Here is a 72089-nt window from a genome sequence, read left to right as displayed (position 1 = left end):
CTGCAGGGAAGGAGAGAGGTCGGGGCTGGACAGAGGAGATTTGGGTGCCATCCATGGAGAAAGGTGGGGGTTGAAGCTCTGGGAGCACAAGGGCTGATTGTAGTGTTGGTGGGGATGGGAGAGTAGGGGACAAGGACGAAATGAAGGTGAAGAGGAGGAGGGGGAAGAGGAGGAGGAGGAAGACGAGGAGGAGGAGAAGGAGAAAAAGGAGGAGGGAGAGGAGAAGGAGGAAGAGGAGGAGGAGGAAGAGGAGGAGAAAAAGGAGGAGGAGGAGAAAGAGGAGGAAGAAAGGAGAAAGAGGAGTAGGAGGAGGAAGATTAGGAGGAGAACGAAGAGGAGGAGGAGAAAGAGGAGGAGAAAAAGGAGGAGGAGAAGGAGAAAGAGGAGGAAGAAAGGAGAAAGAGGAGTAGAGGGAGGAAGATGAGGAGGAGAACGAAGAGGAGGAGGAAGAAGAGGAGCCGTCATTGTCATTTTTTAATGACATTTAAGTGCTTACTATTTGCCAGGCACTGAACTAAGCACGAGGGTTGATATGAGTTAATCAGGTTGGATACAGTCCCTGTCCTCCCATGGGGCTCACAGTCTTAATCCCCATTTTACAGATGAGGGCACCGAGGCCCAGAGAAGTGAAGTGACTTGCCAAGGTCACACAGCAGACAAGTGGCAGAGCCAGGATTAGAACCCAGGTCCTTCTGACTCGCAGGCCCGGGCTCTAGCCACTAGGCAATGCTGCTTCCCATTCAGCATTTATTCCTCTTGGAAAGAGATCATTTCCTCACTTCGGGAACCACAATCCGCCCTCCACCCTCTAACCCATTATTCTCTCCAAGAGTTCTCCAGCTTTTTCACTTGGTCACAGGGGAAATTTCCTTCCCAATGAAATCAGCAGGAAACTCATGAAGAAGCTAACATTGCCCAAGACACAGATTCCGCCGCAAAAAATGTCACGTTGTGTGAAATGTTTAGGCTTGTTCTGTGTTACCATTTTAGTGGGGAACTGAAAACACACAAAAGGGATTTCTTGGCAGACTTAATAATAACAATAATTAATAATTTTGGTATTTGTTAAGCGCTTATTATGTGCCAAGCACTGTTCTAAGCGCTGGGGGAGATATAAGGTAATCAGGTTGTCCCACATGAGGTTCACAGTCTTAATTCCCATTTTCCAGATGAGGGAATTGAGGCACAGAGAGTGAAGTGACCTGCCCAAAGTCACACAGCTGACAAGTGGCAGAGCTGGAATTAGAACCCATGACCTCTGACTTCCAAGCCCGGGCTCTTTCCACTGAGCCACGCTGCTTCTCCAGTAGCAACAAGCAAAGAGAGACTCAGAGTTTCTTCTGTGAGCTTTGTACCCACCTACTTTGATAATTACAATAGTTGTAGTTTTTGTTGAGCACTTACTGTGTGCCAAGCCCTGTACTAAGCGCTGGGGTACATATAAGATCGTCAGGATCCACATGGGGCTCGCCGTCTAAATAGGAGGCAGAACAGGTATTGAATTCCCTTTTGCATACGAACAAAACTAAAGGCCCAGAGAAGTAATGTGACTTGCCCAGGTCACACAGCAGACAAGCAGAAGAGTTGGGATTAGAGTTCATTGTCCATGCATGAAACACAGGTTTTTGCTTTGAAAATGAGTGGGTTTTTTTTGAATGGTATTCATTAAGTGCTTACTATGTGCCAAGCATGGCAATAAGCATTGGAGTAGATACAAAATAATCATGAAGGAAAAAGCCCCTGTCCCGCATGAGACTTCACAGTCTAACTAGCAGGATCTAATCCCTATTTTACAGAAGCACAGAGAATAATAATAGTAATAATAATAATTGTGGCATTTGTTAAGTGCTTACTATGTGCGAGGCACTCTTCTAAGTGCTGGGTGGATTCAAAAAGTTAAGTGGAGAAGTTAAGTGACTTGCCCAAGTGTTCTCCTACTCAACTAGTCTGTAAACTCCTTGAGGACAGGGATCATGTCTGACAACTTTATTGTACTCTGCCAGGTGCTTCGTACAGTGCTCTGCACACAGTAAGCGTTCAATAAATATTGATTGATTCCCTATCATTTTATTTCTGGCCAGCTGATGGGATGAAGTTAAATTCTAGTGTGAGGGACGAGGGGAAAACCCTCCAATGCTTCCACTTTCCCCAAGGCAGTAAGCAGGACAGGCTTTCTATTTTTGGTGGGGGTCAGGAGGAGAAAGGAAAGATCCATTTTATGATTCTATTAAGCACTGATTATTTTCCTAACATAACGCAAAGTGCTGGGATAATCAGATAAGGGCCGGTCCCTTACTATGTGCCAAGCACTGAACTAAGCACTGGGATAAATGGGGCACAGAACCTGTCCCACACGGGGCTAACAGTCTGTGTAGGAGGGGGAACAAGTATTGAATCCTCATTTTACAGCTGAGGAAATGGAGGCACAGAGAAAGAAGCTAAATAATAATAATAATAATAATGATAATAATAATAATAATAATAATAATAATAATAATAATAATAATGGCATTTCTTAAGCACTATGTGCAAAGCACTGTTCTAAGTGCTGGGGGATACAAGGTGATCAGGTTGTCCCACGTGGGGCTCACAGTCTTAATCCCCATTTTCCAGATGAGGTCACTGAGGCCCAGGGAAGTGAAGTGACTTGCCCAAAGTCACACAGCTGACAAGTGGTGGAGCTGGAATTTGAACCCATGACTTCTGACTCCAAAGCCCGGGCTCTTTCCACTGAGCCACGCTGCTTCTCTAAATGACCCACCCAAGGTCACCAGGCAGGCAAGTGACAGAGCTGGGATTAGAACTCAGGTCCTCTGACTCCCAAGCCTGTGTTCTTTCCATTAGGCCGTGCTGCTTCTCTACGCCATGCTGGCGTCTCTCCCTTATGCTCCATCCGTCAGGTAGGTCAGCCCGCCATGGGGTCTTCCCCCAAATCCATCCTCTACCAGGACGATCTGTCCACCATAGGGTCTCCCCCTGGTCTGCTGGTGTCCGAGGCGGGGCTCCGCTCAGTCACTATCAAGCTGTGTGATGAGTTAGAGTTTAAAATCTCTCTCGTGTCTCACGAGGAGAGAACCCAAACCTTCCTAATCCCCAAATCCAGGCCGTCCAGATTTCATCCAAGAGGGAGGGAAAAAAGGAAAGAAAGGAGGAAGGCCCAGGACAGCCTCTTGGGTTGATTTAAAACATCGCTAGTGGATTCCCGACACACACGCATATGGAGTGGCTTTTTCTCCTTTTAAATCTTGGAGATGGGCCGGGTAAACCAGGAAGAGATTTCTTCCAGAGAAGACTAAAATTCATTATTTGAGAAGCAGCGTGGCTCAGTGGAAAGAGCCCGGGCTTTGGAGTCAGAGGTCATGGGTTCAAATCGCGGCTCTGCCAATTGTCAGCTGTGTAACTTGGGGCAAGTCACTTCACTTCTCTGTGCCTCATTTTCCTCATCTGTAAAATGAGGATTAATCAATCAATCAATCAATCGTATTTATTAAGCGCTTACTGTGTGCAGAGCACTGTACTAAGTGCTTGGGAAGGACAAGTTGGCAACATATGGAGATGGTCCCTACCCAACAGTGGGCTCACAGTCTAGAAGGGGGAGACAGAGAACAAAACCAAACATATTAACAAAATAAAATAAATAGAATAGATATGTACAAGTAAAATAAATAGAGTAATAAATATGTACAAACATATATACATATATACAGGTGTATATAATCTTGTGTATTAAGATAAGGTGTATCTTAATATACACAGATTAAGACTGTGAGCCCCACGTGGGACAACCTGATCACCTTGTAGCCTCCCCAGCTCTTAGTACAGTGCTTTGCACATAGTAAGCACTTAATAAATGCCATTATTATTATTATTATCTGAACCCCTTGATGATGGCCTGGCTCAGAGAGGTTGGGAGGTGAAAGAGGGGGTAGGGGGAGGGTGAGAGGGGTGCCAATATGTCCTGGGGGTTCTAGGAAGGGTCTAAGAATCAGGAGTCCAGGGTTCCAGGGAAGCAACATGGTCCTGTGGAAAGAACTCCAGCCTGGGAGTCAAAGGACCTGACTCCGAATCCCGGCTCTGCCACTTCTCTGCAGTGTGACCTTGGGGGACTCACCACTTCATTGGGCCTCAGTTTCCTCATCTGTAAAATGGGGATTAAGACTGTGAGCCCCATGTGGGACAGGGACCGTGTCCAACCTGATTACCTTGAATCAACCCCAGTGCTTAGTACAGTGCTTGCCCCGAAGTCAGTGCTTAACAAATATCACGATTATTATTATCATTGACTCAGAGAAGCAGCATGGCTTAGTGAAGAGGGCATGGATTTGGGAGTCAGAGGATGTGAGTTCTAATCCCGCTCCACCATCGTCTGCTGGGTGATCTTGGGCAAGCCACTTAACCTCTCTGTGCCTCAGTTACCTCATCTGGAAAATGGAGATTAAGACTGTGAGCCCCATGTGGGAAAACCTGATTACCTTGTATCTACCCCAGTGCTTAGAACAGTACTTGGCACATAGTAAGCGCTTAAGAAATACCATAATAATAATAATAATATTAGGTATCCAAAGGCTCAGAACATTGTACTGGGCACCTATTGTGTGCAGAGCCCTGTGCTGAGTGTCTATTGTGTGTAGACCACTGTATTGGATACCTAATGGGTGCAGAGCACTTTATTGGGCAGCTCCTGCTTACTGAACTCTGATCTGGGTGTCTACTAGGTGCTGCACTAAGCATTTTGGAGTGTGAATAGAAGACAGACGCCTCCCTCAGTGAGAGTCCAAACACGCTGGGGCTGCACGGTAAGCCCCGCAGAACATGGATTCATCACTCCCAGATGCTGAATTCCTGACGGATTTTACCTGACAGACGGAGGACCTGGGGAGATGCCAGTGTGGCGTAGAGAAGCAGCACGGCGCAGTGGATAGAGCACAGATCTGGGAGTTAGAAAGTCACAGGTTCTAATTCCGCCTCCATCACTTGTCTGCTGTGTGACCTTGGGCAAGTCACTTCGAGTTTTGGGCCTTAGTGATTGACCTCACCTGTAAAATGGGGATTGAGACTGTGACCTACTAATAATAATAATTTTGGTATTTGTTAAACGCTTACTAAGTGCCAAGCATTGTTCTAAGCTCTGGGGGAGATACAAGGTAATCGGGTTGTCCCACATGGGGCTCACAGTCTTAATCCCTATTTTCCAGATGAGGGAACTGAGGCATAGAGAAGTTAAGTGACTTGCCCAAAGTCACACAGCTGATAAGCTGATAAGTGGTGGAGCCAGGATTAGAACCCATGACCATGACCAGAGGGTGCCCGCCCCCAGCCGTGGCCTTCCTGCCTGGGCAGGGCAGAGAGGAGGGAGTGGGCCTCCCCCAGGTGCCAGGCAGCGGTGCCCGGCTGGGGCAGAGAGAGGAGTCGGTGCCATCAGAGCGCAAGGGGAAGGAAGTAGATTTTCCAGGCTGGCATCTCCGGAGTCTGCATTTACCAGCACCTATTCATTCATTCATTCAATCGTATTTATTGAGCACTTACTGTGTGCAGAGCACTGTACTAAGCGCTTGGGAAGTGCACTACAGTAAGTAAGTGCAGGACAGTGCTCTGCACACAGTAAGCGCTCAATAAATATGACTGAAAGATTGATTGGGAAGTACAAGTTGGTAACATACAGAGATGGCCCCTACCCAACAACGGGCTCACAGTCTAGAAAGGGGAGACAGACAACAAAACAAAACATGTGGACAGGTGTCAAGACATCAGGATAAATAGACTTAAAGCTAAATGCACATCATTAAGAAAATAAATAGAATAGTAAATATGTACAAGTAATATAAATAGACTAATAAATCTGTACTAATAAATCCGTGGGGAGGGGAAGGAGGTAGGGCGGGGGGATGGGAAGGAGGAGAGGAAAAAGGGGGCTCAGTCTGGGAAGGCCTCTTGGAGGAGGTGAGCTCTCAGTAGGGCTTGGAAGGGAGGAAGAGAGCTAGCTTGGTGGATGTGGGGAGGGAGGGCATTCCGGGCCACGGGGAGGATGTGGGCTGGGGGTCGACGGTGGGATGGGCGAGAACGAGGCCCAGTGAGGAGGTTAGCGGCGGCAGAGGAGCGGAGGGTGCAGGCTGGGCTGGAGAAGGAGAGAAGGGAGGTGAGGTAGGAGGGGGCGAGGGGATGGAGAGTGAGGAGTTTTTGCTTGATGCCCCTTGAGGACCAGGGATTGTCCCTGCTGACTCTAGCAGACTCTCAGGCCAGTGCTCTGCACATAGTTAGCGCTTGATAAATCCTACTGATTGATTAACCGATTAACCCGGAGAGCGAAGTCAGTAGACAAAAGCTTGTCGTGGGTGGGGGACGGGTCCACCAACTCTGTTGCAGTGCACTATCCCATGCGTTCAGTATAGCGCTTTTCACACAAAGTAAGCTCTCAATAAATGCGACTGATTGGATGGGGTTAGAATGGTCATAGCCTTCAAGCTGCCTCCATCAGTTCACCCAACAAGAATGGTCGTAAGAGTTGGGAAACCATCTTTTGAGGGGTAAGGCTGACTCCACTCAGTCTGAGAAGCAGCTGGGCCTAGTGGCTACAGCACGGGCCCGGGAAGCAGAAAGAATGGGGTTCTCATCCCGGCTCTGTCACTTGTCCACTGTGTGACCTTGGACGAGTCACCTCACTTCTCTGGGCCTCAGTTCTTTCATCTGGAAAACGGGGATTAATACTGTGATCCGCAGGTGGGACAGGAACTGTGTCCAACCCGACTTGCTGATATCCACCCAGTGCTTAGTACAGGGCCTGGCACATAGTAAGTGCTTAACAAATACCATGATTATGATGATGATGATGGCATTTATTAAGTGCTTACTATGTGCAAAGCACCGTTCTAAGCGCTGGAAAGGTTACAAGGTGATCAGATTGTCCCAAGGGGGGCTCACAGTCTTAATCCCCATTTTACAGATGAGGTCACTGAGGCCCAGAGAAGCTAAGTGACTTGCCCAAAGTCACCCAGATGACAATCGGCAGAGCCGGGATTTGAACCCACGACCTCTAACTCCAAAGCCCGGGCTCTTTCCACTGAGCCACGCTGTTTCACTATCCATCAAGAATGGTGGTAAGAGTTGGGAAACCATCTTGTGAGGGGGAAGGCTAGCTCCGCTCGGTTTGGATCTCACCTTGAGACATTCTCAGGGTCAGGAAGGGTTTACCCAGGGGAGGGGGTAAAGAAACATGAAAGCCAGGGGGGCCGAAAGCGGGGCAGAGAACCCACTTTCTGTGACTCGTCTCGAAGTCGAAAGGAATCTCTTTTCCCAGGCACATCGCCTGCTCTCTCAGCATTAATTATAGAACACGTCAAACTGGATTTCAGTCAAAGCTCCCGTGAGTCTCCTGAGTTTTCTTAATGACAGTAATTATAGGTCATAAAGGAGTCGTCTAAAATTAACATTTCTCTCATGCCTTGATAGGGAGCCGTAACTGGCTGTGCAGGACAGATGTTTTGATTAGTCAAATTTACACTTCCTTTTGGGTTTCAATGGCTGTCAAACTTCCCTCGACACGCGCGGGCTCCGGGAGGGGCTGCATTTTTCATCTTCCCACAGAGATAAAGGTGAGAGCAGGGGGAGGCTTGCCAAGAGGCCCAAAGATCAGTGTCTGTCTTGCTGGGCTGGAGCCAACGCCCCCGAGTCCGTTATTTCGGCTCGCAAGGTCCGCGGGATCGGTGACCGCAAGTTTGAAATGCAGAATTGAACGATATCTGGACACTTTGGGAGAAATGGGTGGTTCAGGGAGCAGCGTGGCCTAGTGGAAAAGACACACCTGGGAGTCACAGACCGAGACTGTAAACTTGTCCTCTAGACTGGAAGCTCGTTGTTGGCAGGGAATGTATCCGTTTATTCCTCTATGGTACACACCCAAGCGCTGCTCTGCACACAGCGAGCACTCAATAAATACGATCGAATGGACTCGATGAAGGAGCCTGGCGGTCCCAATCCCCCTCCGGTCAAGGCCGGGGACAACCGTCCTTTTACAACCTTAAAAGGACCTGGGTTCTAATTCTGGCCCTGCCACCTACTTGCTGTTTGACCTTGGGCAAGTCACTTCCCTTCCCCCTTCTCTCATCTGCCAAATGGCAATTCAATTCCTCTATGCCCTCCTACTTAGAATGTGAGCCCCACGTGGGACCTGATGATTTCTTATCTACCCCAGTGCTTAGTACAGAGTCTGGCACGCAGTCAGCGCTTAACCCCTTCAAAGCCCTACTGAGAGCTCATCTCTTCCAGGAGGCCTTCCCAGACTGAGCCCCCTCCTTCCTCTCCTCCTCCTCCCCCTCCCCATCCCCCCGCCTTACCTCCTTCCCCTCCCCACAGCACCTGTATATATGTATATATGTTTGTACGTATTTATTACTCTATTTATTTATTTTATTTGTACATATTTATTCTATTTATTTTATTAATATGTTTTGTTTTGTTGTCTGTCTCACCCTTCTAGACTGTGAGCCCGTTGTTGGGTAGGGACCGTCTCTATATGTTGCCAACTTGGACTTCCCAAGTGCTTAGTACAGTGCTCTGCACACAGTAAGCACTCAATAAATACGATTGAATGAATGAATGAATGAATGAAACAAATACAGCTATTATTTACATTATTACTGTTATCATTATTATTATCTGGAGTGGCGGAGAAAGGCTGAGCGGAGGAAGAGGAGATCCAAGCTGCCGCCGAAACCACGGCCCGTTCTCCGATCGATCGATCGGTGGAATTTATTGAGCACTCACTGTGTGCAGAGCACTGGGCTAAGCGCTTGAAAGGGTACAATATAAGAGAGTTGGTAGACGCAGTCCCTATCCACGATGAGCTTAGGGTTCCTTTCAAAACACAGGAGACCCAGATTTCGGCCCTGTCAAAATCTGCTCTCCCCGAGCAAGACTAGAGACATTCTGCTTCCCACAGCGTTAATATCATCAAGCATCCAGGGAAATATACCAAATTAAAAGGGAATCACTTCAAAGACTAAAAGACCTCTACACCGTAAGTAATAATAAATCTAATACTTGACATTCATCTCCCTGGAAAATAAAATTAGATACACTTTCGCAAGGGCATTCAGAACAGCCAGGATGAGCTGATGAATAATTTCCTGTTTTCATATTGGCCGCTCATATCGGCTGTCCTGGGCGGCAGCAGACCTCCGCCGATATTTAATAAAGCCGCCGTATGTAACCCTTTTTTGATTCCTCCACCCTTCATCTGGCGCACACACCGGGCTGCTCAGAAGAGCCCCACGCCGTCGCCCGCTAGGATGTCTGACAGCTTATTCTGTTACATCAAACCCGTACCAAATTGCTTTTCTCCGATCTATCCCTAGCTGATAACCAAAAGCGACGAGGCCGTTCGACGTGTGCGTAATAAGCTGCGAAGACAAAACGAGGCAACCGAGAGAGCAAGATTAAAGAGGGGAGGGGAAGGGAAACTGAATCTCATAAGGCAGAACAGCGCTTAGAATGGTGCTCGGCATAAGGTAAGCGTTAAACAAGTACCACAATTAATGAATGACTTTAGGGCCGGCAGTTTCGGTGAGGACCTCGGTGGTAGGGAAAGCCCTCCCGAGCCCCCCAGAACCCACCCGGTGGCTGAGAGAAACTCGATCGATCCATCCATCCAGTATTTATTGAGCGCTTACTATGTGCAGAGCACTGTACTGAGTGCTTGGGAGGTACGATACAACAGAATTAACAAGAGGAAATTCAGGGCCTACTAGCAAGAGCCTGGGTTTAGGAATCAGAAGACATGGGATCTAATCCCAGTTCCCCAACTTGTCTGCTGCATGACCTTGTGCGTGTCACTTTACTTCTCCGTGCCTCGGTTACCTCATCTATAAAATGGGGATGAAGGCTGTGAGCCCCATGGGGGACAGGGACTCCGTCCAACCTGAATGACTTGTATCTACCACAGTGCATAGAACAGTGCTTGGCACATTGTAAGCACTTAGCAAATACTATAATTATTACTATTATTCTTGTGTTTACATTAAGGTATGTTGCCATTCTAGTCGGAAAGAGAGAAGGTTTCAGAATTCCCTTCCTACGTCAGGCTCTTGGACTCCGGCGAGAGAAAAGAGTTGCTTTTACTGACCACATCTTGTTAATGGAATAGATCGCTTTGATCTGGAGCTTGTTGCTTATGGAGTGATGAGGCTAATACAGGGCTTTGCTCCCAGGAAAGATCAGAATGGCTTTAATCTAGATTTGTAATAACACGGACACCGATTCAGGGGAGAGAAGTGCGATGGGTTTCCCCCGGCCCGCCCCGTCTCCACTAGCCCCCTCTTCCCCCGACTCAACCCCCTCCCAATAAGCTAAGAAGATCCTGACCCACAAATGAAAATAGATGTGTTGTCCCGAAGCAGGCGAGGATCAGGAGATTTAAATTGTTTTTTATTTAAAAAAGAGAGAGAGAGAGAGAGAGAGAGAGGCCTGTGACCCGTGTACTTGGATGAGATGATGTCAGAGGAAAATGTGAAGATTGATAAACGTGGGTTATGAAAATGCCTCTTTTCAAAAAAAAAGAAAAAGTCACACACCATTCTGAAGGAATGGAGCTGTCCAACCTCTCCCCCACCCCCTGGGATATGATGATGGCAAGGAGGGTCCGGATGGAGATCCCCGGGACAAGATTTGGGAAGGCAGGCTCGGAAATGTTTCTGAGGTTCATCTCCTCACTTACACAAGGAAGCAGTGTGGCTTAGGGTTTAGAGCATGGGCTTGGAGTCGGAGGACCTGGGTTCTAATCCCAGCTCTGCTATATGACCTTGGGCAAGACACTTCACTTCCCTGTGCCTCAGTTATCTCATCTGTAAAATGGAGATTGAGATTGGGAGCCCCACGTGGAACAGGGACTTTGTCCAATCCGATTATCTTGATTCTACTCCAGTGTTTAGAATAGTGCTTGGCACAAAGTAAGCCCTTACAAATACCGTTAAGAAAAATCAGTTCCCTCTTCACTAGTAGTAATAATAATAATGATAATAATAATCGTGGTATTTAATAATAATAATTATTATTATGGTATTTGTTAAGTGCTTATTATTTGTCAAGCAAGCACTGTTCTAAGCGCTGGAGTAGATACAGGGCAATCAGGTTGTCCCACGTGGGGCTCACACTTTTAATCCCCATTTTACAGATGAGGTAACTGAGGCTCAGAGAAGTTAACTGATTTGCCCAAGGTCACGCAGCAGACAAGTGGTGGAGGTGGGATTAGAACCCATGTCCTCTGACTCCCAGTCACCATGCGCTTTCTATTAGGCCACACTGCTTCCTTGGTGAGAGGGATATTTTGGCGGTCCCATGCAAAACTCTTGAACTTCTCATATAATTAATATGAAATAAAAGTACTGCTACTACTACTACTGATAATAATGGTGGAATTTGTTAAGCGCTTACTATGTGCGAAGCACTGTTCCAAACACTGGGGGGGATACAAGGTGATCAGGTTGTCCCACGTGGGGCTCACAGTCTTCATCCCCATTTTACAGATGAGGGAACTGAGGCACAGAGAAGTGAAGTGACTTGCCCAAGGTCACACAGCTGACAAGTGGCTGAGCCAGGATTCAAACTCATGACCTCTGACTCCCAAGCCTGCACTCTTTCCACTGGGCCACGCTTGCCTGCGTCAGACGGAAGCAGCGTGGCCTAGGGGAAAGAACACGGACCTGGGAGACAGAGGACCTGGGTTCTAATCCCGGGACCTCCACTTGTCTGCTGTGTGACTTTGGGCAAGTCACATGACTTCCCTGCGCCTCACTGACCTCATCTGTACAATGGGGATTAAGACCGTGAGCCCCATGTGGAACAGGGACTGATTAGTTTGTAACAACCCCAGCACTTAGCAATCCCTGGCACATAATTAAGCAATTAACAAATACCATAAAAAATGGGCATTGGAAAAAGGATTTCCCAGATCAATCAACAGTATTTAATGAGTGCTTACTATGTACAGAGAACTGTACACAGCGCTTGGGAGAGTACAACACAATTAGCAGACTCGTTCCCTGCGAATGGTGCCTACTGTATTCTTATATTGTACTCTCCTTAGCGCTTAGTACAGTGCTCTGCATGCAGTAAGCATGCAATAAATACCAATGACTGACTGACTGCCTTTCAGATAATCAGGGCCAATGTTCCCTAGGGTCATCAGCAGAAGATTGGCATCTGAGAGTACCAGTCTGCTAGAACTTCTTATATGGTCACTTGCCACAGCAGTGACATTCATTCAGCGCTTACTCCGTGCTGAGCACTATGGACTCACTATGGACTGGGGTGGACTCAGTTCCTGCCCGCCCACGAATCCCAGTTTAAGAGAGAGGGAGAGCCGGGGTCAGATTTACATTGTACGGGTGAGGAAACCGTGACCCAGAGAGGTTAATAGACTTGCCCAAAGTCACACAGCAGGCAAGTGGCAGAACCGGGATTAGAACCCACAACCTTGGACTCCTAAGCCTGGGGTCTTCGCTATTAGGCCTTGTTGTAGCAGTAGTAGTGGTAGTACAGTGTATAGTAATAATAATAATAATAATGATAATAATTTTGGTATTTGTTGAGCGCTTACTATGTGCAAAGCACTGTTGTAAGCGTGGGGGAGGATACAAACTGATCAGGTTGTCCCGTTTGGGGCTCACAATCTTAATCCCCATTTTACAGATGAGGTAACTGAGGCACAGAGAAGTCAAGTGACTTGCCCAAAGTCACACAGCTGGCAAGCGGCGGAGCTGCGATTTGAACCCATGTCCTCTGACTTCCAGTCACCATGCGCTTTCTAATAGGCCACACTGCTTCCTTGGTGAAAGGGACATTTTGGCAGTCCCATGCAAAACTCTTAAATTCTCATATACTTAATATGAAAAAAAAGTACTACTACTACTAATAACGGTGGTATTTGTTAAGCGCTTACTATGTGCGAAACACTGAAGCACTGGGGGGGACTCCCAAGCCCATGTTCCTTCCACTGAGCCATGCTGCTTCTCTAGTAGTAGCAGTAGTAATGATATTAATATTATTATCCCCCCTTTGCCAATTTCATTCCAAATATTTGAAAGAGAGTAACGAATCCCAAACTATGGTAAAAATAAAGAGCCGGAGAAGCATCCCTCTCTCTCCAGGTTGGTGCTGACCATATTACAAAATTGGGTAAGCGACGTAGCCTAATGGAAAGAGCCCAGTCCGGGGGGTCAGAGGACCTGGGTTCTATTTCCAGCTCTGCCACTTGTCTGCCGTGTGACCTCGGGCAAGTCACTTCACTTCTCTGGGCCTCAGCTCCCTCATCTGTAAAATGGGGATTAAGACTGTGAGCCCCACGTGGGACATGAACTGTTTCCAACATGATTATATAACGAGTGCTTAACAAAAACCATTTAAAAAGAAGAAAAAAGGCATTTTCCAAAAAAAAAAAAAAAAAAAAAAAAAGGTTTTCCAAGGTACTCCGGTATACTCTTCACAAGCTACCCTTTCTGGGAAAAGTTCAAAATCTTCAACGCTTCGGATTTCCTGGGGGCGGTGAGCAGAATTTGGTTTTTCAGGCAGTCATATGCTCTTGATCTACTTTCTTAACATTTCTGTGGATTTATGCTTGATACCGATGCAGAAAAAAAATGTCTTCAGGATTTCCTTTTTCTTGAACATGACACCATTGTATAAGAATAATATCAGTGATTTATGCCCAGTTCTAACTTTGCATTTCTGTTCTTCCAGGGGTCAGAGAAGAGAGAGAATCACCAATGCTTAGCACATGGAAAGCATAAATCAAAATGCAAAGAAGCACTGCATCTACAGCAAAGACTGATTATTAAAAGAAGAGGAAATAGAAGGATTCTTGCAAGCAGCGTGGCTCAGTGGAAAGAGCACAGGTTTTGGAGTCAGAGGTCATGGGTTCAAATCCCGGCTCTGCCAATTGTCAGCTGGGTGACTTTGGGCAAGTCACTTAACTTCTCTGGGCCTCAGTTACCTCATCTGTAAAATGGGGATTAAGACTGTGAGCCCCCCGTGGGACAACCTGATCACCTTATAACCTCCCCAGCGCTTAGAGCAGTGCTTTGCACATAGTAAGCGCTTAATAAATGCCATTAAAAAAAGTCATTCATTCATTCAGTTGCATTTAGTGAGCACTCACTGTGTGCAAAGCACTGTACTAAGTGGTTGAGAGAGTACAATAGAATAATAAAAAGACACATTCCCTGCCCATGACAAGCTCACTGTCGAGAGGAGGAGACAGCCATTAATATACAGAAATGAATAAATAAATAAATTACAGATACATACATATAACTATCTATAAAAACTATATAGCTATACATATCTGGGCATGCCCAGAAACGTTCTGGGCATGCAAGCCCACTCCTCAAACATCTCCACCTCCGTATCATACAAAAACTCCTCACTATTGGCTTCAAAGCTCTCCATCAGCTCGCCCCCTCCTACCTCACCTGGCTTCTGTCCTTCTCCAACGCAACCCTCACCCTCTGCTCCTCTGCCGCCGCTCACCTCCTCACTGGGCCTCCTTCTTGCCCGTCCCGCCGTCAATCCCTGGTCCACGTCCTACCTCTGGCCTGGAATGCCCTCCCTCCTCAAATCCTCCAAATAACCACCCTTCCCTCCTTCAAAGCCCTACTGAGGGCTCACCTCCTCCAAGAGGCCTTCCCAGACTAAGCCCCCCTTTCCCTCAGCTCCTCCTTCCCATCGCCCCGACTCCCTCCCTCTGCTCTACCCCTTCCCCTGGCCCACAGCACTTTTTTTAATGGCATTTATTAAGCGCTTACTATGGGCAAAGCACTGTTCCAAGCGCTGGGGGGGGGGGGAATACAAGGTGATCAGGTTGTCCCACGTGGGGCTCACAGTCTTAATCCCCATTTTCCAGATGAGGTAACTGAGGCACAGAGAAGTGAAGTGACTTGCCCAGAGTCACACAGATGACAAGTGGCGGAGCCAGAATTTGAACCCATGACATTTGACTCCAAAACCCAGGCTCTCTCTACTGAGCCACGCTGCTTCTCTAACTATGCCCTTGTGCATATATGTACATATCTATAATTCTATTTATATTAATGCCTGTTTACTTGTTTTGATGTGCATATGTCTGTAATCCTATTGATTTATATTGATACATTTGATGTCGGTCTCCCCCAACTTCTAGACTGTAAGCCCGGTGTGGGCAGGGATTGTCTCTATTGCTGAACTGTACTTTCCAAATGCTTAGTACAGTGTTCTGCACACAGTAATCGCTCAATAAATATGATTGATTGAGTGAATGTATAAATATTTATATACATATATATAAAAGTCCTGGGGTCGTCTACTTTTATTATATTCTCCCAAGTGCGCGGAAGGCAGACACCCAATCCAACACTCACCACAAAGTAAGCATCTAGTACAGTGTGCTAGACTCACTATGGACCCCATATTCACCCAAGCACTTTGTACAGTGCTCTGCACCCAGTAAGCATTCAATAAATACGACTGACTGACTGTCTGACAGTACAGTGCTCTATACACAACAGGCAGTCAATCAATCATCAATCATATTTATTGAGCACTAAGTACATGCAGAGCACTGTACTGAGCACTTGAGAGAGTCCAATTCAACCGAATTAGCAGACACATTCCCTGCAAATAACAAGTGTGCAGTACATCACGCTGGACTCACTAAACACACGGCACAACGCTCTGCATACAGTGGGAGCACACCACACTGCCCTGCGTGCTGTAGGCATCTAGCACATTGTTCTGCACACAACAGGCATCCAGTATAGCAACATTCACATTACAGGTGCCCAATATAGCACTTAGCACCCAGGAGACTCCCTATAATAATAATAATAATGATGGCATTTGTTAAGTGCTGACTACATGTGAAGCACTGTTCTAAGCGCTGGAGGGATTCAAGGTGATCAGGTTGTCCCACGTGGGGCTCACAGTTAATCCCCATTTGACAGATGAGGTAACTGAGGCTCAGAGAAGTGAAGTGACTTGCCCAAGGTCACACAGCAGACAGGTGGCAGAGCCGGGATTAGAACCCATGACCTCTGACTCCAAAGCCCGGGCTCTTTCCACTGAGCCATGCTGCTTAATGCTACTGAATCAAGGACGGCGATAAGAACTGATCCTATGATGAACGAGAGCAAGTGACTACCCCTCGGGAGTTCTTCCATCATTCATTCATTCATTCGATCCTATTTATTGAGCGCTTAAGCCCTTGGGAGAGTTAAGGCCGCCTCGCCGGGCTGCCCAGAGTCCAGAGGATCTTTCTTCCAGAGGACAGTCCCCCACGGACACTGGTCACCCTGCACTGTGCTCTTCGAGCATCCATCTGATTACCCCTCCTACCCGCCGGGAATCACGGCAAAATCACGACGGATCAAACAGCCCGGACTAGAGGAAAGAGCCCGGACTTGGGAGTCAGAAGGAGCTGGGTTCTCTTCCCGGCTCTGCCACTTTTCTGGCTGGGTGATCTTGGTCGAGTCACTTCACTTCTCTGGGCCTCGGTTCCCTCCTCTGTAAAATGGGGATTAAGACTGTGAGCCCACTGTTGGGTAGGGACTGTCTCTATATGTTGCCAACTGGTACTTCCCAAGAGCTTAGTACAGTGCTCTGCACACAGTAAGTGCTCAATAAATACGATTGATGATGATGATGATGATTGTGAGCCCCATGTGGGACAGGGACTGGGTCCAAGCTGATGAGTTTGTATCTACCCGTAGGGCCCAGCACATAGTAAGCGCTGAGCACGTCTTATTAAAAAAACAACAAAAAATCCCCCAAAATCCAGGCCTGTGAAAAGCATCAGCTCCTCAGAACAATCCCGCTGACAAACCACAGGTGAAGTGATGAATGGGATGGAGCCAGGCTGGACACCTTTATGCCTCTTCTGCTTTTCATTTTCGCTCTTGCCTTTCCTCCGGAGGAAAGCTTTTTTCCAGTTTTTTCCAGCAGACCTCTTGCTCAGCCGTTGTCTCATTTCGCCGATGAAAAGCTGGATTGTTTTGCTGAAGAAGAACCATTCCGCTTCCCAGAGAAGCCTGTTCATTAGCGCCCGACTGCGGCTTTGGATTCTACTGGCTCTGTCCCCCCAATTTGTTTTAGTGGTATTTATTACGTGCTTGCTCTGTGCCAAGCACTGTAGCGAGAGCTGAGCAGGTTGGACACAGAGCCCGTTCCGTGTGGGGCTCGTGGTTTAAGTAGGAGGAGTTCGTCCCCATTTTAGAGATGAGGAAACTGAGGCACGGAGAAGATTTGTCCAATGTCACAGCAGACCAGTGGTGGAGGTAGGATGAGAACCCTGGTCCTTTGGCTTCCAGGCCTGTCCTCTTTCCACTAAACCATGCTGTTTCCCTCCCCAATGTCCCCTGATTCTCCCCCAGTGATGCAGCACCGACCAACCAACACCCCTGACGCTCCCCTCTCCATGAATAACGCTTCTTGAACACTGCTGATCGCACAAATGTCTAATAAGGTAAACTCATCAATTTAAGGGAAACTTGAATTTTCTCCATTCACCAAAGTCTTCCTACAGGCCTTACCTCTACGTTTGTCAAGGTCCTCTCATTCAAAGGGCTGAAACTTTAACCTTCCTCTGCCCCCAGGAGAACCTCAGACCCTCCCGTTGACCCCGGCATCTATTCTGTGTCTATTTGCCTCGACTTTTCTAGGCTTTCGAGACGCAGCTTGGCCTCCTGAATGGAGCCCTGGCCTGGCAGTCCGAGGACCTGGGTTCCAATTCTGCCTCTGCCGCTTGTTGGCTGTGTGACCTCAGGCAAGTCACTTTGCTTCTCTGTGCCTCAGCTTCCTCATCTGTAAAATGGGGACTAAGACTGTGAGCTCTACGTGGGAGGGGACCAGGGGAGGGGATGTCTGTGTGGAGGGAATCTCTAAGTGGTCATTGCCTGACCTCTCATAGACCATGGCAGTGGTGGCTGTTGTCAAGGAGTTCACACATATGCCATGTTAAGGAAAATCTTAATAATAATAATAATAATAATGGGATTTGTTAAGCACTTACTATGTACCAGGCACTGTACGAATTGCGGGGGTGGATACAAGCTTATCGGGTTGGACACAGTCCCTGTCCCACATGGGACTCACAGTCTCAATCCCCATTTTACAGATGAGGGGCCGAGGTCCAGAGAAGTGACGTGACTTACCCAAGGTCACACAGCAAACAATAATAATAATAATAATGTTGGTATTTGTTAAGTGCTTACTATGTGCCAATGTTCTCAGTGCTGGGGTAGATACAAGGTAATCAGATTGTCCCACATGAGGCTCACAGTCTTCATCCCCATTTTACAGATGAGGGAACTGAGGCCCAGAGAAGTTAAGTGATTTGCCCAAGGTCACACAGCTGACAAATAATAATAATAATAATAATAATGATGGTATTTATTAAGTGCTTACTATGTGCAAAGCACCGTTCTAAGTGCTGGGGTAGATACAGGGTAATCAAGTTGTCCCACATGGGGCTTACAGACTTAATCCCCATTTTCCAGATGAGGGAACTGAGGCACAGAGAAGTTGTGACTTGCCCAAAGTCACACAGCTGATAAGTGGCGGAGCGGGATTAGAACCCAGGTCCTCTGACTCCCATACCCGGGCTCTTTCCACTAGGCCACCCCAGGTGGCAAGATGGCAGCCCCTTTTACTGCTCTGAAATGTTCTGGAGAAGATGCATTGTTCACTGGGAAAAAGAAATCCCCATTCCTCTCTACGTCCGACGTGTGACCCAACCAAAGCCCTTATTCCTCCAGTGGTTTGCAGACCATTTCCTTCTCTTCTCAATCCCTGAGAAAGGAGAGATTGGGGAATGGTCATTTTGTAGGAGAGGAGCGGTGTTGTCTTTCATTTCTAGAGTTCAAGAAGGGCTCAAGTGCCTGCCTGTTGAGAAATGGCAGCATGGCCTAGTGGATGGAGAACAGGATTGGAAGTCAGAAGGTGGTGGGTTCTGATCCCAGCTCTGCCACCTGTCTGCTGTGGGACCCTGGGCAAGTCACTTCACTTCTCTGGGCCTCAGTGACCTCATTTGTAAAATGGGGATTGAGACTGTGAGCCTCAAGTGGGACAGGGACTGTGTCCAATCCGATTTGCTTGTATCAATCAATCAATCAATCAATCAATCGTATTTATTGAGTGCTTACTGTGTGCAGAGCACTGTACTAAGCGCTTGGGAAGTACAAGTTGGCAACATATAGAGACAGTCCCTACCCAACAGTGGGATCACAGTCTAAAAAGGAGGAGACAGAGAACAAAACCAAAACATACTAACAAAATAAAATAAACAGTATAGTATCCACCCCAGTACAGTGCCAGACACATAGTAAGCGCTCAATAAATGCCATTATTACCATCATCAGGATTATTACTAACCCCCTTCCCTCCACCGGTCCATTCTAAGTCACTAGGTCACCTCCTCTGCTCTGGACTTTGCTCTCTAAAGCAGTCATAGGAGAACAGCCAAGAAGCCCAAATCGTCCCAGCCTGCCGGGAACTCTCCAAGGAAGAAGGGACCCTGTGTGGCCTAGTGGATAAAAGCACGGGCCTGAGAGCCAGACTTCTAATCTTGCCTCCCCCACTTGCCTGCTGTGTGACCTCAGGCAAGTCACTTAACTTCCCCATGCCTCAGTTTCCTCGATGCCCAAACAGCTGTGTTACACTGAGCTGACAGTGGGGTAGAAGAAGCTCGCGAAAGACCCCGCGAAGCAAAAGTTCCCAGAGGGCTGGGAAGTTGGCCACAGCAGACAGACCAACCTGGTACACAGCGAGCAGAAAAGGGCTAGCTGATGTACACCAGAGGCTTCGGAAAGATCGCTGTCCCAAGGAGGAGATACAGACAGAAGAGCCAGGGGCCCGGGGGTGGGGAAAGTGACGAGGAGGGCGGCCTCTCCATGCATATACCGTGGAATGTCGGTCACGCCTCGGTCCGATCGGCCACACGCATGCACACGGGAAAAACTCACCGCTTTTCCAGTTTCATCTCTGAACCCCAAAGGATGGAGAGATGTGACTTAATTAGGTCTGCAAATAGCAAAATGGTGACCGTCTCCATTTGTCTTTCTTGACTGGCAAGGACACTCATGAGTCATGGAAAACTGTCACATTCTCTAGACTGGTCTTCATCCCTCAAATTTTTCACCGGCTGCCTAGGCTGAGCCTTCCTCCCCTTTCCCCATTCCCATCCCCCCTCCCTACCTCATTCCCCTCCCCACAGCACCTGTTTATATGTTTGTACAGATTTATCACTCTATTTATTTTACTTGTACATATTTACTATTCTATTTATTCTGTTAATGATGTGCATTTAGCTTTAATTCTATTTGTTCTGATGACTTGACACCTGTCCACATGTTTTGTTTTGTTGTCTGTCTCCCCCTTCTAGACTGTGAGCCTGTTGTTGGGTAGGGACCGTCTATATATGTTGCTGACTTGTACTTCCCAAGCGCTTAGTACAGTGCTCTGCACACAGTAAGCGCTCAATAAATATGACTGACTGAATGAATGAATAAACAGGTGTGTGCAGGAGTGTGTGTGTGCATATATGTGCACGTGTTTGTGTGTGTGTGTGTGTGATGGTCAGAGCATGGGAGTGAGGGAAGATGTTCTCATTCCTTTTTCAACTAAGGATTTGGCCTCCTCAGGAAATGACCCCCCTGACATGGGAACTCCTGAAAAAAACAAAAACCCATTAGCAAGCTCTGGAAGCTAAGATTTCGTCACTTGGTTGGCTCATAGGTGGAGATTGACGAGAAAATATGAAACTGGGGTCTGGGAAAACCTGGAGCAACCACAGACCCATTCCGTGACCCAAAATTGAAATCTGCAGAAAGGAAAATTCAAGCGTGGAAACTGGAAATACCTGGGAGAGGAGGAGGAAGAGGAGGAAGAATAGGAAGAGGAGGAGGAGGTGGAGAGGAGGAGGAGGAGGAAAAGGAGGAAGAATAGGAAGAGGAGGAGGAGGTGGAGAGGAGGAGGATGAGGAGAAGAAGAATAAGGGAGAGGAGGAGGAAGACAAGCAGACAGAGAAGGGACTGTGTCTACTAATTCTAGTATACTCTCCCAAGTGCTTAGTACAGGACTCTACACACAGTAAACTTTTAGCTCCTTGAGGTAAGGATCAGGTCTACTAACTCTATTGAACTGTCTCAAGTGCTTAGTACAGTACTCTGCACCCTAAAGACTGCAAACTCCTTGGGGGTAAAGGTATTTACTCCCTCTGTTGAACTCTCCCAAATGCTTAGTACGGTGCTTGGCACATAGTAAGTGCTTTACAAACACAATTATTCATGATCATTATTATTACTATGTGCCACATGAGCTACATTCATTCATTCAATCATATTTATTGAGTGCTTACTGTGTGCAGAGTACAGTACTAAGCGCTTGGGGAGTACAAGTCGGCAACATATAGAGATGGTCCCTACCCAACAGCGGGCTCACAGTCTAGAAGGGGAAGACTGCATTGTATCTTACCCCAGCATTTTGTATGGTGCTTGGCACATGGTAAATGTTTAGCAAATATCCCAATGATTATGATTATTATGAAAGACAATTGGACAGTTTTGAAAAGTGCCCATCTAATCTTCACCCCAAGTTAAAATAAATACTGAAACCTAATAATTACCTACTTGTCACATTTTTGAGTTCCCGTCCACGCCCTAAATCCACCCCATGGCGATAAGTAGAGTGTCAGAGGCTAAGAGGAGTCTTGGCTCCTTTGCAATTGCTACAAATCCTGGAAAAGTCTTGGCTACAGCAATTTGTTAAGCCCTGTTCTATGTGACAATCCCTGCCCTGCCTACTCCTCTTCCTCCTTCTCCCCCACATTCTTCTCCTCCTCTTCTTCTCCTCCTCCTCCTCCCTTTTCTCCCCCCCTCTTCCTCCAGGTATCTCCAGTTCCAATGCTTGAATTTTCTTTTCTGCAGATTTCAATTTCAGGTTGTGGAACAGTTCTGTGGCTGCTCCACTGAGAATGGGAGAAGTGGGGAGGGGGTGAGCTAATCATTCCAAGCAGGATAACGGAGGACCCTCTCTCCAAAACTACAGGCCTCCTCCAAAACACACTCATCAATCAATCAACCAATCAGTGACATTTTTCTTTTTTTATGGTATTTGTTACTCTTGCTTTGTGTCAAGCCCTGTTCTAAGTGCTGGGAGTAGATACAAATCGATCAGATCAGACACAGTCTCTGTCCCACATGGGACTCACAGTTTAAGTAGGAAGGAGAAAAGGCACTGGATCCTCATTTTAAAATTGAGGCATAGAGAAGTAAAGTGACTTGCCCAAGGTCACACAGCAGAACTCATCCTGACTTGCTCCTTTTGCTCTGCCCCCCTCCCCCCCCCACAGCACTTGTTCATACTTATAATTCTATTTATTTATATTAATAATGTGTATATACCTATAATTCTATGTATTTATATTGATGCCGTTTACTTGTTTTGATGCCTGTCTCCCCTCTTCTAGGCTATGAGCCCAGTATGGGTAGGGGCTGTCTCTATTTGTTGCTGAATTGTACTTTCCAAGCACTTAGTACAGTGCTCTGCACACAGCAAGCACTCAATAAATATGATTGAATGAATGAATGAATGAACCAGGATTGGAACCCAGACCCTTTGACTCCAAGATCCATGCTCTTTGTTCTAGGTAAGGCTGCTCCCAAGTCCTTATCAAGTGCTTACTGTGTGCAAAGCACTGTACTAAGCGCTTGGGTGAGTAAAGTACAATCGAGTCAGCGGATGTGATGCTTGCCTACAAGGAGCTTCCAGTCCAGAGAGTTCAGTACAGTGCTTTCTCCCCCTAAATCACAAACTCCTTGTGGACAGGGTATGCGTCTCTCAATTGTGCTATACTGTACTCTCCCGAGCACTTAGTACAGTGCTCTGCACATAGTAAGTGCTCAATAAATGCCACTGATTGATTGTTAGAGGGGGAGACAGGCTCACTGGCGTGCTTGTTCCCAAAACGGCCTTGGGTCTTCATTCCCCACTCTCCTCCAGAGCTCCTGCATCCGTTCAACTTACTTGCAAAAAAAAAAAAGGCGTCTAGAAATCAATACCAGTTTAAAACTTAAAACACACACACATACACTAACACATACACCCAAAAACACATCGTTAGAATCGGTACAATAGGGCATGTGTTTTGGTTCAGAAAGTGTGTCTTGAGTACACACAAACTATTTCTTTGTCAGCTCGCTCCGTAACAGTTTGGATTCGTTCTCTGCTGTTAATTAGGAGTGAGTACAATTTGAGTAATCTCAAACATGTGTCATGGCTACACCATGAGGAGAGCTGCCTTCGACATGAAATTCCTGGAAATGGGCCAAACTTTGGGGGCGGGAGGGGGGGAAAATTCTCCAGACCTAATCTTATCACTAGGAACGAAATGAGACAGTCTGGTCCACTGGAAGTGTGGTGGTCCCAGAAGCTCCTGCTAACCAGACGCAGGGTTTCTTTACGTCCCGAGCTTTGGGGGTGAAAATTTGCCGAACATCTTTTTCCAGTCTGGGTTGCTTCCTGGGTTTCTGAGCACTAAACTCGGCTCACCACTCAGTGGGTACTAATAGTGATAATCATTATGGTACTTGAGAAGCAGTGTGGCTCAGTGGAAAGAGCCCGGGCTTTGGAGTCAGAGGTCCTGGGTTCAAATCCCAGCTCTGCCAACTGTCAGCTGTGTGACCTTGGGCAAGTCACTTAGCTTCCCTGTGCCTCAGTGAACTTATCTGTAAAATGGGGATTCGGACTGTGAGCCCCAAATGGGACAATCTGATCACCTTGTATCCTCCCCAGCACTCAGAACGGTGCTTGGCACATAGTAAGCGCTTAACAAATGCCATTATTATTATTATTATTATTATTATTACTTGTCAAGCGCTTACTATGTGCCAAGCACCGTTCTAAGCACTGAAGTAGAACCAAGTTAATCAGGTTGAAGACAGTCCCTGTCTCACCTGGGGCTCCCACTCTTAACCCTTGTTTTACAGATGAGGGAACTGAGACCTAGAGAAGTGAAGTGACTTGCCCAAGGTCATACAGCGGACACGTGGCGGAGCCGAGACTAGAACCCAGACCTAAAAAACACCGCCGCTGCCCAACCCGGTGTGTGTTCTGACTGCTAGCAGGGTCTCTGCTTTTCATTCATTCAATCACATTTATTGAGCTCTTTTGTGTGCAAAGCACTGTACTATGCACTTGGGAGAGTACATTACAACCACAAACAGAAACATTTCCTGCCCACAACGAGCTATATGGATTTGATCGAAGCCTTAATCTTCGCTCTCCATCTGGGTCCCCACTGACAATGAAATGATCCTTGACCCCCGCCCCCCAAAATTCCCATCAGCTGGCTCTGTCTCCCACCATCATTCCCACCCTACAGAACACTTCCTCTCCAGAAGAAAATGAGAAAAATTATGATTTTGCTCCCCTTTCTGTGACTCTGAATCCATAAGACGGTGCACCATTTTCGGTTGCTAATTAAATCCTTAAGAGAAGGTCTGGTCTTTGAGATGAGACGCCGGATGGGAAGTTAGGCTAAAGAGGCCGATGATTTCCATTTAGCATTTAGGCTTGATTGTCTAGTGGGCGGTGTTCTTTCCTTTATTACCCGTCTGGCAGTGATAAGTGAAATATAATTCTAATTAATTTTTCCCACAGCTGTATACAAATCTATAGCTGCAAGCATCTCAGAGTCATCACCCCCGTCCCACTCCTCCAATGCAATGGAGATGACCTTTTCTGAACGACTGAGATGACTGTTTTGCAATTTTACCATTCAATCTGCTGTTATCAGCAATTTAGGCCACCGAATCAGAGCCCCCTACAGAGGCAAATAACTCCTTCGTTTCAGTCAAGCGGAGAAAGAAACCTCTCCCAAAGCTAGAAATCTTCCTATTTGGGAGGTTCTGACTGCATTCCTTCAAGTTTTTCTAATTCGTTGTGATTTCTCAGGAAACCAGAAAAACTTCCAGAAAATGGAATCGTGTCCTTTGACCGCACGGTCGGGAGAAGGTGATAATTATGATGATGATAACTGTGCCTCAGTTCCCTCATCTGTAAAATGGGGATTAAGACTGTGAGACCCATATGGGACAGGGACTGTGTCCGCCTTGATTACCATGCATCGACTCTAGCACTTAGAACAGTGCTTGGCACGTAGTAAGCGCTTAACACGAACCATAATTATTATCATCATCATTAGGACAGATGCAGAGATGATGGCAGCTTCTGCTCGGGGAGAGGAAGTAACAATAATAATTATGGTATTTAAGCACTTGTGAAGAAGACGAGCAGGTCACAGGCGGTTGCCGTCACCCTACAAACGTAGGAGGAGCAGCGTGGCTTAGTGGAAAGAGCATGGGCTTTGGAGTCAGAGGTCATGGGTTCGAATCCCGGCTCTGCCAACTGTCAGCTGTGTGACTTTGGGCAAGTCACTTAACTTCTCTGGGCCTCAGTGACCGCATCTGGAAAATGGGGATTAAGACTGTGAGCCCCCCGTGGGACAACCTGATCACCATGTAACCTCCCCAGCGCTTAGAACAGTGATTTGCACGTAGTAAGCGCTTAACAAATACCATCATTATTATTACAAATGGGCCGGGATTTTATGGACGTCACCGCCAACTTCCTCCACGCCCTGGGCCTCCGACCTGCGCTCACAAGGGGGTGATGGGGTGGGACAGAGGGGAGAGGAACCCAGGCCCATCAGCAGGCGTGGGGGTGGCGGTTAAACAGTTCTCCCCCCACCACCCACCCAAACACACCCCACCCTCGACGACGTCTCTCCGAGATCTCTCGGCTCCCACACTTGTAATTCTTTCATGTTCAAAACGAATGCCGGCTACATCTCACTCAATATTGATCTTGGAGCCTCTTCTCCCGACGCGGTCACTGAGCGGTATCAAAGTTCAATAGGAAGATCAGTGGCTCATCCACTCTTTGCTAAAGCAATTTGTATTATGGATTTATTTCCGCCGTCTGCAGTGGCAGCTGCTGTTTTTGCTATTTAAATGCTTTGATGATCTGACCCGGCTTACTTTATCTTTCTAACTACTGGGCTTGGACTTCCCTGGGGATCGATACCGAGGGAGTCCTCCAAAGAGATCCACTCAGCTCAGCCCCGATGCCGGCCCGGCCTCCCTAGCCCCGGGGGTCACCGGCTTCGGCCCGGATTGGTTTGGCTTCCGTCCGGAGAGCCGTTGTGAAGAACTTGTGTATCCTGATCCCGGGGAAGGAGAGTCCTTTCTAGGACTGGGGAAGAGGGGCTGCCTGCTTACAGTGGTGGTATATAATAATAATAATATTAATGATGGTACTTGTTAAGCCATACTATGTGCCAAGCACTGTTCTAAATGCTGGGGAAGATACAAGTTAATCAGGTTGGACACGGTCCCTGTTCCACATGGGGCTCACAGTGAAAGAGTATGGGCTTGGGAATCAGATGTCATGGGTTCTAATCCCAACTCTGCCACCTGTCAGCCGTGTGACCTTGGGCTGGTCACTTAACTTCTCTGGGCCTCAGTTCCTTCATCTGGAAAATGGGAATTAAGACTGTGAGCCCCAAGTGGGACAACCTAATGACCTGGTATCTACCTCAGCGCTTAGAACAGTGCTTGGCATATACTAAGCGCTTAACAAATACCATCATTATTATTGATCCCCATTTAACAGATGAGGGAACTGAGGCCTTATGTTAAGCATTTACCATCTGCAGAGAGCACTGTGAAGCTTAGAGAAGCAGCATGGCCTAGCAGATACAACCTGGGCCTGGGACTCAGGAGGAGCTGGGTTCTGATCCTGGCTCCACCACTTGTCTGCTGTGTGACCTGGGAAAAGTCACTTCTCCTCTTTGTGCCTCAGTTACCTCATCTGGAAAATGGGGATTAAGACTGGGAGCCCCACATAGTAGAGTGTCTGGCACATAATAAGGGCTTCACAAATACTACAATTCTCTCCCAGCAAATAGGAAGAAGACTTCCTATTTGCTGGGAGAGAATACAGGTGGGAATTGGACACAGTCCCTTTCCCAAGTAGGGGCTCACGATCTAAAAGGCCTAGAGAAAAAGGCCCTGGGGCTGGGAGTCAGAAAACCCGGGTTCTAATCCTGATTCCACCCCTGCCCTGCTACGTGACCTCGGTTGAATCACTTAACTTCTCTGGGCCCCAGTTTGCTCCTCTGTGAAATGGGGATAAGATTCCCGCTTACCCCACTCCCCTAGCCCTGAGACTCTGAGCCTCCTGTGGGACAGGCTCCGAGTTTGAGCTGATCATCTTGGGTCTAACCCAGCACTGATCACCGAGCTCAGTGCTGAGTGCCCAGTGAGGGTCAAATCCATGTCATTTTTATGACTACCATCCTACAAGGTGCGTTCACAAAGCTGCCTTCTCTCCCCCTCACGGTCACCTCTTTTGAAGTTTCAGAGAGAAGAAAGAGTTGTTTTATTCCCAAACCGTTGCCTTCACAGAGAGACCCTCCCCACCCCCCTTCTGAGCCCATTTCCTTCCCACCTCCACCCCCCCAACCCCCACCAGTCAACGACATCCACGCAGCTGTGTAGCCACAAGACCCGGGAAAATCTGAAACCCATTACCACGCCAGATCCATCCGGACCAGATAGCTCAGCCTGCCACAGACATTTCCATACATATGTAACACGCATGTTAAAGCGGCAATAAAAATTTCTTTATGTGTTAAATTAGGTCTTCGGGGAAGGAAAATCAAAGCATCTTAAAAAGAACAAAAGACATGTTTTCAATAGCCCCAGCCCCAAAACATTTTGAAAACCCGGCCGGGCTTGTTGAGTTGAAAAACTCGATAGGGCCAGCCAAGTGGTTGAAATCGGGAAAAGGCAGACCTGGTCAGCTCTTCATCTTATTAACGGGAACAAGGCCACAGCTGTTTCACACGCTCATTAAATCCACAGGGGAAAGGTAACTCACATTTGCATTTTGAATCAAAGGGATCGTAAGTTGGGTACCACACCTGCTTCCAATAATTTTCCAATTATGGGGAAATTTCTTTTCAGTTACCCGCAGAACCAGCCCCCTCCTCCCCTCTCCACCCCTCTACCCCCGATTCTCGCCGACGCCGGCCCTACACGTGTTGGAAAAGAAAATCTCAAAGGGCGACTGCACGCCGACACAAACCAGAGAGGCTCCTACCTGTTGCTGCGGCGGATGGATTCGCTCCACTCCTTCCCGTTCCCAGTGGGATTGAAAGTGGCCAAATTGCAGCTTTTGGTGCCGCTAACGGCGGCGATGTGGGTTCCGGCCCCATTCCCCCACCCCGCTGCAGGGGAGAACGGGGAACCCGCCGACAAAAAAAACCCTTCTCCACCGCTCTTTTCCAAATTCTACATCACCCCAACTGCACTGAGTTTTCTTCTCTGAACAAGCCCACGTGGTGAAGTGTAGTTCGGGGGTGTGTGTGTGAGTGGGGGCTTTCTGTAAGGTTTTAAAAAAAAATCACCTCACACCTGACTCTTTGAAACTCATTCAGGTACTAAAAATTGGAAAAATCAGAAGCCTCACCTGAATATCAGGATACACACTAGAGATAAATTTCATTTTATTCCCAAATAAAATATATGTGTGTGTGTGTGAGTGTGTATACATATATATATATACATACATACATATAGATAAATGGTGTTTGTATCTGTGTGTATGTATATATATATGTATATATATATGTATATGTATATATATACATATATATATATATATACAAACCCCATTCTCAATATCCATTACTGTACATTTTGATAAATTGTGAAACTATCATCATCGTCATCATTAAATGCCATTGAGCCATTTCCGATTCATAACAACTCTATGGACATATTTTCTCCAGGACATCCTATCTTCAATCTTCTTTAGTCGTTCTGGTATGTATATCCATAGAGTTCTCTTGGTAAAAAATATGGAAGTGGTTTCCTCTCTCTTTATTCAAATAATATGCTATTTTATGCCTATATATATATATATATATATATATATATATATGGGCACAAAATATATATATTTATACAGATATATATAGCTTATATAAATCCCACAACAAATTTTTGTCTTTGGTGCAGCTTTCCTTGTACCTTTTAGCTCAAAAAAGAGAAACGGGCACTTCCTCTATGTACAAAATCTTGCTGATGGCAATGCAGATGTAGAGATTAATTGTCCAAGGCCCCCGCACTCTTCCATACTTCCAAACAAACCACAGTGGGCGAAAGTTTCTCCGCCGAGGAATGCACTCTTTCCCTAGAGACCAAATTACAGGCTACACCCGCCACAGTTTTCTTCCTCCGCCTTCGCTTCGAGTAAGACGCAAATAGATCCCACAATGAAGTCAAGCATCGTGTGCGGCGGACGGCAAGCAGGCCCTGTTTCTACCCGAGCGCCAAGGGCTCCGACGAGGGATTTCAAACCACCGGATAGTAGGGACTCAAAATGAGCAGTTGGCCAACAAGCATGAGGAGATGGGAGCAGAAGATCAATCCTTGCCCATATAGTTACCATCCTGACACGGCCGAGCACTGCACCCCAGGCGGAGCTTTCCCACCATCCTTTGTGGAAGGCCTTGGCCATCTCAAGAGGGACACAGGTCTGAGGAAATTAGGAGCCTCCGCCACGGCCCGGCTTTGAGATCCGGTCCCGTGCTCTCTCCTCGAGCCGGGAAATGTGGAGAGGGGAGAGTCCGGGTTTCAGGATGCAGCCGCACAAAGCCGGGAAGCGAAAATTATGTTGCAGCAGGAGTCTGGGAGATATGACTGTAAAAACTTAATCAATAAAATGTCTATTCCTGCCTGTTCACCGGGGGCTCCAGCTGCACAGCTTCACGCAATCGATACTACAAATTATTACGATTTCCAGGTTCCCGCTGGACATTCGGAACAGATCTTTCGAGTTTAACGGGCTCACGGTGCATGTGTGTGTCTGGGTCTGGGTGTGAACGTGTGTGCGGAATATGTACAGCGCCTGAAGACGCAGGGAAAAAGAATGAAACCCAGTTCGTGGGCCGTCGACACTCGGTAGCGTTTCCGCAGGTCTGTGCGGGTTGGATCAGAGGGTCACCACCCTCGGGCCACATCTTCGAAGGGGAAAACGGATTTCTGAAGGTAGAATTTCAAAGTGGATGAAGCAGGCTGCCAGAGGCGTTCTTGCTCACATGACCGGGCCAACTCCGGGAACGCTCGGACCCCTCCTCCGGCGGCCGAGAGCGGGAAGCCGCTAGGGGAGTCCAATTTTGTCCCATTTGGAATTCTCATCTTCCCACCCGCTCCGACTTCCCGGCTGTCAAATCCTCAGGACACAGAGCGCTGCCTCCCACGGGCAGGAGCGCAAGGGCCTGGATTTCTCCGCCCTCCGTTCCAGGGAAACTCCCGGCTGGCCCCGTCCTCCTTTCCTCCGCAATGGGGGAAGGTCTGGGGGTGGGCCTACTCTCCTCCTCCTCCTCCTCTTCTGACCCAAGGATGGCCTCACAACAACGTTTGAGACCCCCCTCCCACCTCCAATCCCACTGCATTTATGTCCATATCTGTCATTTTACAATTTATATTAACATCTGTCTTCCCCTACAGACTGTAAGTTCATTGTGGGCAGGGAATGTATCTGTTTATTGTTGTATTGTACTCTCCCAAGCAATTAGTACAGTGCTCTGCACACAGTAAGCGCTCCATAAATGCAATGGACTGACTGACTGGCTGGAAGCTGCTCACCCTGCCTGCGTGCCCCTCTAAGAGCCAGTCCCAACCCAGGGCGCCAACTTTCCACCACATCTCAGGGCTTTCCCTGGGCCTCTGCCCGTGCCCCATGCCATCTGCCTGGTGGGTACACTTCACCCGCTGAAGGAGGGGAACCACCGCCCGCTTCCCATCAGCACGTGCAAGACTTCCCCGACAGAAGAGACCTCACTCACATCCTGCCTCTGGCCTGGAATGCCCTCCCTCCTCAAATCCGACAGACAATGCCTCTCCCCATTTTCGAAGTCTTACTGAAGGCCCATCTCCTCCAAGAGGCCTTCCCTGACTCAGCCCCACCTATCCTCATCTCCCTTCGTTCATTCCCCCCGCCAGCCCCACGCCACTTATGTCCATATTTGTAATTTACTGATTTATATTAATGTCTGTCTCCCTCTCTAGACTGTCAGCTCATTGTGGGCAGGGAATGTGTCTGTTATACGGTTCTCTCCCAAGCGTTTAGCACAGCACTCTGCATGTAGTAAGCACTCGGTAAGTACAACAGACTGATTAAAAGCCACGTCCTACTCCACTGGCTGTCCCCTGGCATGCCCTGGTACACCTGCCTTGTCCTGCCCACTCTGCCACAGGTGGCTCCAGTGTGGGCAGATCCTGTCTCTCAGGTGAGAGGGACTCCTGCCAATCTGGAAAAAACTGAATTGTACTTCTGTCACCGATCAATCAATCAATCTGTGGTCTAATGGGTAGACCAGGAGCCCGGGAGTCAGAAGGAACTTGGTTCTAATCCCGGCTCCACCTGCTGTGTGACGTTGGACAAGTCACTTCACTTCTCTGGGCCTCAGTTACCTCATCTGTAAAATGTGGAATGAGACTGTGAGCCCCATGTGGGACAGGGGCTATGTCCAACCAATTGGCTTGTATCCACCCCAGCGCTTAGTACAATGCCCGGCACCCAGTAAGCACCTAACAAATAACACAATTATTATTATTACTATAGTAAGTGCTTAAAAATACCACTATTATTTTTATTACTATTAATAAGAATAACAATAATAATAATCAATCGGTGGCATTTATTGAGTACTTACTGTGTGCAGAGCACTATACTAAGCGCTTGGGAAAGTACAGTCAACAGAGCTGGTGGGTACATTCCGTGCCCATAACAAGCTCACCATCTAGAGAAGACATCAGTGACAGGAACATTGGCTGGGCACTCATGGTGGGCAAAATACCATGTTGGGCACCTAATGAGTGCCCACCACTGTACTGAGCTCCTGCTGGGGGGGATGGTGCTGGACTGAGAGTCTTCTGTGGGGAAGGAACATATTGGGTACCTACTGTGTGCAGAGCAGTATAATGGATGCCTACTTTGGGCAAAGTGCTCTAATAATAATAATAATAATAATGGCATTTATTAAGCACTTACTATGTGCAAAGCACTGTTCTAAGCACTGGGGAGGTTACAAGGTGGTCAGGTTGTCCCTCGGGGGGCTCACAGTCTTAATCCCCATTTTACAGATGGGGTCACTGAGGCACAGAGACGTTAAGTGACTTGCCCTAAGCCACACAGCTGACAATTGGCAGAGCTGGGGTTTGAACCCATGACCTCTGACTCCAAAGCCCGTGCTCTTTCCACTGAGCCATGCTGCTTTCCTAGGCTTTAGGGTCTGTACTATGGGCAGAGCTCTGTACTGGGCATGCGCTGTCTGAAGGACGCTGTCCTGTGTGTACAGTATTCGCCAGGCACTGTAATGGGAGCACACTGTGTGCAGAGCAAGAGAAGCAGCGTAGCTCAGTGGTAAGAGCGCGGGCTTTGGAGTCAGAGGTCATGGGTTCAAATCCTGGCTCCGCCAAGAGTCAGCTGTGTGACTTTGGGCAAGTCACTTAACTTCTCTGGGCCTCAGTTCTCTCATCTGTAAAATGGGGATTAAGACTGTGAGCCCCCCGTGGGACAATCTGATCACCTTGTAACCTCCCCAGCGCTTAGAACAGTGCATCGCACATAGTAAGCGCTTAATAAATGCCATCATCATCATCATCATCAGAGCACTGTGATGGGGGCACGGTACATACAGAGCACTGTCCTGGGGGGCAAACTACATGGAGAACACAGTCAAGAGTGCAAAGTACATACAGGGCACTGTCCTAGGCGCACACTTTTCAGGGGGCTTGAGAAATTTCCATCAGAGACCCCCACTCAACATCACCTCTCTTTCCCCCCCTCATCTTAGTGATGCATTTTCTAACAATATCCACTTTGAAAAAGAACCATTTCTCTCTGGAACGGCTGGATCCTTTCTCTCACTACTTTCCAGTCTTTCCCAAGTCCTCATTTCCTCTTCTCCCTCTCCCTTCTGTGTTGCCCTTGCACTTGGATTTGGACCCTTTATTCACGCCTCCCTCAGCCCCACAGCACTTATGTACTTATCTGTAATTTACTGATTTCTTTATATTAATGTCTCTCTCCCTCTCTAGACTGTAGGTTCTTTATGGGCAGGGAGAGGGCCTACCAACTGTTCTATTGTCTTCTCCCAGGCATTTAGTACAGTACCCTGTAAACAAAGCACTAAATAAATATGACTGATGGATTTCATTCCTTCAGTCACATTTATTGAACGCTTACTGTGTGCAGAGCACTGTGGATAGATACAACAGGGATTGAAGCAACCAAACTAAGCACTGTGTCCTGTTTGCCTAATCATAAATGTCCAGCTCCGCTCCCTCTGGTCCTGGTCTCAGCTTTCTTGTCCCATTCCTCTCCTATATTCGGGATTGAGAAGTAGGGAAAAGTGAGGAGAAAATGGGCATGAACTTGAATATGGACGGACCGACATGGCTGATTATCACCATTTTGTTTTTTTTTCCAGACACTACCACTCTGTCTGCTCTGCACATATTAAGTGCTTAACAAATACCATTATTATTATTATTATAACCAGGGGACTGGTCTTCTGTTGGCAACTCTGGAAGCAATTTGACTTTGGGATCGTGTTTTGGACTGAACACACTTCTGAAATTGCATATTCATTCCTCCCACGTCAATATTAATAACAATAATTGTGGTATTTGTGAAGCGTTTTCTGTGTGCCAAGCACTGTAATAAGTGCTGGGGTGGAAACAAGCAAATTGGGTTGGACACAGTCCCTGACACGATCACAACGTTCCATGTGGGGCTCACATGCTAGGTAAGAAGGAGAACAGGAATTGAAGCCCCATTTTACAGATGAGGGACCTGAGTCCCAGAGGAGTTAAGCGACTTGCCCGAAGTCCCACAGCAGACAGTTGGAGAAGGTAGGATTAGAACCCAGGTCCTTCTCACTGCTGTGTCCGGGCTCTACCCACCAGGCCAGGCTACTTCCCCAGAGGCCATAGCAGGGGCGTGTGGGCCACCCATGTCTGAGTCTCAAGTCCCCGAGCCACTGTTCCTCCACCTGAGGGAAAAGAGTCCATCTGGTTACCAAGAGCCTGCAGGCAGGTTGATGTTTCCTCCCGGAAACCTCAGAGGGGCCTTTGGTGGGCATGATATTTTAGGCAAGAGTCACAACTGCTGATGCCTTTTTCTACCGTGGGCCAAAAGTAACTAACACAACCAGGCCCCCTTCCATCCGGGTGTTTGTCAGTGAAGGAGAGAGGCTAGGCCTCGATGGCCACGTGAGGCTCCCTTAGATCGGAGGGGTCTTCGGCAAGATTGGTGGATGTGATATTTTAAGCAGGAGTCACATCGCTCGACGCCTTTTTCTATCGTGGGCCAGAACTAATGAATGCAACCAGGCCCCCTTCCATCCGGGTGTTAGTGAGGGAGATAAGCTAGGCCTCAAAGCCCATCAGAGGCCACGCCAACCCCAGTTTGAACAAATGAACCAGGACGGACACGCACTCCCACCGGCAGATGCGTGCGCTCCGCGGGGAAGCCCGGGCCGCGCCGGGATGACCCTTCCAACCCAGCCGACCCCACTCTGTCCTCAGCTCCCCACCACCAGTCCTCGGCTGAATCCCGTTTCCAACTTCATGAGCCACATCTGGGCTCATGCCCCAGAAGGAAAACCAAACTCCCCTCGCCTGGGCTAGGTTGATCATTTCCTTGAGGGGAGAAGGCGCGGGCTAGGCTTGTCTCCGGTCAAAGGCAGAAACGGGTATTAAAAATATTGGAGCAAAAGAGGCGGAAACTTGGAATAGGGGCTTATCGACAGACAGCAACCCGCTTTGGTCTGATGGAGGGTGAGTACCCCAAGTCTGGGGGACGGATCAGATTCTCTAGACTGCAAGCTTGCTACAGGCAGGGAACGTATCCACTAACGCTGCTGTATTGTCCTCTCCCAATCACTAAGTAGAGTGTTCTGCAATAGTAAGCGCTCAATAATTGCCTTTGATTGATCGATCCAAATTCTCCTTTCTCCTGATTGGTTCTCTGCAGGATCCCCTCATTTTCCAGGATTCTCAAATCCGCATTCCCCATCCCCATCAACAGCTCACTACAGCACCCCAACACCCCAGCTCCCAAATTCACACTGGAAATATCCTCTAATTAGGACACATCTTGCACAGTGCTCCTGTTTGAATCGCATGTAACCTTCCACCTCTTAGAAGAGGACTCTGTGAAAGCTATTGGCAGGTAGGCGCTAGATAAATCAAATCCACTCTGGCTCCCCCCACCTCCCCCACTTCAGCCTGGCGATTTGGAAGATGACGGGCCAGCAGAGTCGGGGTTGACAGAAACCCCCTTCCCACTGACCCACCACGGGCTCCGAAAGTGGGCACGGGCTATCCGAGACGACCAGCCAACCCCCGGTTCCAACCCGCCGGGAGAAAACCCACTGAAATGAGGAAAAGCGTGTCACTCACTTGCAACCACGAACTGCGCCCCCGGAAGCCTTAACACCGTCCCTCTCGATCTTCAGGTCTGCCCGATTCCTCCCGTTCTGTTCCTGGACAACTGTTTCTGCTCTTCGCTTCCCAGCAGCCCTTGAGTGGCTTTCAAGCTGGATTCCATTAGAAGAAGGTTTTCATCTCGACTGGCAACGGCTTGGTCTGAAAGATAAAAATATACGTATCTCTATATCTCTCTATAAAAGCCAGGCCTTTTATCAACCACGCTAATGTTATTTTCGTGCTTCCCGATCCAACTCCCAGTCAGGCTGGAACAGGCCCAGGCGGCCCTTAGGGTACCGTCACCTGCCACCTCGGAAACCGGGCAGCAGCCGGGGGTGGTGCCCCCCAATATCCCTTCTGGTCCGTCCGAATCCATTCCGCTCTCTCCCCCAAAAGGCCCCGAATAGCCCCTCTCTGCCCACGTCCTCCCACCGGCAAAGGAGCCCCGCTTCTCCAGACAGGGCTGGGAACTGGCGCCGTCTTCATTTTCCACCGCTCCCGATCTCCTCGACCAGCAAGAGACCCGCACATCACTGCGCTCGCAATTTACAGCAGATTCTCCTGTTTCCCTAAATGATCTTCAAATGGGATGGAGTGGCCGAGGCTGAAATAGACCCCTCCCGCACCCCCGACCCCAACCCCAGTGGAAGCGTTTCCAAGGTCATCCAACAGATGGCACTCGCTCATTAGACCACAGCAGGAGGCTGGCTGCGGCCTCCAGCTTTCCGGAAAAAAAAATAAGTGATTTGAGACAAAGACATTTTTCCCTTTGTTCTTTGTTCAGCACATTACTAAAGATACACATTCACGCATTTTCATTTCGATACCCTCCCCTCAGAAGCAAGGCCGGTCTCCCTGTCTCCCACCGCTCCAAATTCTGCTCTCCCAGAGGTAAAAGCAGGATTTCTGACCCGCTCTCCCGACGGGCTTTTCGGCCCCTCGCAGCCGGGCAAGGCTAGATTCCAATTTGAAGGGACTTAGGTATTTAATTGATTTCTGAACTGCCCGTTCCGCTCAGGGGGATGTTAGAATAGCCACGCCACCCCCCACCCCTGAGCCGGAGGTTGAATGATATCAAGATCTCAGGCCCGGGAGGAGGAGGAGAGCCACGGGTCCATTCTGGTCCGATCTCAGTGGGGAGGGGTGACATTTTAATAAAAAAAATGAGAGAGAGAGAGAGAGAGAGAGGGGGAGAGAGAGAGAGAGCGTCCCTTTAATGAGCCTTGCTTTATATCCCCAAAGTGGTGTTTATGTTGAGCTTCAATAAAGTTAGAAACCAAGGTAGTGGTGCCTTACATCAGAGGTATCCTTTACAACCAACCTCATAAAGAAGGTATCCCGTATAAATATTCCACATTTATCACTCATCTTTGAAGTCGAATGATGTGGCCCGGGTAAAATTAGCTCTAAATGTAAGTATCTGATTTTCAGGTTCTTATGCGGAGATTTTTGAGAAACCGACAGGCCGGTTTTCAATAAAGGCACTCTGGCTCTGTTTTCCTCGGAGTGTTTTCTTCCTCGAAGAACCCATTTACTCTCCCTTCACCTCAAAAGAAATGACAGCCCCGTACCTTTTTATAACTTCAATCTGCTCCGTATTAACAGCTTAAGTTTGTGCCTCGGGAAACCAAATAGCTCTAACCCAAACAGCTAAATATTTAAGCAGCACGACTGCATCACCCCGAGTTCATCTTTATTCAATTCCATGGAAGACCGTGTGTGTGTCTCTCTCTCTCTCTCTGAACAAATGAGCTGAACGTTTAATCATTTCAACACATGCTCAAAGTATGGACGAAAATCTAATAAGCAACTTACAACAAGTTCCCTTTCGAAATCTGAAATACATCCTTCGGGCTAAAAAAAAGAAGTTGGTGAAAAGCCTCCGCCTGCTCTCATCCAATGAGGAAATGCCATGCGTTGATGGTGAAGCGATATTTTGGGGTGACGCGTTTCAGCGCCTTGGAGGTGGGTGGGGGGAGGCGGTTGGGTGGGGCAAAATTACTCGATGGACGATGCTTTCTTTTTCTGGCCTTCTCGTCACCCGCGAGACTAAAAACCAAAGTCTCGGCCTGGAGAGACGAAGGAGTCCCACTCCACGCCGTGCATCTGGAAAGGAGAGATGTGGAAAACTGGGGTGACCCAAGCAGATTCGTTCCCACTGATACTGGCGGTGGTTGGGCGTGCTAAAATGTTTCCGGAAGCTTCTGGGATGAAGGTTTACAGAGGGTGGAGGTGACAGGTGGGGAAAGGAGGACCTCCCCAACACCTCTTCTCCCCCCAGGCCTCGCCACTCACACACACGAAACAACAAGCCGTGTCGGGGCGAATTTTCTCTGGAGATTTAAGTGGTGCGATCCTCCTCGGAGCCTTCTCCGATTTGCTATGTGCCCAGTAAGAAGAGCTAAATCAGGTGAAGTTTCCCTCTCTCCAGGACAGGAGTCTTAGATGAACCTAAGTCAGAGGGCCTCGCAGCTGCCTGCCTTATTTACAATCCTTTTGTCAGACTTACAAGGGCTCCAGGCTATAACAATGTGTACCTAATGTTCAAACTGGCAGGTAATCTTGTGTCAAACATACTTCTTTGATTTAAAGTGATCAATAGATTCTTGTAAAGAGGTCATTTCTCTGCTGTTTCTACCTTGCCTCTCTTACAGGTGATTCACACAAAAGGCCCACTCCTATGATGTTCGAACAATAAACAGAAAGCTTATAATCATGTTTTTTCAGATGTTTCCGGTGCACAACGATTTCGGATCGATACCCTGTGTAATACAATTATCTGCAATGATCTGGTTGTATTGAAAAAGAATTTGCAGTGGGGCCTCTAGGGGCTGCCTTTATCCAGAAATGGATCCGGCCGCGTCGTCAGGAGCGGGAGAGAAAATTCAGGGGGCTCCACTCCGTCAGTCTGCCCCGTCCCAGGAGACTTCATCGATACCTGATTTGATCCTGGGTTATCCACTCAAAATGTCATAGGCCCCTTAAGTGCTAACGACGGAAGCAGGCCCTGGGTATCTCCCAGATTCGTCCCTCTCGGGAGAGAGGAGGGCCAGCTTCCTGCCCAACAGAACTCATGTCCTTATCTATTATTTCTATTCATGTTTGTCACCGCTCTCAAGACTGTAAGCTCCTTGTGGGCAGAGAATCCGTTTATTGCTGAGAGCTCACCTCCTCCAGGAGGCCTTCCCAGACTGAGCCCCTTCCTTCCTCTCCCCCTCGTCCCCCTCTCCATCCCCCCATCTTACCTCCTTCCCTTCCCCACAGCACCTGTATATATGTATATATGGTTGTACATATTTATTACTCTATTTATTTATTTGTTTATTTATTTTACTTGTACATTTCTATCCTATTTATTTTATTTTGTTGGTATGTTTGGTTCTGTTCTCTGTCTCCCCCTTTTAGACTGTGAGCCCACTGTTGGGTAGGGACTGTCTCTATGTGTTGCCAATTTGTACTTCCCAAGTGCTTAGTACAGTGCTCTGCACATAGTAAGCGCTCAATAAATACGATTGATTGATTGATTATTGCCGTATTGTCTTATCCCAAGAGCTTAGTACAGTGCTCTGCACACGGTAAGCACTCAATAAATACAATCAAATGAGTGAATGAATGAGAGGGTCTCCTGACCCTTAGCCCCTGAGCCAGCAGAGAGGCCTTTGGGCTGGGAAAGATATTTTCCTTTTCCTCCCTCACTCCCGGCAGGTGTGAGTGCGACGATCAGATCAGCTCCTAGAGGACTGGGGAAATTTGGGGAGGAACCTGTGTCGAGAAGCAGCATGGCCTAAAGGATAGAACACAAGTTTGGGAGTCAAAAGGACGTGGGTTTTAATCCTGGATCTGCCACTTGTCTGCTGTGGGACCTTGGGGAAGTCACTTCATTCCTCTGTGCCTCAGTTACCTCCTCTGGAAAATGGAGATTAAGACCGTGAGCCCCATGTGGGACAGGGACTGTGTCCGACCTGATTAATTTGTATCTTCCCCAGCGCTTAGTACAGTAGATGGCACATAGTAAGCTCTTGACGAATGCCATTAAGAGAAGCGGCGTGGATCAGTGGAAAGAGGACGGGCTTTGGAGTCAGAGGCCTTGGGCTCAAATCCCAGCTCCGTCAATCGTCAGCTGTGTGACTTTGGGCAAGTCACTTAACTTCTCTGTGCCTCAGTTACCTCATCTGTAAAATGGGGATGAAGACTGTGAGCCCCCAGTGGGACAACTTGATCACCTTGTAACCTCCCCAGTGCTTAGAACAGTGCTTTGCACATAGTAAGGGCTTAATAAATGCCATCACTATTATTATTATTAAAAAACAAACTTTCTGTAGGCGGGAGGGTGCGGAAAGCAGCCGGGACAGGGAGAGGAAGGGCCATCTGGGTCCGTTTAACCGATCCACCTTATGTTGCCAACTTGTACTTCCCAAGCGCTTAGTACAGTGCTCTGCACACAGTAAGTGCTCAATAAATACGATTGATTGATTGATTGATTGATCCACCTGATGGAGCCTCGCCGTTCAAGCTGGCATCGGGCAGAGGAAGTGCTAACGGATCCGTACCCATTTCTGGAGAGCCCCGGTTTGAGCAGCGGACAGGCGGGTGCTTTGGGGTGGTTGCCCCCGTTGTCTTGGGGGACAGTCCCCCACCTCTCATCGCCAGGGCCCCGGGGGCCAGGCCTCAGTTCAGATCCCAGCACAGTGCCATCCGGGTGCTGCTGTTACCTGTTCCTTCCCCCTGCTCTCTCCTTCCACCTCCTTCCCGTCTGTGCCAAGGGATCCACACTTTGAGGTTCTTGGCCGTAGCCAGAAGGTGTCCCGCCCCGAGCCCTCGGACTTTGATAGTCTCGCTCGCCCGCAGGAGGGGACCGTTTCCGAGGCCTTCTGAAGGCTGTCTGTTTCGCCCATCGCCTGTGAAGACCAAAAGCGTATTCCAAATGGCGACTTTGATGCTGCTCCCTTTCTCGGCTATTCCTGCTATTTCTGAGCTCTGGGAAATGGGAGATGACACAGGGCCTCATTAGCAATTGGGTCAAGTACCCACATCTCTCCAGGATCAAAAACGACCTGGACTTTCGCTTCTCCCACCTTTTTTTTTTTTAAGTGGGGGAGGAGGCTGGGGAAGAAAGGAGTTCACATTATACTAAACATGGCATTAATCAATACTTATGGGATAAAAGGCGAAGAAAAATATTCCCCGTTATTTTTAAGGGGGGAAAAAAGAAACCCAGTTTGATCAAAATGAGTTCTGTCTCTTTAAAATGCGAAGGGGAATTGGATGAAGAAGAAAAGCGGATTTAACCTCTTTGAGCCAACATTTTCTGAGCTCTTTCGATCAACTGTGAAGCCAGCCACCTTAAGGTGTCTCTGACATACACACACCCACCCACACACAAACCCTCTCACCATTGAGATTAACATGGTCCTTTCTAATTACTTCAATCAATCAATCATCAATCTATCAATCAATTCCACCCGCTTAAACCAACTAGGTTTCTGAAAAATAAACTCCATCTCAGTTCCCTTTGAGTTTCGCTCACCCTCCAAGACAGATCGCAGAAGTGGAATGCGGGCCCTGGGAAGTCCCGCAGATGAGGTCAAATGGCGACTTCTCTGCTCTCCTACCTCCTCTGGGCAAAATGGCTTGTGTGGTCCAATTCTGCCGGCTCTGGTTCCGGGATCGTCGTGGGACTGGGGGAGGGAAGACCCAGGAGTTCTGTTCGCTGTTTCCTTGGCTCCATGCCACACCTTAATTCTCTCCCCTCTCCATCCGTGCCTTGTCTAATCTGAATATTTAGTACTCTTTCATGTCTTAATTACAGCAAATTGCCCACAGTTGGCACCATTTCTCAAAATTAATCCCAAAGTACTTTGTTTCTGTCAAGCAGTCAAAACCTTGGAGAATAATAGCAAATGTTATTGCAGATCTAAATTTAAATGACGGTCTATGTATTTAATGTAAGCCTTTAATTATTCGTGCTGTACTGTTTTGGGTTTCCGGCGTTTAAACGCTCTTCACCCAGGAGGCGAAACGGCTTGAGACGACTCCAAACCAGCTGCTGGTGCTGATGGCAGGGTGAAAGTGACAACAGTTGTTTGCAGTGGTTTGTTTTCTCAGGTGTTCCAAACTAGACAGATGAGGGTGGAATCATCGCAACATGGGAAATGCCACACACTCTCTCACACAAACACACATGCACATGCACACTTCTCCACTCTCCTACCCAGTTTGATCAAAATGATCAAACAAAAACGCGCACATACACACACACCAACTGTCTGCCCTCCAGCCCTCACCCAAAAACGCTTTCCCTCAAAATCTTCTACTGGTGAATAGTCTTCGGGTTGTTTTTTTTTTATGGTACTTGCTAAGCATTTACTCTGTGCCAAACACTTTCTAAGCACTGGGGTAGATACAAGAAAATCAGGTTGGACACAGTCCATGTCCCACATAGGGCTCATAGTCTAAGTCTGAGGGAGAAGGATTTAATCCTCATTTTATTGATGAGGTAAATGAGGAACAGAGAAGTGAAGTGACTTGCCCAAGGTTACAGAGCAGGTTAAGTTGTGGAGCCGGAATTAGAACCCAAGTTCTCTGACTCTCAGATCTGGGCTCTTTCTGCTAGTCCACACCGCTTCTAATTTTTTGGGGAACTGGGTTCAAACTCCGGGGTGTTCATCATACAGCCATGACCACAGCAATGACCCCCGGAGACCCCGATCCCCTCACAGTAACTGGAGAGAAATGGGCTCTGCTTGGCTTTTCACATTTACCTGTTTTCAGTCGAGAGAACCCGAAACACAGAAAGTCCAGGTGCTCTCCCTCTCTGAGTTGGGGTAACACCCCAGGGGTGCTGTAGCTTTGAAAAGGAAATCCAGTCACTGATGAGTTCTTTCAGTGACTCTGAAGAGCAGCATGGCCTAGTGGAAAGAGCACTAGGAGTCAGAGGACCTGAATTCTAATCCCAGTTCTGCCACTTACCTGCCCGTATGGCCTTGGGCAAATCGCTTAACTTCTCGGGCCTCGGTTTCCACATCTGTAAAATGGGGTTCAATAGCTGATCTCTCACTTAGACAATGAATGAGTCCCACATGGGACAGGGACTGTGTCCAACTTGATGATCTCATATCTACCCCAGAGCTTAGTAGAGTGTTTGGCACACAGTAAGGGCTTAACAAATACCGCGATTATTATTCTTGGTGCATCGCGCAGTACTGAGCATTTACTGTCTGCAGAGAGCCACGGAAGACATTCTCAAGTGTTCAATTAAAGTGAACGATCTCTTCTGTCCTCCTAAGGAATTTACAATATAATGAGGAGTTTACATTCTAATCAACCATCAAATCAATAGTTCAACCAATCAACCGGTCGACCAACCAACCGATCAATCGTAACATTCTCCACCCACAATGTGCGAGGCATTAGAAAGCACCTTGAAATATCATCCCGTGAGATTTTCCCCGAAAATGTCTGTGTAAACAATAGAGCCAATTCTGTTATATTGTATTCTCCCAAGCGTTCGGTTCGGTGATCTGTACTCAGTGAGTGCTCATTTGAATATGATCGACTGGTTGATTGGAGGTACAAGAAATCAATCGGTGGTACTTACTGAGCATTTACTGTGTGCAGAGCACTGTGCTGAGTGCTTGGGAGATTACTAAACAACAGTGTTGGAAGACATATTCCTTGCCCCCAAGAGCTTGCTGTCTAGAGGCAGAGACAGACATTAAAAAAAGAAGGTATTTGTTTAGAGAAGCAGCGTGGCTCAGTGGAAAGAGCCCAGGCTTTTGAGTCAGAGGTCATGGGTTCAAATCTTGGCTCCTCCAATTGTCAGCTGTGTGACCTTGGGCAAGTCACTTAACTTCTCTGGACCTCAGTTCCCTCATCTATAAAATGGGGATTAATACTGTGAGCACCCTATGGGACAACCTGATCACCCTGTAACCTCCCCAGCGCTTAGACCAGTGCTTTGCACATAGTAAGTGCTTAATAAATACCATTATTATTATTATTATTATTTAATGCTTCCTCTGTGCCAGATGCTGTACAAAGCCCTGGGGAAGATACCAGATAATCAGGTCGGACGCAGTCTCTATCCCACATGGGGCTCCCAATCTAAATTGGAGAGAGGAGGATTTATTTCCTCTACAATGTAAGCTCATCGTGAGCAGGGAATGTATCTCCCCCTTCTAGACTGTGAGCCCGTTGTTGGGTAGGGACCACCTCTATATGTCTCCAACTTGTACTTCCCAAGCGCTTAGTACAGCACTCAATAAGTACGATTGAATGAATGAATCTATGAACTTTATTGAATTGTACTCTCTCAAGTACTCAGTACAGTGCTCTGCGCACAGTAAGCACTCAATAAATACCACTGGTGATGCTGGTTTTATTGATGAGGTGAGACACAGAGAAGTTAAGCGACTTGCCCACGGTCACACAGTGGACAAGTGATGGAGCAGAGATTAGGGACACATCAGGAGAAGGAGCATGACTTGGGAATCAGAGGACCTGCTCTGCTGCCTATCTGCTGTGTGACCTCGGACAAGTCACTTCACTTCTCTGGGCCTCAGATCCCTCATCTGTAAAATCAATCAATCGTATTTATTAAGCATTTATGGTGTGCAGAGCACTGTACTAAGCGCTTGGGAAGTACAAGTTGGCAACATAAAATGGGATTGAGACTTTGAGCCCCATGTGGAACAGAGACTGGGCCCAACCGGATTTGCTTGGATCCACCCCAGTGATTAGAACGGTGCTTGGCACATACTGCTTAACAAACACTATAATTATCATCAAGAAAGAGGGGCCGGATTTGGAGGGGGGCAGTTCAAGGAATTCATTCCAGCATGAGAGAGGGGTGCAGGGCTGGAATGGCCAAAGAGCTACAGCACAAGTTTTCCTGAAAGCAGGATCTTCGAGAACGTCATCCCCCATCCTGGGAGAATGGGTTGGAAGCTCCTGGACCGTGACTATCAAGTTCTTTTTTTTAATGGCATTTATTAAGTGCTTGCTACCAGAACGATTGCAGATGGAGGTGGGGTGTCTGGGAGGGATGTGTCCATGGCGTTGCTATGGTTCGGAGATAATAATAATGATGGTATTTGTTAAGCGCTTACTGTGTGCAACACAATGTTCTAAGATAATAACGATAATAATAATTTTGGTATTTGTTAAGCGCTTACTGTTCTAAGCGCTAGGGAGGATACAAGGTGATCAGGTTGCCCCATGTGGGACTCACAATCTTAATCCCCATTTTACAGATGAGGTAACTGAAGCCCAGAGAAGTGAAATGACTTGCCCAAAGTCACACAGCTGACAAGCGGCAGAGCCAGGATTTGAACCCATGATCTCTGACTCCGAAGCCCGTGCTCTTTCCACTGAGCTACGCTGCTTCTTGAGATGTCTCGAGATGACTTGACAGGATAAGATTAATGTGCCGAACACTGCTCTAAGCACTGGGTAGGCCCCGTGAGGCCCAGAGAAGTAAAGTGACTGGCCCAAGGTCACCCAGCGGACAAACGGAGCCCCCTCCTTCCTCTCCTCCTCGTCCCCCTCCCCACCCCACCGCCTTACCTCCTTCCCCTCCCCGCAACACCTGTATATATGCGTATATGTTTGTACATATTTATTACTCTATTTTATTTGTACATGTTTATTCCATTTATTTTATTTTGTTAATATGTTTTGTTTTGTTCTCTGTCTCCCACTTCTAGAATGTGAGCCCCCTGTTGGGTAGCGACTGTCCCTATATGTTGCCAACTTGTACTTCCCAAGCGCTTAGTACAGTGCTCTGCACACAGTAACTGCGTAATAAATACGACTGAATGAATGAATGAATGAAAGCGGAGGAGCCGGGATTAGAACCCAGGTCCTCTGACTCCCGGGTGCGTGCTTTTTCCGGCCGCGCTGCTGTCGTCTCTACTTGCCTAGCTCAGTGCGGGAATGTCCATCGTGGATTTCAGGACCCGCCCGCTTGGGTCTCTAGACCGACTTGGGCATTTCAGGGTGACCCATCACCCGGCCGGATTTCCCATAACGCGGTGTGCGGAAACACGGATGGAGAGCGGGCTCTTCAGACCCTTCATGCAGAGCCTAGGGGAGCCTGGAGACGCCACAGCCTGGCACTCCCAGGGCCCTAAGATAAATCTCCTGCCATCTCAAACATGTCAAACAAATACGGAGCACCATGTGGCTTGAAATGAACTGACTTGAGGAAAGTAAACAAAATTCCCGGGATGAGTTTGCTTACAGGGATTTTCAAATACTTCGTAATTCCCTCTCTCTTATGGTTTTATTATCCTGAACATTTTTGACGAGGGAAGACTCCATTATTAAGAATTCATCTGGTCTTAATTTATTCCTTACCTGAAGCGACGGGGTAATTTTCCATCTGGATGTATCGGGGCCGGTTGATTGATGTGGAAAAGGTCTGATATTAAAAACAGAAAGTTGTCAGGCGGGAGGGAAAGTCAGGCGATTCGTCGGGTACTTGGGCTTGCCCTGGATTCTTCTGGACAGGGAGCTGGGGGGAGGCAGGCGGGTCATGGAGCCTGAAGCTCGCCCACTTCACTCTAACGGCAACCTTCTCTATGTACCTCAGTTTTACTCATCTCCCCCACGTCTTGCCTCTGGGCTGGAACACGCTCCCTCCTAATATCCCACAGGCAATGATTTTCCCCCTCCTCAAAGTTTTATTAAAGGCCCATCTCCTCCAAGAGGCCCTCCCTGATTGAGCCCTCCTTTCCTCTTCTCCCACTCCCTTCTTCACCCTGCCTCACTCCCTTTATTCGCCCCCCTCCCAGCCCCACAGCACTTATGAACAGATCTGTTATTTATTTATTCATTCATGTTAATGTCTGTCTCCCTCCTAGCCTGTAAGCTCATTGTGGGCAGGGATTGCATCTTAGTACAGTGCTCTGCACACAGTAAGCGCTCAATAAATACGATTGATGATCTATTGTTAGACTGTACTCTCCCAAGCGCTCAGCACAGTGAGCGCTCAATAAATATGACTGAATGAATGAATGGAGGGCTACAAGACTGCCCTCAGAAGATAAAGATTCCTTGAATGGGCAACTGATGGTGGGGAGGGGAGAGGGAGCGAAACAACAACAAAAACAATAATAATAGTATTTGTTAGGTGCTTACTAGGGGCCAGGTACTGTTCTAAGCTCTTTGGCGATGGGCTAGATCCAGCACAGACCATCCAACACCCCCCAATCTCCCCTCTCCATCCCTTAGTCTCCCCAATGACCCGGCACAGACCAGCCAACACCCCTGACTCTCCCCTCTCCATCCACGACTCTCCTCCAGTGACCCAGCATGGACCTTCCAGCACTCCTGATCCTCCCCTCTCCGACTTCTCCCAGTGAGCCAGCACAGGTTGTCCAACACCCCTGACTCTCCCCCTCCATCCCTGACTCTCCCCCTGTGACCCGGCATGGACCATCCAACACCCCTGACTTTCCCCTCTCCATCCCTGACTCTCCCCCAGTGACCCAGGATGGACCATCGTCCGTGGATTGATCCAAACCCTTATGGAATCTGGTGATGGATTCTATTGCCCAGCTCCCACTGGACATGGATTTGGGAAGATCAACCCAGGCTGGAAAATTTGAAGATCCGTAGTCCAGTGCCGGGCCAGGGATGGGTAAAATGACCTTTTCACCTTGCTTTTCTTAGCAAGCCCCACAGCTCAGAATATAAATCCGAGCTCGAGAGAGAATTCCCGAGAATAGTTAAACACCGCCTCGCAGCTAATTGCCTGATGCAACTTGAGAGTGAGTTCGGCTGACAACATGACCATTAAATTGCGATTCAAGACCAATGAATGATTAAATTATATCCAAGATCCTCTTCCTGGGACCACGTTCTTAGGGAAGCCGAGTCAGACACCAGCGTTCTACTCTCAGTGTCTGGTTCGATAAATCTTCCATCCAAACGACCCAGAGACAGAGAGGGTGGTGGCCTGAAGTCCGCTCTAGGAAACCTCCCCATCAAAAGCTACCGTGGAAAAGGAATCGGGCCTGCTTAACTCTCCTCGAAAATAATTGGTTTCATCCTCATGCGTGAAATGGTTTCAAATACCTCAGCCAGTCTTTCCTATCGCTCCAAAGAGGCAGTGGGGCCTAGGGGAAGGAACCCAGAAATGGAACTTGGGAGACTTGTGTTCTAATGGGGGAAGCAGTGTGGCGTAGTGGCTACAGCCCGGGCCTGGATTCTAATCCCATCTCCGCTGCTTGTCTGCTGTGTGACCCTGGGCAAGTCACTTCACTTCTCTGGGCCTCAGTTACCTCATCTGAAAATGGGGATTGAGATTCTGAACTCCACGTGGAACAGGGACTGTGTCCTACCTGATTTGCTTGTATCCACCCCAGTGCTTAGTACAGTGCATGCAACATAGTAAGCGCTTAACAAATACCCATAATTATTGTTGTTATTCTAGTCCTGGGTCTGCCCCTAGCCCTCTGAGTGATCCTGGGTAAGTCACTGAATCAATTAATCATCAATCAATCAATCAGTGGTATTCGCTGAGTGCTTACTGTGTACAGAGAACGGTACTAAAAATTTGGGAGCGTAAAATGGTAATAATGGTATTTGTTAAGTGCTTACTGTGTGTGAAGCACTGTTCTAAGTGCTGGGGTAGATACAAGGTAATCAGGTTGTCCCACGTTCGACACCTGTCTACATGTTTTGTTTTGTTGTCCGTCTCCCTCTTCGAGACTGTGAGCCCGTGGCTGGGTAGGGACCGTCTCTATATGTTGCCAACTTGGACTTCCCAAGCGCTTAGTACAGTGCTCTGCACACAGTAAGCGCTCAATAAATACGATTGACCGAATGAATGAATGGGGCTCACAATCTTAATCCCCATTTTCCAGATGAGGTAACCGAGACACAGAGAAGTGATGTTGCTTGCCCAAGGTCACTCGGCATACAAGTGGTGGAGCAGGGATTAGAACCCACGTCCTCTGACTCCCAAGCCCGTGCTCTTTCCACTAAGCCACGCGCAGTAGTTATACCATGATTTTACAGTCTAAAGGGGGAGACAGGCAGTAATATAAAAAAATGGATTATGAATCTGTTCATAAGTGCTGTGGGGATGAGGGAGGGGTGAAGAAAGAGTGCAAACCCAAGTCCAGGGGCCTCACAGGAGGGAGTGGTAGAAAAGGAAATGAACCTATGTCCTTCTGATCCCCAGGCCTGTGCTGTATCTGCTACACCATGCTGCTTCTTTAATTTCAGAAGCAACGTGGCCTAGTGGATAAGCAGCGGTCCGTATGGATTATTTGACAAGTTGAAACAAATTAAGCCATGCTCCCGTGGAATGCTCCCGACCACTTAGTACAGAGCCCGGAAGACAGTCAGGGAATGCCGGGGATTGATGGACTGACTGGTGGACAGATGTGGCCTAGTTGTTCCCCCTTCTAATAATAATAATAATAGTGATGATGGCATTTATTAAGCACTTACTATGTGCAAAGCACTGTTCTAAGTGCTGGGGAGGTCACGAGGTGATCAGGTTGTCCCACTGGGGGCTCACAGTCTTAATCCCCATTTTACAGATGAGGTAACTGAGGCACAGAGAAGTGAAGTGACTTGCCCAAAGTCACACAGCTGACAATTGGCGGAGCTGGGATTTGAACCCATGACCTCTGACTCCAAAGCCTGGGCTCTTTCCACTGAGCAACACTGCTTCTAGACCGTGAGCCCGCTGTTGGGTAGGGACTGTCTCTATATGTTGCCAAGTTGTACTTCCCTAGCTCTTAGTACAGTGCTCTGCACACAGTAAGCGCTCAATAAATACGATGGAATGAATGAATGAATGGACAGAGCCCAGGCCTAATAATAATAATAATAATAATGGCATTTATTAAGCGCTTACTATGTGCAAAGCACTGTTCTAAGTGCAGGCACTGTTCTAAGCGGAGTTAGGAGGACCTGGGTTTATTCATTCATTCATTCATTCAATCAGTTGCATTTACTGAGCGCTTACTGTGTGCAGAGCACTTTACTAAGCACTTGGGAAGTACAAGTTGGCAACATCTAGAGATGGTCCCTACCCGACAATGGGTTCACAGTCTAGAAGGGGGAGATGGACGACAAAACAAAACATGTGGGCAGGTGTCAAGTCATCAGAACAAATGGAATTAAAGCTAAATGCACATCATTAACAAAATAAATGGAATAGTAGATATGTACAAGTAAATTAAATAGAGTAATAAATCTGTACAAACATATGTACAGGTGCTGTGGGGAGGGGAAGGAGGTAGGGCCGGGGGGATGGGGAGGAGGAGAGGAAAAAGGGGGATCAGTCTGGGAAGGCCTCTTGGAGGAGGTGAGGCTCTAATCCCGGCTCCTCCACTGGTCTGCTGGGTGACCTTGGGCAAGACACTTCACTTCTCTGGGCCTCCGTTCCCTCATCTGGAAAATGGGGATTGGGACTGTGAGCCCCATGTGGGACAGGGCCTGTGTCCGACCTGATGAACCTGTATCTAGCCCAGCACACACAGTAAGGGCTTAACGAATAACAAAATTATCAGTCAGCCTCCCAAAGGGGAATGCACCATCCGACAGTACAGACATAATGATAATAATGATGATAATCATAATAATAATGGTGTTTGTTAAGTGCTTACTATGTGCCAGGCACCGTAATAAGCGCCATGGTGGATTCAAGCAAATAGGGCTGTCCCACATGGGGTACACAGTCTCAATCCCCATTTTCAGATGAGGTAACTGAGGCACAGAGAGGTAAAATGACTTAATCAAGGTCACCCAGCAAACGAGTGGTGGAGACGGGACTAGAACCCATGACTTAACTTCTCTGTGCCTCAGTTACCTCATCTGTAAAATCATCACCATCATCAATCGTATTTATTGAGCGCTTACTATGTGCAGAGCACTGTACTAAGCGCTTGGGAAGTACAAATTGGCAACATATAGAGACAGTCCCTACCCAACAGTGGGCTCACAGTCTTGGGGATTAAGACTGTGAGCCCCCCCGTGGGTCAACCTGATCACCTTGTAATCTCCCCGGTGCTTAGAAAAATGCTTTTCACATAGTAAGCGCTTAATAAATGCCATCATTATTAACCCATGACCTTCCGACTCCGCTTCACTAGTATTTTTGAGGGCAGCGTGACTTTCCGAGGTGACTTCTTTCCTTTTAAACCCGAGGGGGTGATCCACCGCGCTGCAGAACGATTTTTCCAAGACCCCAGGAAGGTAGTCGCGAGCTGAGCTGGGGCCAGGCAAATGAGATCGGAGTCAGGGCGAGTCTCCGGAGCGAGAATCGCGGGCCTGGAGATCCGACACGGATGCCCCTCGTACGGCCCGAAAGATGTCATTCCTGCCAGTTTCTAAACGCAGAAAAATGTATCCCTCTGATTCCAAATATTGAATGTCTTATGGAAAGCGAAAGGTCATTTGTAACTGTCCGTACGATTGATGGAGTTGAGATAGCTCCTTGACCTTTACCCTGCTCTCATAAAGAACAGTTTCAGATGGCGGAGCATCAGGCAAGTTCTCTTTTCTCCCTTCACTCGGGAGCACGGGCTCGGTTACCTGATATTCTTCATAATTGCATGTCGAGATTTAATTACCTTCTGCCTTCTCTCATTAAAAGGAAATGTCCGTCCAAAGTGGGCCCACGCTGTTTGTGACGTGCGTTAACTCCAGCAAATCCTTACTGATTTTTTTCTCCCTCATTTTCCCAGATTCCACTTTCTGGAATCATTGTTTTGGAGCCCTGGAAAAACAACGCCAAGGTCAACTCTTACCAACACAAAAATAGCTCCTCGGTTAGAGAAGCAGCGTGGCTCAGTGGAAAGAGCACAGGCTTCGGGGTCAGAGGTCATGGGTTCAAATCCTGGTTCTGCCAATTGTCAGCTGTGTGACTTTGGGCAAGTCACTTCACTTCTCTGGGCCTCAGTTCCTTCATCTGTAAAATGGGGATCAATCAATCAATCGTATTTATTGAGCGCTTACTGTGTGCAGAGCACTGTACTAAGCGCTTGGGAAGTACAAGTTGGCAACATATTGGCAACAAGTTGGGATTAATGTGAGCCCCCCTTGGGCCAACCTGATCACTCGTAACCTCCCCAAAGCTTAGAATAGTGCTTGGCACATAGTAAGTGCTTAATAAATGCCATCATTATTATTGCTATTATTATTATTTTTATTTTATAGTATTTGTTAAGTGCTCACTATGCGCCAGGCACTGTATTAAACACTGGTGTAGATACAAGGTAATCATGATGGACACAGTCCATGTCCTACGTGGGACTCACAGTATTAATCCCCATTTTCCAGATAAGGGGACTGAGGCCCAGAAAAGTGAAGTGACTTGCTTAAGGTCACACGAAGGACAGACGATGGAGCCGGAATTAGGACCCAGGTCCTTCTGACTTCCAGGCCAAGGCTCTATCCACTAGGCCGCACTGCTTTGCCACAGTCTGATGGATCTTTGATACCCCAGGTCCTGGAGCAGAAGGTCTTTGTAACTTGTACTTCCCAAGCGCTTAGTACAGTGCTCTGCACACAGTAAGCGCTCAATAAATATGATTGATTGATTGATTGATTTGTTTGTTGGTTTCATGGTACTTGTTAAGTGCTTTCTAGGTGTCAAACACTGCTCTGAGCACTGGAATAGTGCTCAGATGTTAATTAGGTTCACTCATTCATTCATTCAATCGTATTTATTGTGCGCTTACTATGGGCAGAGCACTGTACTAAGTGCTTGGAAAGTACAATTCGGCAATATATCGAGACAGTCCCTAATCAACAACGGAAGGGGGAAGAGCCCGGGCTTTGGAGTCAGAGTTCATGGGTTCTAGAAGGGCGAAGTCTAGAAGGTTGGACACAGTCCCTGTCCCACACGGAGGCTTACACTCTTAAGTAGGAGGAAGAATAAGTACTGAAGGTAATAGTAACAATAATAATAATAATAATAATGATGATGATGATGGTATTTGTTAAGCACTTACTCTGTGCCAAGCGCTGTTCTAAGTGCTGGGGTAGATACAAGGTAATCAGGTTGTCCCACGTGGGGCTCACAGTCTTAAACCCTATTTTACTGATGAGGTAACTGAGGCCCAGAGAATTGAAGTGACTTGCCCAAAGTCACTCAGCGGACAAGTGGCGGAGGCGGGATTAGAACCCACGACCTGACACCCAAGCCCGTGCTCTTTCCACTAAGCCAGGCTGCTTCTCACAGTCATCATCATCATCATCATCAATCGTATTTATTGAGCGCTTACTGTGTGCAGAGCACTGTACTAAGCGCTTGGGAAGTACAAGTTGGCAACAGGTCCTGAATCCCCATTTTACAGTTGAGGAACTGAGGCACAGAGATGTTAAGTGACTTGCCCAAGGCCACACAGCAAGCACAGAGGTGTTTAAGCGTGGAGTCCCGCGGGGCCCCAGAGAGACGGAGGAGCAGTGGAGGGATGGACGGGGAGGGAAGGGAGAGGCAGGGGGCCTCCAAACCGAGCAGATGGCAGGGGATGAGAAGTCATCGGCTAGGTTGCCAGTAGCTCCCTCTGACATCTGGATGACATGCAGTGACCCAGATGTTGGCCGCAAAAATTTTGCAACAGTGTCTAGCAGCAGGTTTGCATCGGGGCTGCAGCGGTTCTTGTAGATGATTTGACAAGTTGTAACGAATTAAGCCAGGGGCACGTGCCTTGCTCCCGTGGAAGTCTCCCGACCACTAAGTACAGAGCCCGGAAGACAGTCAGGGAATGCCGGGGATTGATGGACTGACTGGTTGGTGGGCAGACGTGGCCCAGTGGACACAGCCCGGGCCTGGGACTACTCAGAAGGACCTGGGTTCTTAGCCCAGCTCCTCCACTTCATTCATTCATTCAATCGTATTTATTGGGCGCTTACTGTGTGCAGAGCACTGTACTAAGCGCTTGGGAAGTCCAAGTTGGCAACATATAGAAACGGTCCCTACCCAACAGCGGGCTCACAGTCTAGAAGGGGGAGACAGACAACAAAACAAAACATATAAACAAGAAAAAAAAAATAGTCTGCTTGTCTGCTGTATGACCTTGGGCAAGTCGCTTCACTTCTCTGAGCCTCAGTTCCCTCATCTGGAAAATGGGGATTAAAACTGTGAGCCCCATGGGGGATGTGGACTCTGTCCAACCTGATTTGCTTGAATCTACCGCTGCGCTTAGAACAGTTCATTCATTCATTCGTTCATTCAATGTATTTACTGAGCGCTTACTGTACTGTACTAGCGCTTGGGAGAGTACAATACAACAACAGACAGACATATTCCCTGTCCATAATGAGCAACAGTGCCCGGCACATAGGAAGCACTTGACAAATACCATTAAAACATAAATGAAGAAATTAAAATGAAAAATCAACAGATCAGGCCAGGCCACCCCAGTGGCCCGTTTCCAGGAGGCCAGGAGCGGGTGAAGAGAGCCATCTGGTCCTGTTGCTGCGTAGGGACTGTCTCTATATGTTGCCAACTTGTACTTCCCAAGCACTTAGTACAGTGCTCTGCACACAGTAAGCGCTCAATAAATATGACTGACTGAATGAATGAATATGGGCATCTGGCCCATTTGGAATACTGCCACCTTGTCATAACTAAGATTTGAGGAGGGCGGAAGCAAGGAAGACAAGGGGGGATGGTCATGGGGTGCCCTTTGGGTTGGAATTTTTTTGTCTCCCAAATCCCAGCCTGGCCAGCAGCGATGAGTCTCCTTCTGGGGCATGATGTATCCCAGTGGATAATAATAATGATGATGGCATTTATTAAGTGCTTACTATGTGCAAAGCACTGTTCTAAGCACTGGGGAGGTTACAAGGTTGTCCCACGGGGGGTTTACAGTCTTAATCCCCATTTTACAGATGAGGTCACTGAGGCATAGAGAAGTTAAGTGACTTGCCCAGAGTCACACAGCTGACGATTGGCGGAGCCGGGATTTGAACCCATGAACTCTGACTTCAAAGCCCGGGCTCTTTCCACTGAGCCACGCTGCTTCTCCGCTGATGATGATGATGACTATGATGTTAATAATGATAACAGCAAGGGTATCTGCCAAACTAGCTATCATCCTCCATTCAAAGCCCTACTGAGAGCTCACCTCCTCCAGGAGGCCTTCCCAGGCTGAGCCCCCTTTTTCCTCTCCTCCTCCCCATCACTCCCCTCCTCTGCCCTACCTCCTTCCCCTCCCCACCGCACTTGTATATATGTGTACATATTTATTGCTATTTTTATTTTACTTGTACATATTTACTACTCTATTTTATTAATGATACGCATATAGCTATAATTCTATTTATTCTGACGGTTTTGACACCTGTCTACGTGTTTTGTTTTGTTGTCTGTCTCCCCCTTCTAGACTGTGAGCCTGTTGTTGGGAAAGGATTGTCTCTATACGTTGCCGACTTGTACTTCCCAAGCGCTTAGAACAGTGCTCTGCACACAGTAAGCGCTCAATAAATATGAATGAATGAATGAATCTGTTAAGCACTCACTATGTGCCAGGCACTGTACTAAGCAATGGAGTAGACACAAGCTAATCAGGTTGGACACAGTCCCCTTCTCACATGGAGCTCACAATCCAAGAGGGAGGGAAAACAGGTATTAATCCCCTTTTTACAGATGAGGAAACAGGCACAGAGAAGTTAAGTGACTTACCCAAGGGCATACAGCGGGTGAGTGGTGGAGCCGATATTAGAACCCATGTCCTGTGATTCCCAGGTCTGGGCTCTTTCAACTAGGCCATGTTACTTCCCTTGGTATTCCTGGAACTGGGGGTCAGGGGACCCAGTTCTGTCAATCAATCAATCAATCAATCAATGGTATTTATTGAGGGCATATAATGTGCAAATCCCGTACTTGGCATCTGGGAGAGGACGCTACAACAGTGTTGGTAGATTGGTAGGGAAGCAACACGGCTCAGTGGACAGAGCACGAACTTTGGAGTCAGAGGTCATGGGTTCATATCCCGGCTCCGCCAATTGTCAGCTGTGTGACTTTGGGCAAGTCACTTAACTTCTCTGAGCCTCAGTTACCTCATCTGTATAATGGGGATTAAGATTGTGAACCCCATGTGGGACAACTTGATCACCTTGTATTCCCCCCCGGCGCTTAGAACAGTGCTCTGCACATAGCACTTAACAAATGCCATCATTATTATTGTTACATAAGTTCTCTGGGCCTCAGTTACCTCCTCTGTAAAATGGGGATTAAGACTATGAGCCCCAGGTGGGACAGCCTGATCACCCTGTAACCTCCCCAGCACTTAAAACGGTGCTTTGCACATAGTAAGCGCTTAATAAATGCCATCATTATTATTATTATGTTCCCTGCCCTTAAAGAGCTTGGCTCTGTCCCAGGTCTGCTGCGTGACCTTGGCCAAGTCACTTGCCCTCATCTGTAAAATGGGGACAGGATTCCTGCTCTCCCTCCTCCTTCAACTATGAGTCCTATATGAGCCCCAGGAACCATGTCTGGTATGATTTTCTTATATCTACCCTAGCACTTAGCACAGTGCCTGGCACAGAACAATAGGCAAGCAAACTAGTGGTTTTTCAGCTGGGATGCACTTCACCTCCAGCTGATCATTCGGCAATGTTCCCAATGTAGATAGCATCACAAAATTTGGCTGGCAATTACGGTTATCTTGACTGTTGCCTATTGTGCGGAAAGCTAATCTTAAAAGGGAATTTGAGCAGGCCTGCCAGCCATGGGAAAGGGAGTTGGTAGCCCTCTAGGGTTCATGAAAGCCAACATACGAAAGGCAAATAAAGAAATACAAAATTCATTCCTTATGAAAGAGGATCATTGCATCCAAATAACAATAATAATAATAATTGTGGTACTGGTTAAGCACTTACTTTGTGCCCAGGCACTGTACTAAGCACTGGGGTGGATACAAGCAAATCGAGTTGGACGCATCATCATCAATCGTATTTATTGAGCGCTTACTATGTGCAGAGCACTGTACTAAGTGCTTGGGAAGTACAAATTGGCAACATATAGAGACAGTCCCTACCCAACAGGGGGCTCACAGTCTAAAAGGGGGAGACAGAGACGCAGGGGGAAAAGGGGGAGACGCAGTCCCTGTCCCACATGGGGCTCACAAGTCTCAATCCGCATTTTACGGATGAGGTAACTGAGACACAGAAAAGCTTAGTGACTTGACCAAGGTCACCCAGCAGACAAGTTGGTGGAGCCAGGATTAGAACCCATGACCTTCTGACACCCAGGACCGGGATCTATCCCCAACACCACGCTGCCTCTCAATTGCGATGGAGATGTCACTGGGGTCCCGGCCGGATCCTGTCCAGGACACTGGGTGGTGGTGGAGGTGCTCAGATCGGTCGGGTGAACCAGTGTGGACGTGATGGTCAAACTGGGGGGGGGGGGGGGTCCCTTTCTCCCACCTGTGGGGCTGGACATCCCATGGGAAAGTCGCTGGAGCCCACCGAGATTGATTGACAGCTGAGGTCAGCCAATGGAGGGGCGGGGAGTGGCGGAGAGCAAACTTGGCTAAACGAAGAGGGCCGTTGGCCTCCCTCATGACCACCGGAGCCTGCAGAGTGGCTCAGTGGAAAGAGCCCAGGCTTGGGAGTCAGAGGTCACGAGTTCTAATCCCGACTCCGCCACTTAGCTGTGTGACTTTGGGCAAGTCACTTCACTTCTCTGTGCCTCAGTTACCTCATCTGTAAAATGGGGATTCAGACTGTGAGCCCCATGTGGGGCAACATTCATTCATTCAATCGTATTCACTGAGCGCTTACTGTGCGCAGAGCACTGGATTAAGCGCTTGGGAAGTCCAAGTTGGCAACATATAGAGATGGTCCCTACCCAACAGTGGGCTCACAGTCTAGAAGGGGGAGACAGAAAACAAAACAAAACATATTAACAGAATAAAATAAATGGAATAAATATGTACAAGTAAAATAAATCGAGTAATAAGTAAGTACAAATACATATACATATATACAGGTGCTGTGGGGAAGGGAAGGAGGTAAGGCGGCGGGGATGGAGAGGGAAGGAGGGGGAGAGGAAGGAGGGGGCTCAGTCTGGGAAGGCCTCCTGGAGGAGGTGAGCTCTCAGTAGGGCCTTGGTCATGATCACCTTGTATCGCCCCAACGCTTAGAACAGTGCTTTGCACATAATAAGCAGTTAACAAATACCACCATTTCAAGCACTTAGTACAGTGCTCTGCACACAGTAAGTGCTCAATACATGCGATTGAATGAATGAATGGGATGAGGTGGGTATGCTCCCCTGCGTTTTTCGAAAGAGCGTGTTTTAACTTGTAAAAGGAGCTACGCCATTCTAAGGTTACAACAACACCCAAGTTGTTTAGATCATGCAATCCTGGGGAATAAACAAATGTGAAATATCAGATTCGGTTCTGCTCATTCAATGGACGGGGGAGTTTTCTTCTCTTTTCACTCATCCGGGTCTGCCTGGATGGTACCTGCAGCCGAACACTTTCACTTAAAGAGCATTTGAGAGTTTGTCGCCACCAGTGATGAAATCACAGCTAAGAAGTTTCAAACTGCAATATAAAAACCCTTGAGAAAACTCTCCGCTATCTATCAAACACGTAATTTTCAGGTCTAATGATATGTCATGTGTTTATACGGTTTATCTAAGAACATCCCTTTCCCCAGAAACGCTAAAAGCATACCGTTGCAGTCCCTCCAAGGCGAGGTCTCTTGTTCGGCACATTCCTCGTTAACCAGGAACAGACAAGAGCGCTGAGCTGAGTGATCGAACAGACGGCTCTCGTTCCGTTGCGAGATGCCTGATCAAAGTCGTTAGTGATCTTGGGGCTTTGATGAGCCTTACAGCGATGATCCTCCCGTTGGGGTGAGGTTGGGCCGAGTAGATTCCAGGGCCTGGGTCTCCCTGCTGTTTCCAAATCACGGGGAGGATCTCAAAGACTCCGTGATTTCTGGAGGTGAAGCTTGGTCAGACCCGGCAGGTTTCCTTTTTTTTTTTTGGTTTTTTTAATGGTTCTAATCCCAGCTCTGCCACGTCTGCTGTGTGACCTCAGGCAAGTCACTTCGCTTTTCTGTGCCTCAGTTCCCTGTAAGGTGGGGATTAAGACTGTGAGCCCCATGTGGGCCTCACCATTGGCTTTAAAGCCCTCAATCACCTTGCCCCTTTCACCTCACCTTGCTTCTCTCCTACTACAACACAGTCCACACACTTGGCTCCTCTTATAATAATAATAATAATAATAATGGCATTTATTAAGTGCTTACTATGTGCAAGGGGAGGTTCTATGGGCTGGGGAGGTTACAAAGTGAACAGGTTGTCCCATGGGAGGCTCACAGTCTTCATCCCCATTTTCCAGATGAGGTCACTGAGGCCCAGAGCAGTTAAGTGACTTGCCCAAAGTCACACAGCTGACAATTGGTGGAGCTGGGATTTGAACCCATGATCTCTGGCTCCAAAGCCCGGGCTCTTTCCACTGAGCTACGCTGCTTCTCTATGTGCTAGGCACTGTTCTAAGCGCTGGGGAGGTTACGAAGTGATCAGGTTGTCCCACGGGAGGCTCACAGTCTTCACCCCCATTTTCCAGATGAGGTCACGAGGCACAGAGAAGTTAAGTGACTTGCCCAAAGTCACACAGCTGACAATTGGTGGAGCCGGGATTTGAACCCATGACCTCTGGCTCCAAAGCCCGGGCTCTTTCCACTGAGCTACGCTGCTTCTCTATGTGCTAGGCACTGTTCTAAGCGCTGGGGAGGTTACGAAGTGATCAGGTTGTCCCACGGGAGGCTCACAGTCTTCACCCCCATTTTCCAGATGAGGTCATGAGGCACAGAGAAGTTAAGTGATTTGCCCAGAGTCCCACAGCTGACAATTGGTGGAGCCGGGATTTGAACCCATGACCTCTGACTCCAAAGCCAGGGTTCTTTCCACTGAATCACGCTGCTTCTCATGCTTCTCAATCTCGGGCTGACCTCTTGCCCACGTCCTGGGCGTTCCCTCCTCTCTCCCACTTCAAAGCCTTATTGAAGGCCCATTTCCTCCAAGAGGCCTTCCTTGACTAAGCCCTTCTTTCCTCTTCTCCCACTCGCTTCTGTGTCGCCTTAACTTGCTCCCTTTATTCACCCCCGCCCAGCCCCACAGCGCTAACGCCCAAATCTGTACTTAATTTATTATTACCAAGGTCTGTCTCCCCCTCTAGACGGTGAGCTCATTGTGGGCAGGGAATGTGTCGTTTATTGTTATATTGTACTCTCCCAAGTGTTTAGTACAGTGCTCTGCACACAGTAAGCCCTCAATAAATACGACCGACTGATTTAGAAGCCAGGACCTGTGGAGAAACGACTCATGTTTGACTCGGTGGTGATGGTGGGAGGAAGTCATGATAGTGAGGGGGGTGACAACCGTGTTGACAGTGACAGAATACGCCAAAGACAATGTCGAGGCCGATGATGAAAATGGAAAAAGCAAAGCTTCAATACCTGGATAACCTACCAGTAATCTATTTCAAGGTCTCTCTCCCGCTGTAGACTGGAAGCTCTTTGCCAGCAGGGAATTTGTCTACCATCTCCATTATACTGTATTTTCCCAGGCACTTAGTACAGTGCTCCACACACAGTATGCGGTCAATAAATACCACTGATTGACTGATAAATCTAACTGGAAAACTGAGACAAACTGCTTTTTTCAAACACATTTTCTTTCTTCTCCTTTCTACACATATTCAACGAAAACACTTCCCCACCCACAAGCTGTATGGCATAAAAAAGCCTTCCAGCGGAAGGCCATAAAGTAGTGAGGCCTAATGGTTACAACTGGGGCCTGGGAGTTAGAAGGACGTGGATTCTCATCCTGAGTTTGCCACTTGTCTACTATGTGACCTTGGACGAGTCACTTCACTTCTCGGGCCTCAGTTCCCTCGTCTCGAAAATGGGGATTAAGACCGTGAGCCCCACGTGGGCCAGGGACTGTATCCAACTGGATTAGCTTGCATCTACCCCACGTAGTAAGCGCTTAACGAATACCACAAAAAATAAAAACAAAATTTGGAGCTGTGAGTCCGGAGGAGGGTCTTGGGCCAGCAAGCCTCGCCTCCTCTCCCGCTGTGGGAATTTCATTCCTGAGCTACAGTTGTCACTGCTTCCAGCAGAACATCCTCACAGAGATTATTTTTCCATCCTGATGCCTCCAGGAAATAGCTGGGTTCTATTCCCAGCTCTGCCACTTTGTTTGCTATGTGTCCTTGGGCACATCGCTTTACTTCTCTGTGCTTCACTTACCTCATCTGCAAAATGGGGATTGAGACTGTGAGCCCCACATGGAATGGGGACTGTATCCAACTCGATTGTTTTCTATTTACCCCAGCGCTTAGTACAGTGCCTGACACACAATAAGTGCTTAACAAATTGCCTCTGTTGCTGAATTGTACTTTCCTAAAGCTTAGTACAGTGCATTGCACACAATAAGCGCTCAATAAATACGATTGAATGAATGAATAAATGAATGAACAAATACCATTATTATTATCATTATTATTAACCTCGACCTTGCACTGACACATAACCAACTTTTCCTCCAAATGAGGAGGTTTTTTCTGTTTTTTTTTTTTTTTTACCAAAAGCTTTCCTCCCAATCCCGTGCATCCCACAGAAGGAGATGATCTATTAGGGCGGGAATGCCATTAGGAGAATTATTCTAAGCATCAGCGACCGAGGAGGCCGCAGATTTCAGTAGTCTGAAATTCCGAGATTTGATTTTTCAACGATGCAACATCCAGTAACCCAAATGACTCTGCCCGAACATGTATGTGGAATAAATTATTTCAAATGAAAGCTCCGGGTATTATTTGTTCAGCTGCTTTAGCGCTTAGAAGGTTAGGGACAAAACCTATTATTGTTCGATGTATTTTTTTCACAGGAAATAGACGGTGGCAAACATGCAGTAGTACTTCAACACATGAGATCAGAGACATCGTTTTTACAGTAAACTAAAAACAGATGTCGGAGGGACTTGAGACCTTTCCAGATATTATTAGTTCTGTTTGCCTTTGAAAGCAAAGAACGGTTACAGAGACCCCTCGGACCCGATTCTATCGACAGGGAGACGGGTTTTCCGATCGGAAAGCCCACTAGCTCTTTCGGGCCCAAGTAGTAGACGCCTGAACCGGGCTTCCTGTCCGTCAGGGATGGCGGGGGTTTGGCTACCGACATCCCTTCGGACCCTTGGCTCACATTCCCTAGATTATCCATCTCCCGGACTCCGAGATGCGTTCTGGGGCTCGTGAGGGGAGACCCCGTTTTTAAGCCCAAAGACCAATCCGGAGAAACCGACTGAACCAAGTAACAACCTGGACTCCGACTGCATCATTCATCATCCGGCCCACGCTTTCCGTGAGCCTCGCCCTGAAAGTCTCCTGACTTTCTTGGATTGTGAGTTTTCCTCACGCTGCGGGGATTATGATAAGAAAAAAAGAAAAAAGTTTTCTTTTCAGTCGGAGCGGTTGGTCAGTCGATCGCATTTACTGAGCGCTTACTGTGTGCAGAGCACTGTACTAAGCGCTTGGGAGAGGGCGATTGTACTTTCCACTGCCCACAACGAACGTTTCACCCTTAATGACTTTAGTGAAAGGTTAGTGAAAGGGTCAATCAATCACATTTATTGAGTGTTTACTGTGTGCAGAGTACTGTGCTTCACTTACCTCATTCATTCATTCATTCAATCGTATTTATTGAGCGCTTACTGTGTGCAGAGCACTGTATTAAGAGCTTGGAAAGTACAATTTGGGGATTAATAATAATAATAATGATGGCATTTATTAAGCGGTTACTATGTGCAAAACACTGTTCTAAGCGCAGGGGAGGTTGCAAGGCAATCAGGTTGTCCCTTGGGGGACTCACAGTCTTAATCCCCATTTTACAGATGAGGTAACTGAGGCCCAGAGAAGTTAAGTGACTTGCCCAAAGTCACACAGCTGACAATTGGCAGAGGCGGGATTTGAACCCATGACCTCTGACTCCAAAGCCCGGGCTCTTTTCCACCGAGCCACGCTGATCACTGTGAGCCCCATGTGGGACATGGACTGTGTCCAACCTGATTACATTTTATCTATCCCAGTGCTTAATACAGTGCCTGGCACATAGTAAGCGATGAACAAACACCATCAAAAAAAACAAACAGACCAGGAGCTTAAAGTCTAGAGGGAGAGGCAGTCATCAAAATAAATTTCATTCCTCTAGACATTCCTAGAGAAGCAGCTTGGCTCAGTGGAAAGAGCATGGGCTTTGGAGTCAGAGGTCATGGATTCAAATCCCGGCTCCGCTACTTGTCAGCTGTGTGACTTTGGGCAAGTCACTTAACTTCTCTGCGCCTCAGTTACCTCATCTGTAAAATGGGGATGAAGACTGTGAGCCCCCCGTGGGACAACCTGATCACGTTGTAACCTCCGCAGTGCTTAGAACAGTGCTTGGCACATAGTAAGCGCTTAATAAATGCCATTATTATTATTATTATTATTAGACTATAAGCTCGTTATGGGCAGGGAACGCATCTACTAATTCTGTTGTAGTGGACTCTCCCAAGTGCTTAGTACAGTGCTCTGCACCCAATAAGTGCTCGATAAATACCACTGATTGACTGGTTGATTGACTGATGTATTCTGTCTCCCTTTACACCCCTCCTCCCTTTCCAGTTGCTCTCTCTTCACTCAGCTCTGCAGTACAGCGTGGACTTAATGGAAAAATCCCGGGCCTGGGAGTCCGGGGACCTGGGTTCTAATCCTGACTCCACCACTGCCCAGCTGTGTGACCTCGGGAGACTCACTTCACTTCTCTGTGCCTCAGTTTCCTCATCTGTAGAATGGGGATTTGCTATCCATTCGCCCTGCCCTTCAGACTGCGAGGCCCACGTGGGACAGGGACTGTGTCTCACCTGATGATCTTGTATCTACCCCTGAGCTTAGTACAGTGCTGGTGCTGCACCTAATAAGCATTTAACCAATATTATTATTTTCATTACTATACTTCCTAGTAGCACAGAGAGCCGAGAAACCCCTAGGGCCCTCCTACTGCTTCTTGATTCTGTGGGGGTAAGATCCAGACTTCATAGTTGACGTAAAGAATGGAGAGAGAAGGAATTCTGAAACCTCGTCACAATACATATTTCATCTTCGAAGACCAGGTCTTTTGAATTCAAAATAGTTCAGGCTATATCCCAACTGGGCTTCTTTTTCTATTCATGAGAAGAAGTGCGGAAGATTCATTGACTGGACTGTTGGACTAAGCGCTGGGATAGCATCAAACGTTTGGGACATAAATTCCCTCTCATGCCGGAACGGGTTCCAGGAAACACAGTTATTTCAAAATTATAGGCTCGGGATTGCAACGTCTAGAAATATTCAGCTCCGCAGTGCAATGTTTGGTTGGCCCAGGTTGCAATGATAGCGCGAAGGGAGGCGGCTTGTTTTATCCCTGAGCAAATGGCAAGTGCACGGGAGCAGATGACTCGTATTGACCCCAGTGCTTAGAACGGGGGCTTGACACAAAGTAAGCATTTAACGAATATCATGATAAATCAAAATAAAAACAGAACCCAGGACCCCACCCAGTCAGCTTCTGTTCCATCCAAGCTTCTCCCCAGACAAACCAAATACTGACCGCACCTTTCTTAATGCCTGTGGCAAAGATCAAGCTTCCTGATCATCATCATCATCAATCGTATTTATTGAGTGCTTACTATGTGCAGAGCACTGTACTAAGCACTTGGGAAGTACAAATTGGCAACATATAGAGACAGTCCCTGCCCAACAGTGGGCTCACAGTCTAGAAGGGGGAGACAGAGAACAAAACACAACATATTAACTGATGACGACGATGATTAATAGCAATGAAAATGATTATAATTGAGGCAGAGGACCTAGGTTCTCATCCCAGCACTTGTCTGCTGTGTGACCTTGGGTAAGTCACTTAACTTCTCTGTGCCTCAGTTACTTCATCTGGAAAATGGGGATTAAATACTCCTCTCTCTAATTTAGACTGGAAGCCCAATGTGGGACAGGGACCATGTCCAACCTGATTATCTGGTATCTACCCCAGGGCTTAGTACAGTGCCTGGCATAGAGTAAGCGCTTAACGAGTACAATAATAAAAAAGGAACTGTTCTAAGCTCTGGAGTAGATACAAGGCAATCAGGTTGGACACAGTCCCTGTACCCAATGGAGCTCATAGTCTGAGTAGGAGGGAGAACAGGCATGGAATCCTCATTTTACAGATAAGGAAACTGAAGCACAGAAGAGTGAAGTGACTTGCCCTAGGACACACAGCGGGCAACTGGCAGAACCGGGATTAGAACCCAGGTCCTCTGATTCCCAGGACCAGACTCATTCCATTGGGCTCTTTCGGCTGCCCCTCATAACCTGAGAAGAGAATTTTCAGTTGGTCCCCAGAGACGTCAGTTTTCTGACCCCATCTGAATCAATCGTATTTACTGAATGCTTACTGAGTGCAGAGCAGTATACTGAGTACTTGGGAGAATACAATATAATAATAATAGTGATAATAATAACAATTAAGATACTTGTTAATTCCTTACTATGTGCCAGGCACTTTTCTAAGTGCTGAGGTAGATATAATTGGGTTGGACACAGTCCCTGTCTCACATGGTGCTCACAGTCTTAATCCTCATTTTACAGATGAGGTAACTGAGGCACAGAGAAGTTAAGGGGATGGCCCAAGGTCACACACAGTAAGCGCTCAATAAATATGACTGACTGAATGAATGAACTGGTAGTGCCGGGATTAGAATCCAGGTCCTTCAGGCCCGGCTCTTTCCATTAGGCCACACCACTTATCTGACCTTCTAGACTGTGAGCCCCCTATTGGGTAGGGACCGTCTCTATATGTTACCAACTTGTACTTCCCAAGCGCTTAGTACAGTGCTCTGCACACAGTAAGCGCTCAATAAATACGACTGAATGAATGAATAAATGAATGAATTTTGATTCATCTTCCAGTCTGCCTTGTAGGTTTCTTCTACAAGGCTCTGCACACAGTAGGTGCCCAGTACAGCATTCTACACAGAATAGGTGCCCAGTACAGCGTTCTGCACACAGTAGGCACCCAATACACTGCTCTGCACACAGCAGGTGTCAAGTACAGCACAATGAACCTAGTAAGCACTCAGTTCAACACGCTGCACAAAATAGGTGCCCAGTACAGCAATCTGCAAATAGAAAGCACTCAAAAAATACTACCTGTGATGCCAGCCTCTGATCAGGAATGGACTTCCTTCTCCAAGGAAGGAAGTGAGCCAGCAGCCTACCACTCTGGAGGCTAAATGACCTTGAATTCAGCCTGGATTAATCATCGTCTGCATGAATAAATTATGGCAGTGTGATTCATGAATTATGGATCTTGATCTTGGAGATGCGGGAGAGGAAAAAAAGTATCATTCCGCCTTCACACTGTGCATACACTTGGCATTCATCTTTCTCCTTTCAAAATCTGCTCTTCGGATTTCAAACACAGCCCAGACATTCTTCCTGACAGGTGTGATCTTGAAGCAAAATTAGCCAACCGAAAGTAGGAGGAAGAGGCGGCAGCATAGCCTAGTGGAACAGCATGGGGCTCGAAGTGAGAAGACCTGGGTGCGAGTTCCAATTTCAACAGTGGCCTTCTCTGGGTCTCTGTCTCAGTCGCTTAATCTGGTTTCTAATCCTGGCTCTGCCACTTGTCTGCTGTGTGACCGTGGGCAAGTCAGTCAACTTCGAGAAGCAGCGTGGCTCAGTGGAAAGAGCACGGGCTTTGGAGTCAGAGGTCATGGGTTCGAATCCCGGCTCCGCCACATGTCTGTTGTGTGACCTTGGGCAAGTCACTTAACTCAGTTACCTCATCCGTAAAATGGGGATTAAGACTGTGAGCCCCACGTGGGACAACTTGATCACCTTGTATCCCCCCCCTGTGCACAGAATAGTGCTTTGCACATAGTAAGCGCTTAACAAATGCCATTATTATTATTCTCTGTGCCTCGGTTCCCTCGTCTGTAAAATGGGGATTAAGACCATGAGACCCCAGTGGGATATGAACTGTGTCCAACCTGATTAGTTTGTATCTAACCCAGCACTTATTACAGTTCCTGGCTCATGGCAAGCACTTAAATGTCACAATTATTATTATTATTATTAATATATACCATAAAAAAGAAGGGAGGGTGGATAGGGTAGGGAAATGAGAGGTTAGTCAGAGAAGGCTTAATAATAATAATAATAATAATGGCATTTGTTAAGCGCTTACTGTGTGCAGAGCACTGTTCTAAGTGCTGGGGGGGATACAAGGTGATCAAGTTGTCCCATGTGGGGCTCACAGTCTTAATCCCCATTTTACAGATAACTGAGGCTCAGAGAAGTTAAGTGACTTGCCCAAGGTCACACAGCAGACATGTGGCAGAGCCGGGATTTGAACCCATGATCTCTGACTCCAAAGCCTGGGCTCTTTCCACTGGGCCATGCTGCTTCTCTGCTTCTTGGAGGAGATACGAGAAGCAGCATGGCTTTGTCGCAAGAGCCCGGGCTTGGGAGTCAGAGGATGTGGGTTCTAATCCCGGCTCCACCACTTGTCTGCTGTGTGACCTTGGGCAAGTCACCTAACTTCTCTGGGCCTCAGTTCCCTCACCTGTTAAACGGGGATTAAGACTGTGAGCCCCATGGGGGACAAACTGATTACCTTGTATCTACTCCAATGCTTAGAACAGTGCTTGGCCCAAAGTAAGCGCTTAACAAATACCATCATTATTTTAGTACGGCGTTGAGGTGCCCGTTACAGCACAGTACAACAAATGCCACAGAAATGACAAATCTTATCATAATGATAATATTTTGCAAATCACTGGCACTTAAGAGCTTGGTACCTGAGTCTCTAGAGGAAAGAAGGCCGAGTGGGTTCCTGTTCCCTGCCGACAGGGCACTTCCATTCTAATGGGGGAGACAGAGAAAAAAGTATTTCTAAACAGGAGAAGGAAAATATGGAATGCCCTTCTTTGGTCCTGTCACATTGATCCTCACCTCCTCCCTTTTAGCCTCCTTCTTCCCCACTTAGCTCATCTTCTCCGATGCTTCCGGGGAAGATTCCTCACCCTGGTAGACTCCGGCGGCTGTCTGAAAATGAGTTTCTTAAGCGCTATGAAGAGGAATGGGCTATTCATGGAAATCTTCTCCCTCCAACTCTTGCCAAAACCCAGGGCAACCTTCTGTTCCTTTATCTTGCTCTTATCGTCTAATCTCAGTAGAAAACTCTCATTTGAGCGGAAGACGTTTACTCATGACCTGAGAAATCGATTGCTTCCTGGGGAGGCTGAGGGTTTTACTTTTGGGTTTTCCAAGTACCGTGGTAAATTCATTCGTTCAATCGCATTTAATGAGCGCTGACTGCGTGCAGAGCACTGTGCTGAGCGCTTGAAAAGTACAATACAGCAATAAAGAGAGACAATTCCTGCCCACAACGGGCTTACAGCGGATTTGAGGAGGGAGGACGTTTTAGGCGAGATAGGATGTGGAGAGATTGGCGAGATGGAGGCACAGGGAGAAGGTTAGTGACACCAGAGGAGCAGATAGTGAGGGCTGGGATGTGGAAGGGGAGAAGGGAGGTGAGACGGGGCAAGGTGATGGACAGCTTTGAAGCCAACAGAGAGGAGTTTTGGTTTAAACGAAATAGTGAGCCAATAGTGAGAAACTTTGGAAGCTGATAGGCAACCATTGGAGATTTTTGAGGATGGGGTGGGGGGGTGTGACATGCCCTGAATGTTTCTGTAGAAAGATAATCCGGGCAGCCACCTGCCTGGAATTGTGTTTTCATCAGGTCCGGGATGCAATTCCAAAGGAGACAAACCTTCCTGAATTTCCGTGGAAAACGTTTTCTCCCTGAAATTTACGTCCAAGTTCAAGGCCACTCTAATCACCTCTGTTCAACCCTCCTGTGCTCAAATCCATTCACGGGTGATTTGTAATGCGGAGATCATCAAGCACTTTTTTTTTTAATTTAAAAAAGATATCGAAAAGTTTCCCACATAGCCTTTCTAACTGGCATACCAATTTCTCTTTTAATAATTATAATAATAATTATGGCCTTTGTTAAGTGCTTACTATGTGCTGGGCACTGTTACTAAGCGCTGGGGTGGATACAAGCGAATCGGGTTGGACACAGTCCCCATCCCACATGGGGCTCGAGGTCTCAATCCCCATTTAACAAATGAGGAAACTGAGGCCCAGAGAAGTGAAGTGAGTTGCCTGAGGTCACGCAATAGACAAGTGGCGGAGCCGGGATTAGAACGCATGACCTTCTGACTCCCAAGTCTGCGCTCTATCCACAATGCAGTGCTCTTCTGATGACGCGGAGCCGTGAATGGCATTATCGGAGCACGGATCCACCCCTCCCTCCTCGGCCACGATGCTAACTCCCTGCCACCTTCATAAATATGAAGACTGAGAATATCATTATTCAATGTCCCTGAAGAAAATGAAAGCCTCTGTGTTGTTTTTTTTTTTTATTTTCTCCTCGCCCTCACCCTTTATGTGGAATGATTTAATTTAATTTCAAAGTGTACACTATTTTCCTCCAGCTAAGACCCAATTAAACTCCTCGGATTCGGGAAAATAATCAAATATTGAATCAGTGTTCGGCGAGATGTCCCGAGCTCTCCCTTTGTTTGTTTATCTATCCATAAAGAGCCTGTAGTTAGCGACGAACCAACCTCAGATCTCTGATACTACAACTGACTCCGTTATTAATTTGATGAGTTCCTTTTTAAACAGCCGGAGAGCTGAATGAGCCTTAAAATATGCTCTCTGACATAATTGTCCTCCCAGATTGAAATCAGAGGGACTAGAATGGAATTTTAATTGTGTGTGTGTGTATACACACAGATATGCAGGCACGCTCATACAGCACATATACGGGAGCGAGTGGGGAAAAAGGCACGCAAATACCCATGTAGAGCGATTATAAGCCTATTATACATTCATTCGTTCGTATTTATTGAGCGCTTACTGTGTGCAAAGCACTGTACTAAGAGCTTAAGTCTATACTACGTATGCGGGGTGGGGGGAAGACAGGGAATGTGGTTTGTGTGGGCGTGCATACGGGTAACACAGGCCGAACATGCCAGCCTGTATGCGATATATATACATCAGGGCACATGGAAGTCAAAAGGTCGTTATTTTCCTGAAAATTACATATTCTCATGCAAAATCAGATAGTCTTTATTGATGGACAATGTCATAAAGCCATCACTGTGTTTATAGACATTTAATTGAAGACAGCATAAAACGATAAACTAAGAAACACGCATGGTTGACTCCTCCAATTCAAACCATAAATCATACTGATGCTCAGACAAGTAGCCCAGACACAAATTCTGATGATAGATGAACCATTTAACTTTGATTTTTGAAAGCAATGAGCTTGCTAGCAATATCTCACACTGACTAATACCACATATGGTCATATAAGAACTCATCAAAAATCCATTTTTCCCTTGTGTGGATGCTAAAATTATCTTCTAAATGATCATTATTAAAAGTATGCAGTGTGTAACATCTTTCTAATGTGCATAGCTGGATTCGGCGTGCACTTGGTTCAGTAAGCAATGATTTTATCGCTCTTTCTAATCTTAAAAGGACTCTTAAAATATAAATAGCTGAGATGAGGTAATCTAAAATTAATTTACAAAACATGTTAGGAGGAAGTTGAGGGAGGCGCCGGGGAGATTCTTTTTTTTTTAAGTTTCCTAACCCCCTAGGAAATTCTTTGCCGGTGCCCTACGTAGACTTATGAAGCCGCTTCGATGAATTCTCCTGGGATCGCCCCAATAATCAATACCCTGGGAGGAATGCGCAGAAATACGAGCTGCTTTTCATTTTTCAACCTCTAAATAAGGGTCAGAAGAAGACGTCATATGCCCGGGATCCAGGTGCCAGAACAAATTGATCGTTCTGTCATTTGGAAGGGGTACAATTACAGCCCCCCAATATCTTCATTAACCACCCTGTCTCGGGCAGGGGGGACATCGGAACAAAACTCAAGTATTCCCCGCACCTGGGAGTGTGTAGACCTGGCACATCCCTATAACTTCTAGATCGAGCCTTGACTCCTTTTCCTTTTTTAAATGGTATCTGTTAAGCTCTTACTATGTGCCAGGCACTGTACTAAAAGATAGGGTAATTACAGGATAATCAGGTTGGACACGGTCCCTGTCCCACACGGGGCTCATGGTCTTAATCCCCATTTTGCAGATGAGGGAACTGAGGCACAGAGATGTGACGTGACTTGCCCCAAGTCACCCAGGAGACAAGGCTGGAGATGGGATTAGAACTCAGGTCCTTGGATTTCTAGGCCCAGGCTCTTTCCATTAAGCCACACTGCTCCCCGTTATGGGGAGGGAATGTGTCTTATTATATTATATTATATATATATTATATATTATATTATATATTATATTATATATTATATATTATATTATATTATATATTATATTATATATATTATATTATATATATATATATATATGTCGCTTAGAACAGTGCTTTACACATAGTAAGCGCTTTACCAAATGCCATTATTACTATTATTATTATATTGTATGGTTCAGTGGAAAGAGCACAGGTTTGGGAGTCAGAGGATCTGAGTTCTAATCCTGGCTCTGCCTCTTTTCTACTGTGTGACCTTTGGCAGGTCACTTAACTTCTCTGTGCCTGTTACCTCATCTGTAAAATGGGGATTAAGACTGTGAGCCCCACGTAGGACAATCTGATGACCTTCTATCTACCCCAGTGTTTAGAACAGTGCTTGGCACATAGTAAGCACTTAAAAAGTACCACAGTTGTTTCTGTTGTTATTAAATATATATAATATATTAAGATATATTATATATATACAATTATATATATGATATATTATATATATTATATATTATATACAATAGATATATTATATATTGCATTATACTCTCCCAAGCACTAAGTACAGTGCTTTGCACATAGTAAGCACTCAATTAACACCATCGATTGATGGTGTCCACAGGACTCTTGGGAAGACTGCAGATGTTCTACTGGGGATTAAGTGCTAGGGATGCCCATAATCATCATCATCACTGTGCTGTTTGTTATGTGTTTACTATGTGCCAGATACTGTACTAAGCGCTGGGGTAGATACAAGATAATTGTGTTGGACAGAGTTCCTGTTCCACATAGGGCTGACAATCATCATCCTCATTTTACAAATGAGGTCACTGAGGCCCAGAGAAGGGAAGTGACTTGCTCAAATTCACATAGTAGACAAATGGCAAAGGCAGGATTAGAATCCAGGTCCTCTGACTCCCAGGTTTGTGGTCTTTTCACTAGATTGCGCTAGTGACTAGGGAAGCAGAGTGGCTTAGTGGAAAGAGCACCTCGGCTCCACCACATAACAGCTGTGTGACTCTGGGCAAGTCACTTACCATCTCTGTGCTTCAGTTACCTCACCTGTAAAATGGGGATTAAGAGTGTGAGC

The 72089-nt window shown here is 47.3% G+C and overlaps 1 protein-coding gene across 1 annotated transcript; it reads right to left on the bottom strand.

Annotated features, from left to right (window-relative positions):
* Positions 1 to 35567: 35567 nt before the first annotated feature.
* Positions 35568 to 69703, bottom strand: LOC119945445. Its single transcript, XM_038766535.1, has 8 exons — positions 69684 to 69703; positions 63621 to 63632; positions 61686 to 61827; positions 58408 to 58470; positions 45939 to 46002; positions 40312 to 40480; positions 37585 to 37688; positions 35568 to 35741 (listed from the first exon to the last, which is right to left on the bottom strand). The coding sequence occupies exons 1-8, from the start codon at positions 69701 to 69703 to the stop codon at positions 35608 to 35610; spliced, it is 708 nt and encodes a 235-aa protein (XP_038622463.1). The 3' UTR covers positions 35568 to 35607.
* Between the last annotated feature and the right edge of the window lie 2386 nt (positions 69704 to 72089).

The sequence above is a fragment of the Tachyglossus aculeatus genome, chromosome 25 (assembly GCF_015852505.1).
Source record: "Tachyglossus aculeatus isolate mTacAcu1 chromosome 25, mTacAcu1.pri, whole genome shotgun sequence".
Classification (NCBI taxonomy): Eukaryota; Metazoa; Chordata; class Mammalia; order Monotremata; family Tachyglossidae; genus Tachyglossus; species Tachyglossus aculeatus.
This window is presented reverse-complemented; position numbering and strand designations above follow the sequence as displayed.

Excerpts from the sequence above, each read along its gene's own strand:
- LOC119945445 (XM_038766535.1), bottom strand. The coding sequence starts at position 69,703 with ATGTTCGGCCTGTGTTACCC. Across the intron at positions 58,471-61,685 it reads ACTTGGGCCCGAAAGAGCTA|CAGGGAGACCCAGGCCCTGG; the intron begins GTGGGCTTTCCG and ends ATTTGGAAACAG. Across the intron at positions 37,689-40,311 it reads GAAGGAGGTGGAAGGAGAGA|ATGCACGGCGTGGAGTGGGA; the intron begins GCAGGGGGAAGG and ends TCTCCTTTCCAG.